This window comes from Haemaphysalis longicornis, unplaced genomic scaffold, assembly GCF_048455015.1.
Source record: "Haemaphysalis longicornis isolate Haplotype H1 unplaced genomic scaffold, Haemaphysalis longicornis Haplotype H1 scaffold_4, whole genome shotgun sequence".
Classification (NCBI taxonomy): domain Eukaryota; kingdom Metazoa; phylum Arthropoda; class Arachnida; order Ixodida; family Ixodidae; genus Haemaphysalis; species Haemaphysalis longicornis.
In genome coordinates, this window is record NW_027526361.1 from 142,145,787 (window position 1) to 142,217,875 (window position 72,089).

A 72,089-nucleotide genomic window follows, 5' to 3' on the forward strand; every position below is an offset into this window, starting at 1 on the left:
AAGATCATTGCCGAAATTATTTCGATGTACATTGACGCTGACCACAAGAACTGGAATCACATACTGCCTGTGCTTGACATTTCCATTCAATGCGGCAGTTCAAGAAACAACAATCCTCACTCCTTTTTTGCTCTCCAGTCTGCTTTGTAAAACTGGGATGGTGAATTTATATTCTAAAATAAAGGTGGGATATCAGAGCTTCGAACTTATGGTGTAGCTCCTAGTTTAATAGAAACTATGTTATTTCTTTTCATTTGGCACATTTTTCAAGTTTACCGTTGCTTGTGTTCCACACGTACATAAAATAAACTACCGTATTTCCGCGCATGGTTGTTTTCCTGTTCTCTTAATTGCTGTCATCTCACGTTTCCTCTCTTCTTCCCATGAAAAACAATCTGCACATGAGGCATATCACCTGAGCAAGCAAATGTGGAGTCGTGCCACTCTTTTCTTGGCAGGTGAAGTGGTTCGCGTGCTGCTCAAATTTGATATATTAATGAAGACCGCCACTGATACTGAATACCACGTTTACGCCAACTAAGACCCTTTACGTGCCCACATTCCATTTAAGAAACAAAATGAAAAAGTCTAATACAAATTTATCTGGAAAGAGCAACGAATATTACGGACTATGTGTGAGAGAAAGTGCGCAGAAGTTCCTTGAAAATTCAAAGTTCACAGGGCTGAGTCGTAAATATCAGGGTCTATCATAATAAAACAAAGTATTAAAGGTAACGATGGATGAAAAAATCCCACTGTTGTAGCCTATCGAGTTCCTGTGATGAATATTTCACAATAAGGCTAAGGAGGCTGCAGCGCCCAGCATGTCATGCAGACGTCAATCTACAACCACCCATGATCATGCATCCTGCAAACAGGCCTAAGGAGGAAAAGGAGAATAAATAACTTGCCTGGCCTGACCATTTACTGTCAGTCGCATTGTGGACCCCACGCCATATCTTGCATAAGACGCGGGCAAATCGAAGTCCTGGTGTTTAAAGTATATAACAAAACATTAGGCGCCCATCCCAGCACAGCTAAAGGTCATCTGCCTGCTGTGGGCATTCATAACACTGCATGGAAAAAATGAGGGCCCAGCTTAGCAGCGGTAAAAAGAAACCGAAGCTCTAGCCTCTAATGTCCAGCCAATTCTAAAACACTTCACAACCAATCTACCACAACTGGTACAACGGCTGAATATAAATAGCTAATAAAAATTTATATTAATCAATTTCATGGGAATAGCCAGAAACTTATTTAAATCATCACTCTGACTTCCCACGGTCAAGCACCTAAGCTAACCCAGAAGAGCTTTGGAAATCTCTCAAACGCGAGATGCGGAGAAATGGCACGAAATTAACGTGAAAAGGTTCAGTGACTATTTGTTCGCGTGATTATTTATGACTTTATGTACGCCAGAATTTATTTAGCGCGTGCTAACGGGGTCCACTTTGGAAAAGATATGAAAGGATGAGGACAAGACGCTCCGGTCTGCGGTCATGGACAACCTTCAGCGACCAGTTCGGAAATTTATGTGAGGTGCAAAATCCGCGTCTCCGGCGAAGAGAGAGGGGCCGCCAGCTCTGCTGTTTCTCCAGCCTTGCGACACTAGTGCAAGTTGCGCCATTTTTTTCCTGTCCGTATTCAAAGTGCTTGGGTGCCTTGTTTTCTCCCCCTTCTCAGGGTGGGGGTGCCGTTGTAAGGCCCAGTCGCGCTTCGCCATTTTTCACTTCACTTGGCCGTGTGAAGTGGCCGTGTGTAGTACCAACTATAGCTTTGCTACCAACACCTTCACCGTGTCGAATGGCTCAAAATTATTTAAGGAAGATAACACTTCGTGAGCTACTTAAACGCGAAAATTCTGATCTCTCTATCTGTCTTCGATACACTCGTCCGGTGAAAAGTTGAAACAATTACTCAAAAAGGAGCTGATATAGGCCTAATCGTTCCAAGCTACTATCTTCTGGAGGAACCTAAACATGTCCCCAGCATTTAGCGCAAAGCGAAGATCGTGAGCGGTTGAAGGAAAACGTTAGTTCTTACCACGTAGTCCCCGGCTTCTGCAAGTTAAAAAATATACATAGGTTGGTTATTTCCGGTAGCAAGGAAAAAGCAACGCCTTAAACACGGCGCAACAAGGTTCCAGCTGGTACAAGGTATAAGCAAGCACAAAAAAGAAACAAAAGACGGACGGATTCGCGCTGCCCCAGTAAATGGCGCGGGAGCAGTGCAAAGCCGCGAAGATTGATTTGCAGTGAACAAAACTCCCTTCGATTTATCCTGCGAGAAGCAAGACAGGCAGGGGAAGAACCTGAGGGGTGGTAATGAAGGAAGGAAGGCGGGTTACCTGACAGAAGCGACAGAGAACTATCGTCTTTCCACCGCTTTCGCAGTAAACAAAGCAGATACGCAGCCATTTTTTTTTTTTGCATTGCACGCGGCCTGACCTACTAAAAAAAGGCGGTTGCCTATTATGCCTAAATCACGAGTTCAAAATTACTTCCTCAACAAAAGTGTGAACGTCTATTTTAGGTGATAACTATCTGCTAAGTGAAAACAGTGAAGAGAGCATTTACACCTACACAAATATGGTGTTTTGAAGAACGCAAATCGCCAAAATGAATCCTTTGTAACTTAGCAAACCGAAATTCCGTAAGTTTAGAACACTGGCCCAATCTTGCTTTCCCGTACGAATCGAAGGCAACTGTAAGCATTCTCTTCAACCATCCCTCGGTAGAGCGGAAAAGCTGGTTGAAACTTGCTGCAAGTGCCCGCCTACAAAGCTGGGTTGGATGCTAAGCATCTCCTCTGGTTGTGCTTGGGGCGAGTAGTGCTCGAAACAGTAAGCTTAGCGGTGCTTGTTTCCGAATAAATAAACCGTGAGTTTACCGCTTGGTATACGGCAACAAGTACTGCGAGTCTGTACTGCAGTTCCTCGACAAAACTGCATTCCATGCTTCTGTAAACCATGTGTTCCCGCCTTACCCATCTTGTTAAATATTGTCACGAAGCCAAGGACGACGCAGTTGTCTTGCAAGAGAAACAAGTTTATTGGAGCGAACTTGAGCTCCCCTAACAACTCAAAAGAATACAGAGGCGGCGAAGCAGCGGTCAACAAAGTGACTTGCGTCAGCGAGCGTCGCAGAATCGAATGCCCCGGCGTCCGCACTGCAGGCTTTATCTTTTGGCGCGCGTGGTTCTCGAAACGTCGATTCGCATCGAGAACATAGTAGACCCAAGAAGATTATTCTGGGCTGTTCACGTTAGATCGGAATGCTCTCCCTATCACAACAGATAACACATGCGGCACAGAAAGAAAGAATTGAACACGCGCTTTCCTTGGCGCAGAGATAACACAGACCGGCACAGCCGGGCGGTAAAAGCAAAATACAAATAAACAAACCCAATGTATGGTTCGCGGCAATATTTTAGTTTGCTTTATTTCCCCATCCCCTCCCAGATTTCGAGACTTTTCTGCCTTCTTACTTTTCAGATTTCTTTTGCTTGTTTCTTCAGCTTCGAAGGCAGCAGGGCAAAATCACGACGCAAAAAACAGCCGTAAGGAACGCCAATTTTCCTTTACTTTTGAAGCGAATACCGCAAACAAGAACGCAGAGAACTGCAATAAGCGTGATGAAAGAGGTACTCATCCAGCCAAGAAAAATAGAAGTAGCAATCGCGGTGCGCAAAGTAGTTTTTGACGATCGTTAATGATTACCCGCCAAAACTTTCGCGTGGCTTATATAAAAGCTTTTTTTTGTTTCTGGATTAGGATAAAAGAGGGCCATATAACTCGATATGCGGACTTAGTACATGCACTATCATGTTTTTCTATCATATAATACGAGGGCATTTATTTCATTTTATTGTGCTTTTTACGGGGTTTGATCCTTGAGGCATTCTTCGCAAGCATCCAAGGCACCCTTGTTTGTCCCAAGAGGAGCGGAAGAGTGGCTTGTGTTTATAGAGGCAAGAAACGCCGGAAGCGTGCGAACCTTCAGTCGTAGATCATCATACGATCGATACTGTAAGCTTCCCAGAGGTTTAATGGCCGGCAACATGTCAATTTAATGCAGCAGCGCTAAAATAGATTCAGAATAGACCCACCTCCTCAGAAAAAATAAAAAATACACAATACAAACAAAAGTTGCAGTGAACAAAATCAACGTATTTCTTGTTTCAAGCTATATTTCGGACACATCACGCGCGTTTATACAGATAAAAGGTTGCAGTTCGCACAGTTATGACTTGCATGCAAGTTCAACCCTACTTGTTGTAAAATGCGGTTCGTGATGTTCTTAAAAAGCATTAAATTTTTTGTGTGGCAGTTTAAGAGTTTGGGTTCTGTGCGGACATTGGAAAAATTTACCATCTATTCCTAAAGAAAGTAGAGAAAAGCGTTAAACCTTTCTAGCATGAAAGATGTATTAAAACAGCGTAAAACCCTTCGCTGAAAGGGCGGCGAAACGTTCGTCCCACCTTGAGAAACCCAAATCGCAAAGGAAGGCCGAACCCATTCGAGGAGGTTTTCCCTCACTAAGTCAACACAACTACTAACGATCTCAAGGTATATCGATACATGGTATATGAGGTAGAGGTGTACTCTTGTACTCTTTCTTAGTGATCGATGCGTGTATTCTTTTATACAGAACCGCTCCTTTTTTGCTATTTTTAAGTAACCGTTTTCTTACAAGGAAGCCTGGCTTCACGGACGCGGCGTTTGTCCAGAGATGTTATCAGAGTTTTTAAGTCGATCAATCGGTGTATGGGGAGGTACACGACTTTTTTGGCTGGATGCTTTAAGCTACTGTGTACACAATTGTCGCTTATAAGGTATAGCGAAGGCGACTATTCGTAAGAAAACCATGCTCGAATTTGTTTGGTATTGCGTATTTTATAAAAGCGCTTTAAGTAGAACCGGTTATATTGCTTGGGACTGCGGCAATGGTTCATGATCACTGGAAAACCTTCAGCCGGGCCTTAACAAAACGAAGGACGGTCGAGACAAACACAAACACAATGTTGTTCGTGTTTCTATGGGTAGAAACACGGACAGCATTGTGTTCGTATTTCTCTCGACCGCCCTTCGTTTGCCTACGTTCCCGCTGAGGGTTTTCCAGTGTTCTAACGAGCGGGGTGTCAGTAGGTTTATAATAAATAAAAGGCAACCAGCGCATCGTATAAATATTATCTTAATAGCGCTTGGTTTGTTTTTAGAGGTGAACGGTGTTCATTGGATACCTCAAGGCCCTTTGCAAAGCTATAGGGAGACTCTGGGCAATGCATTCCAGTGTCAGTTAGGGCCACATTCTGGTAACCAACTCGGAAGGTGCCTGTTATTAGCAGTGAGGTCGTATAGTTGTGCCTCCTGACTCCTGACATCTGCTGCAAAACTAGCGCCGTTGTCACCTGTCACACACCTACGTAAAGTGCCTTTAGTTTCGGCAGTCGAACTTGCCTGTCTTTGCTCCTGAGCGCATTAAAAAATGGTGTTGCTCTTGTGCAATTATATTATGCGTTACTGACACCAGAAAACACCACCAAGCTGTAGGCTGCACCAAAGTGTCTAGCAGCACACTGGGATAACTCGTATCCGCTAACTTATTTTCAGAGGTGTAACATTTATATTGGCCTCATTGACATTTAAATAGGGCGGGCTTCCTTTAAGGCATTTTTAAGATGGTATAAGGTAACTCGAAGAAGTAAGGAAGGCTTTAAAAGAAATGAAAGGGGGCAAAGCGCCTGGTGAGGATCAGATAACAGCAGACCTTTTGAAGGATGGCGGAGAGATTGTACTTAAAAAAACTGGCAAACCTGTATACGCAATGCCTAATGACCGCAATGGTACCGGAATGTTGGAAGAAGGCGAACATCATCCTAATCCATAAGAAAGGCGACATGAAGCACTTGAAAAATTACAGGCCGATCAGCTTACTGTCAGTCGTCTACAAGGTACTTACCAAGGTAATAGCTAATAGAATTTTCTGCAACCTTAGATTTCAGTCAACCTAAAGAACAAGCAGGGTTCCGTAAAGGTTATTGAACAATGGACCATATTCACATGGTCAATCAGGTGATAGTGAAGTGCGCTGAGTATACAGAACCCCTTTATATAGGCTTCATAGATTATGAGAAAGCATTTGACTCGGTCGAAACCCTAGCAGTCATTCAGGCATTACGGAACCAGGGGGTAGATGGGCATTATGTAAGAATACTAGATGATATATACAATAGGTCCACAGCTACCGTCATCCTCCATAAGAACAGCAGTAAAATACCTATAAGGAATGGTGTCAGTCAAGGAGACACAATCTCTCCAATGTTATTCACAGCATGTTTACAAGAAGTATTCAGAACGTTGGATTGGGAGCAGGTGGGTGTAAGGGTTAATGGAGAACACCTCAATAACCTCAGATTTGCTGATGAGATTGTCTTGCTAAATAACTCGGGGGACGAATTGCAAAGCATGCTTTCCGCACTGTAGGAATAGAGTAGAACCGTGGGCCCGAAAATTAATACGCAGAAAACTAAATTAATGACCAATAACCTCGGCACAGCACAGGGGTTTGAGATAGGTGGCGAAGCAGTGGAAGTGGTAAGCGAATATATCTACTTAGGCCAAGCTGTGATCCCACATCCCAACCATGAGGAAGAGATAATTAGAAGGATCAGAATGGGGTGGGGTGCATATGGCAGGCATTCTCAGATAATGAATAGCAGCTTACCATTGTCGCTGAAGAAGAAAGTGTATGACAGCTGCATTTTACCGGTACTCACCTACGTGGCAGACACTTGGAGGCTCACTAAGAGGGTTCAACTTAAATTGAGAACGACTCAGCGGGCAATGGAGCGTAAAATGATAGGTGTCACATTAAGGGACAAGAAGAGAGCGGCGTGGGTCAGGGAACAAACACGTGTTAAGGACATTTTAGTAGAGATTAAGAAGAAGAAATGGACGTGGGCAGGGCATGTAATGCGAAGGCAAGATAACCGCTGGTCATTAAAGGTAACAGAGTATATCTCTAGAGAAGGCTAGCGCTGCAGGGGCCGGCGGAAAGTTAGATGGGCAGATGAGATTAAGAAGTTTGCGGGGATAAATTGGTCACAGTTGGCACATTACCGAGGTAAATGGAGAATAATGGGAGAGGCCTTTGCCCTGCAGTGGACGTAGATAGGCTGATGATGATGATGATGATGATGATAAGGTAACTCGCAACAGCTTCCTAGGAGATGGACTAAGCGGTGGCATAAGCAACTGCACTCGCAAGAGAATAAAAACAAGCAGTTGTAAAGCGAACCTTTCTCTGGATCTTTAAGCAGGATTTTGGATGGTGCTGCTGCTGCTGGCGCTGCTGCCGCTGCTGCTTTTTGTCAACGTGCGCTACCTGGTTTCATTTTACACCCGACAACGCTAGCTGCATTCCGCTTTTTTGCGCACACGGGGACAAGTAAACGACTCACCGTGGAGGAACGGGTGCCGGGCGTGGCAAAAGTACACGCGCCCCACCGCACCCCCCGCCTCACGCCCCCCCCCCCCCCCCCGCCCCAGGCCCCCTCTTCCGCCCCCCCCCCCAGAAATGTTTCATGCTAGGCTGTGGTGTGGTTCAATAAGCCTGAAGAACCACCTGATGTCGCCTGCAGGCGCGGAACCTGCAATTTTAATGACATTCTTGTTAATATAAAGCTGAAAACAAGGGCTACGTAAACGTCTGATCCTTGTGGCCGCTTGAGGTGCTGTACATGTCAACATATACAGCCCTGCTGCATTTCGCGCCGAAGACACCGAGCTGCGCCGGGAACCTACTGCGAGGCGATCGAGGCAGTCCCGCTGTTTCGCAGGCGGAAGAGCACGGTCAGGAAATCGCGGACCAGCAGGAAAAGCCTCATATATGCATACATGTGGTCTGGACTTTCGGGTGTCATTCCTTGTTGTTGTACGTCTACAAAGTGTACTAACATGACAGAGAATTTCACTGTATTTTGTTCAGTCAACTCTCAATCCTTGATATGTTTGTTTTCTACCGACATCGCATTTCATTGATTATTGCAGTTCCATTATTTCTGCTACATGGAAAGCATTGCTCTGCCATCTTCTATTTCTTCCACACCAGCAAAACTGTACATTTTTTTTATTGCGGACCTTTGTCTTTCTGGCATTATTCTATTGTTTCCTTGACCTCCATCTTTGTTCGCATCAGCATTCTGTATTTCCCCAACCGGAATTTTACCCAAGCCTCGTCTCCAGAATTTAACGGCTAGAAATAGAATGAAATTTAAGAAACGTGCAACAAGCTCAACATTAAACAGCAGTGCAATAAGGTCTTCCGCTAAGAGTAAGTTCACTGTTCGCGTTACTAGCTCATAAATGATAAAAAGCGATTTCTCAAGGACAGAGGCGCACGTTTCCTAACTTCATCGCCATGATATACGAATGTGCCGCATGTACAGTCACGTGCCATTCGAACTGAAACTTTGTCGCGAGAAAGCTACTCTTTCAAATGAAGCAGAGAGAATACCAGCTTTAGTAACTCTTCCATGCCAGTTTCGTTATCGTCGGCGTAGGTAAAATGCAACCAAGTCTGTGCCTGATAACAACAAATGTAAAGCTTGAAACTCAAAGCGTGGCAAGTCCGTCGTGCTGGGCCATTGTTGTTGCATGAAACAGTGAACAAGGCAGAGAAAAATGCGAAATCTTGATTTGCATGGTTCCGAAACGAAACAGTAGGTGACCTACGGTTTCGTTTTGGAACCACGAAAATCAAGATTTCGCACTCTTGCCACTCTTGCCCAAGCGTGCCACCGGCTTACGGGGCCGGTGACACTCTTGGCCGCTCGATGCTGGCGCGATAACCTTCAAATCGTGTTCTACTGTTCTTCATAGCTGATAAGAAAACGTATTAGTCCCTTTTCTAAAAGAAAATATAAAACAGGTAAATCTTGATAGTAAACACCAAGTGTTGGCCTTCACTTGTGGCTGATGAACTTCGGGCATCGCGCGGCACTCCCGAGCACACTCATGATCACGTTCACGAGCGCGTGGCCGCATAACCGCCTGCTCTACAGTCGGCCGAATCACCCGTGGCCTACCCACAGACCAGCGAACGGGAATTTAGGTCATCATCATCATCATATTCATCACCATCTAAGCTCCTTAAGGTGGGCTTTACTGTTAGCGTTTCGTATAAACAAATCGCATGTTAAAGTGAGTTATTTCAAACTTTGTTTGAAAAACAACGCGCAAGTTGCCCACATATTTCCCCTCCCATCTTTGGGTCGACCGCGCCCCCCCCCCCCTCTTTCCGCCCCCCCTTCCCCTGAAAAATATTCTTGGCATCGCCCCTGCAGGCGACGTAACATTCTTCCTTGAACCCTACCAAAGGGGCTATTTTAGGCTTTACACCGTAACTGGGGTAGCAAGTTGCAAGGGAGAAGGCCTGGGGAATAGTCAGTACTTGTCATTGAATCCCCTTCCTTGAACTTTTGCGCCAGCGAAATCGAAACTTTGGACTTCTTTTCTTACGTCTCGTACATCTCTACGCAGTCGCCACAGGTCACAAGCTTGAATAATTGGGAACTACGCCAAGCACAATACCCACAAGGAATGCCCAGCCCTCCCCTCAGGAAAACGGAATGCCGGCGAAGCTAGACTTCAGTGAAAAAGGAAACGACCAATATTAAAACGCAAAGGCCGCAAAAAGAAAACGAATACACTTCTGCCAAGCAATGACTGAAATTAAAACGCAAATCTATCGATCGAACAAAACGAAACAATTAAGTATCCCTGAGTTTTCCCGAGCGCAAATGTTTTGTAAACGTTATTGAAGATCGTTGTGCCGCTATTATCGCGAACGTTTTGAGTCATCAGTGGCTGCCCACTGTTCCGAAGAGCGAGCAATGCAAGGCCTACCCATATCGCGATAAAAGGGGAACAGCCCGAGCACAGCGTGGGACCGCAGCTCCAGTGTGGCCAGATGCGAGCGACCACGCGGGCTGGCTCCCACACGTGCCTGATAGAGCGCGGCAGTTGTGCGTGCGCGCACGCGGTAGCTGCGAACGGCGAGCGCGAACTGCTACCGAGAAGAGAAATTCCTGGGGCGATTTTAATCCATTACTCAATCTATAAGCTCAAACAGGGGCACAGGTAAAACTTTATCCAAACACTTAGAGTGAATCATCCTTATCAACATGTTCGTCACTAGAGCAGGTCGATGAAGTTGGATTTGCGCAAGTCGTTTTGCCCAGCGCCACCCCCGATGGTGCTAACCAGCAAATACAAGCTTCGCTTGGAGAAAACATTTGATTCGCAAAGCGTAATTTTTCCTCTCCGCAGTTAAAAATACCAAGAAAATGCCGAGCGGATACGCGTGATCTCGGGCATTGCGGCGACCACACGGCAAGTCCAGCACTTCAACAAGAATGCCGAGCGCTCGAGTGTGCGTGCATCGCGTAGACCACCCAGCGTCACTGACGCACATTTGTCAAGCCAATCAAACCTACGTACGGAGCTGGGCCAAGACTGGTAAAAAATACTCGAGCGTTCGCCTCAATCGTGGCGACACTTGCTCGAGAGGAGAAAGACAGGTCAAAGCGTACGCCCCTCCAAGGTGATGTCGCTTGATTACCACTTCAAAAAAAAAAAAAAATAAAGGAAGCTTACACTTATAGCAACAATGATGGAGTAATGGACGTTGCGGCTGCAAAGGAGAAGCAATGGCAGCACTCGTGGAATTCAATCGTCGGGATGATCGTTTAGGTCGCGTAGAGGTTCGCTACCATCAATTCCTACGCGTTAATGTGAGCTTCCTTCAGTTTTTTTATCTGCATAAATGTCGCCTTAGGTATGTTACCGGCCTTGAAGGCATGATTTCAATAGAAATGCTCTTGATAAAATAGTCGGACGAGCACAGTAAATAGGCCCGCCCGATATAAACGGAACAAGAATAAACAGCTCTTTTTGCCTTAAGAAGCTTCCACAGCTCTATTATTGCAAAAGAATTCAATGGCAACCGACCACCGCAGCAGAACTATCTGCTCAAGCCAATAAAGAATGCGCTTACAAAACATGAGTTTGTTTGGGCCAGCCAATTTCACGCAGGTTCGTTTTGTTGTATAGGTCCGCGCAGAAGTAATCCGAATGCGGGAGCGGTGGCCGAACTGCATCGCTGCGCCGCATATGGGCGCCGACGGGAACCAAGGAGCGCCGGTCTAAGAGTGGGTTCGCACTGCCCCCGCCACCCTATCTGATATGTTTAATCGCTGCTCTGCTGGCGTGTCATATTGGCCGTGATGGTATTCAAACGGCAGCGCTTGGCTATAGAGGGGCGCTGGTTGCATTGCCGCTCGCAGACATCAGCGGCGAGCGAATCCGCCGCTGTTGGGCTTGACGTAGCTACGTGCACTCGGAAACGGGCCATGTTGCGCGCTGGTTAAAAAAGGACGGCATAAAGCCCGCTGCGGTTTGCCATAACATGTCTTTGCGATAGAATTAATTGTACGCCGGCAACAAAATTGCCCTGGGCAATATAGAAAGCACATTAACCGAAATTTTTGTTGTTCGGAAAAAAAATCTTGCTTCAAACATTTTTTTTTATTTTTTGTTTATCCTAAGTTACTGCTGCCGCTCAGTTCAGGTCTGTTCTGAAGAAAGAAAAATACCAAATGCCAATGGGGTGGAAATTTTCTGTGTTAAAGAATTCCGTAAAGAAGAGATACCATCGTTGTAGTCTGTTGCAGCGGGCCTCATAGGGCGCATATTTAGTTGCATCATTAACCCTTTTGCTACCGTTGACTAGTATAGTCGTCCCCAGATTTTGCACCAAAATGACCGATAACAAGTATGGTCGTCATCAGTGAAGACGACTGTATTCGTCATCTGTCATTTTGGAGCCCTGACGGTGCTTTTTTTGCAACACACTGAGGCCGTGCGGTGAAGCCAAAGACGAGCAATCTTTTGTACACCATTAACGAAATAAAGGAACATTATTTCATCGAAAGATCGGTGCCGTGTAAAGCCATTGTAGTAAAATCTTTTTTACACAGTCAGAGAAATAAAATAATGTTATTTCATCGAACGAATGGTGCCGTTTTATTCAGAACAAAGATGTCTACAAATTGAGAGAAAAGCATTTTTTGGTAAATTTGTTACATTTCTCGTTTTTTTCTCTCGGTACTGGAATGGTTAAAACCAGCGTTGTAATATTTAACGAGCACCTTCTATTAGTTAAGGAAATTTTTACAGCTTTTAAACCCTTTGGCGACGTTACGTTGATGGTAATTAGAACATATTAATTAGTTGATTCTTCGACACGCCCCGTTAGAAGAATCCAGTGCTCTTGCCCCTTGTGAAGAAGGATGACCCGGGGAGCTGTGCTGCGTAATGTTAGAGTCTTCTTAGCGGCTTATTTTCAAGTAATTCATTTCCAGAAGCTCTAATAAAGCAACAGTCACCGCCGTTTTCTGTAACGAGACTCCCTCCGTAGATGGCCAATTATTGACAGCAGACAGTTTTCTGTGTCGTTCATAACTTCACTGTTAACTCAATAGCACCAAATTTGGAGTCGTTTTCTGTAATCATGCTCCCCCGCGGTGCCCTATCGTGGTGCTCGATGGCGGTCGAATGCTCTCGTTCCATGAAGTCACGGATCATCACCGTCTCGCCCGGCGCCGCTATAGGCGCGCCTATAACGAACCCCCCAGATCAACCCCAGCGTCAGTCGTTCCCTTTACCACAAAATGCATTCCTCTCAGTTCTCTTCCCCTAACTGTCCCTTCTGTGAGTCTCTTGGCGCACTCACTCTCACTATGTGACCTGTCCTCTCAACACATCACCCCAATCTGCACCATCGAGTCGAGCCGTGAGAAGACGCGCTGGGCAGCTCGTAACCGGAGGTGTAGCTACGTATGGTTGACCGGGCCGCCAACATCGCCGCCAGTCTTCGGCCGGCGGCCACCTTACATTGCTAAGGCACCTTGGTCGGAAATTAAAGTTATTTCTCTCTAACCATGCTTCACGGCGCAAATGCAATGCCAGAAAGCCAAACTACACAAAGCAAACATAGAGCGATCTTTTGGAAGCTGATTTACCTCTGAGCACAAATGCATTGTTAGAAGACATTTTCTGTTATGGGAAATATAAGCTGTCTTCTAATATATATAAATACTGTAAAACCGCTTTTTTTCTATTTAGGAATTTTATTCCAGACTGGATGCGTATTTGTAGCGCGGAAAAACCTGCTCCGGAAGGAGCGTGACGCGATACCACACCCGACTCTCGTAAAGGCCAGCCCTATAACAGCTGCGCTGTTAAAAACGCCTTGCCTTGCTCAGTAGCAGCGCGAAAGTTATTTCAGTTAGACCCATATTTCTGAAGGTGCTTGAAGAGAAATGGTCAACGTCCCAAGTCTTGAGTGTTCTGGATAACTGTAGTTTGGATACTTACTTAAGACCACACGATAAAGATTACCATTGCATTCTCATAACTAATTTTCGGGGCATTATTTTCCTTTTGTGACATTTGTAGTTTTGGGGGTTCTTCGTATATTTTTGCCTTTAACCTTTTTTATAATTATTTTTTCGCGCCGTCAGAGTTCGTCGAGATAACTGTTGTTTTACCGGAACTATCCGGAAATAAATAATGATAACAGTTACCCGCTAACAATTACGCACCAAAGATCCCCATCCTTCTTTGCAGAGTAGAAGGGCACTGAATTTTTTAAACCGCGCGTGTCGAAGCATCGGCTGTTTAATATTTTTCTTATCTTACCATCGACGCAACAGCGCCAAAGGGTTTAATTAAAAACTATTTTTTTAACTAATAGAAGGCGCTCGTTAAAAATTACAACATCGGTTTTAATGCGACAACAGAATATGCGGCTTATGAGGCCCGCTGTAGTAGGAGACAACGATGGCATCTCTTCTTTACGGAATACTTTACAACAGAAAATTTCCATCCCATGGGAATTTGGTATTTTCTTTTTTTCAGAACAGACCTGAACGGAGTGGCAGCAGTAACTTGGGATAAAACCGAAATTAAAAGAAAATGTTGGAAGCGAGATTTTTTTTTCGAACAACCAAAATTTCTGTGGATGTGCTGTCTATATTGCCCAGGGCAATTTTGTGGCCGGTGTTCAATAAATTATATCGCAAAGACATGTTATGGCAACCCGCAGCGGGCATTAAGCCGTGGTTTTTTTTTTAGCAGCGCGCAACAAGGCCCATTTCCGAGTGCGCGTAGCTTCGACAAGATCAACAGCAGCGTATTCGCTCGCCACTGATGCGTGCGAGCGGCAATGCAACCAGCCCCCCTCTAAAGCCCAGCGCTTCTTTTGAAAGCCAACACACTCATGATGACACGCCAGCAGAGCGGCGATTAAACATATCAGATAGGGTGGCGGGGGCAGCGCGAACGCACTCTTAGACCGGCGCTCCTTGGTTGCCGTCGGCGGCCATATGCGGCTCAGCGAAGCAGTTCGGCCACCGCCCGCGTGCTCCGCTTACTTCTGCGCGGACCTCTACCCAGTGGTGTCGAAAGCAGGCAGCGTTAAGTGAAGCCTGTTACGCAATTGCTGATAATGAAAAAAAGATATCGCGTTGGCTTCCATGAGACAACAAAAACATTGTTGCATTGGGAAATATTTATAGGCCAAATTTCGTCGAAATAAAAAAACTCGTAAAATGATTTGTGATACAACGTTGCCTTCCAGCGATGTGTACGCAAATAAGATGAACAAAAAATACACCCGTAAAATAAACAACATAACAGTCGGCTAAAGAACCATTTCATTCGCAGAATACGTGCTTTTGCGGGATGGTATTCATGGAAAAGAAACCATTGTTAGGAGACAGCTGAGGTTATTACGTAGAATTTCGATAGAAACTAAATGACAAATTTGCAGGCCTAGCTTTCCTTTAGGACATCGTGTAAATTCCCTCACAATAAATAAGGATGCGCTGCTACGCAATGCTGTACACTCACGCGCAGCATTTGTAATAGCTATTATGCCGCGATAACTGAAGGCGGGGGCTTGTCGCATCGTTTTGTAAAAAGGGAGTTGTAGCACATAGTAAGAATATAGTAAAAAGAGGCGGGGAAATAGCTGCCTTGAAGTGTGGAGAGGATGACGTGGCCAAAGAAACATCGCTCGGTACGCGTCTTCTTTTGTTGCTTCATATCATTCGCGATTCTCTAACCTTCAGTACTGCTCCCGGATTCGGCAGCGCCCGCTGAACACCATCGTTGGGGACGGTAAATGAATCGCGCCGTGACCTAGCGGAACCTGCGGCGATGCGCATCACGCCGCCGATGAGGAGCCCCACTATGCGTCCTCACTATTCCCACTGGAAATCGTGTGACACGATAAGAAATATTCTAGAACCAGCATCGGCCGGGTATAATGATGCCCAGGTGACTTCGAGGGCTTGTGTGCATGCGGTTAAGCTTCTCGGATGCGTTTGTGAGGGCAGGGATGAGATGTTCAATATTTCTAAAGATACACCGATAGCTATACCATAATTTTGTTTGTTAACTGGGCGTGATAAGTCAAACATGGATCAAGGAATTTCCAATGTTTTAAATGGAGTAAATATAGCATCTCAAGTCCTATCGCGCCCTCCCTTTACCGGCACGTATGATGAAACTATTTCCGAGCTCCTTGCCATAATTCGCATAGTACTTCGGCTCTTAATTTCTTTGTAGGTATACTACGAGTACGTGCGAGCCTTTCGATTGCGCTTCTTACTCTATACAAAACTGCTATGGCGCATTGCAACACATTGTCAAACAGTGCACTTCGTCCTGTGTGGTAGGTGCACTTCGTCCTGTGCTGTAGTCTTACTCGTCATTGTTTACTAGTCAAAGTTCATGCGCTTTCCATTCAAACCAGTGCAGTAAGCATGCAAGCGAGGCCCCTAAAAGCAGCGTTTTACTAGTCGTGGTAGATCAGTAGCTAAGACCTTGTGCTGCTCAGCCCAAGGACGCGGGTTTTATGGCTGGACTCCGCGTGCACTTCTGTGGCGAATACGAAAAGAGAAAACTATCGGGTGTTCGAGATTTCGCCTCAATTCAAACCCTGAGCAATCCCTTACGGCACGCCTCATCGCCTGCCTAGCGTCGGGCCATCGCATCCCGTATTTTAAAGGAGGCGATGGCCCGACGCTACGCAGGCGATGAGGCGTGCCGTAAGGGATGGTGGGGCGTTGAAACCTTGAAATCAATCAATCGAAAGCAGCGTTAGCAGCTAAAGATAGCTTCCCAATACGTTATTACTGTTTGATCCCTCTTAACAAGACACGTTTAAGCGCAACAAATAATCATCAATGGTAGCCACTGCTGGCGGCTGACACCGCAGAGCTACAGGGCTTGCTTAATCTCAGTATTGCCGCAGGTGGCTCAACCGACAGCAGCATCGGCGCTCCACGAGAACGCAAAAAATAGGTTTTTGTGTTTTTTTTTGTTTGCGCGACATGTGTGCCGTTTCAATGGCGCCGCTCCTTAACCTCCGTGTAGGTTCGAAGCATGGGTGCGCAGAACACCCTGTGAGAGAGCCTGCTTTTGGTATAGGGAAAGTCAGGTTCGCTATGTCAGTGCTGCTGCTGCTCCTTGGTCGAGCGTCTGGAAGCCTTCTTTTCATTTTGTACCATCATTCCGCCCGTTCAAAATTTCTGTGAACTTTTCTACCCTTCAAGGTAATTGTGAAATGATACACTAACGTAAAGCCTAATGCAATGTTAGTTTTTTAAAATAAAACAAAAAACACAGCTGAATTTCCAGGTAGGTGTAGTCTGCAGAAAATGCGCTCATGCGTGCTTTGACCTAAATTATTTTCGTATGAGTGAATCGTGCTGCCAGCGGGCTAGCAGACTTAGAAATAGCAATAATTAAGTACTTGAGGACGTGACATGGCGGCTGTTTTTCGTACCTTTTTGTCTAGAAAAATAACTCATTTAGCTTACAGAAGGCAAGAGCGCGAGAAAATTCCTTTTGTTCTCTGCCTCTCTCACGACAATTATATGACATTGGTCACCTACAGAGTGGATACCAAGTAGTAACAAAGTGGATGCCAAGAGTTGAGTCTAGTAAAAGGGGAAGGCCACCCGATCGAGGGATGAAATAAAAAAATTCAGGGGTATGCTGTGGACTCTAGAACTGGGGAACAGGAGCGGTTTGGCGCCACCTACACGAGTAGTATGGAGTACTAAACTAAACAGAGAATAGATAAGTGCAAAGCAACATATCGAACAGGAGTACCGCCAAAAATTAGCACTGCCATGCTCAGAACGTGCAGATTAAGATCGCCCAAATTAGCGAGGGTCTTCTAACTACCTATTCCACTAGCATATTGGCAAGTTCTGTGATTACGAATTTATAAGGCATGAAGTTAAGCTTTTGGCATAAGTGCGAAAGGTTGCTAGCCCAGCTGCATTTCAAAAGATCACTACAATGCCAGCTTCGGCTTTTTTGCGCTTTGCCAATAGAACTCTGCCTGTGTGGAATACACATCTACTGAAACTAGGGCACATGGAGTGCCCTCTGTTTTTGCCAGCTTTTAAACGCTGATAGCAAAGCCAAAAATTATAAGACAGGCAGTTGACTAGTAAAGTCTCTTAAGAAAGCCTTTTGGCAACAGGGCACAAACCTGATCGGAGTTGAAAGAGGTAAGCAGGAACGTACACCCGCAGTAATGCAGCCGTTTTATTCTTTGCCTTAATGCACGGTCACTCTTAAGAATCCTAAATCCTTGCTTGCGTTCTCACAGCAGTTTACCAATGCAGGGTTTTCAACCATCAAATCCATAGTTTACTTTTATGTTGTGCACACGTCTGCAGCACCACAAGGTTGCTGCCAAAGCAATATAATCCTAAAAGTTGCGTAACCAGTGCGTTTGCTTATAACCACACGAAAAAGCGATGGAACGGTTAGCATGGCTAGCAGGGGAAGATTTGTACAAGCCAGTTCAAGCCGAAGAGTTTTACATGGCTTCACTGCGCGTATTATTTGTGTTAGATCAAGGAAGTGTAGCGGGATGCGTAGTTTTATTTTCAAGAAGTTTCTAAACGACGGTTTGTCTTAAGCAACCTAACCGTAAGCACGTTGTCGCGTTTTCTGTCTATATGTCGCTGAATCGATCCCGTTGCCCAGCAAAAATTGATAGTACGCATGATCAATACGTTTTTATAGGCAAAAACCTTCGAGACTACAAAAACTGAATGCACGCGTTGGACATTTCAAAACGGTTTAGTTAAAAGGAAAGGGCACATTTAAAGAAGAACATTGCCAAGTAACCGAGAGTCGCGGCGGGTTTATTAAAATCGACAAGGGAATGGTTTTTGCAGCAGCAAATACAAAACGCGCGACCGTTAGTGCGAAGAAAGGCAAGATAAACGTAGACACAAAAGGTGTTCCGTGAGTTGTTTCCGAAACAGTGAAAACACAAGGTCCCAATAGATGCAGCACGATTATTTCAGCGAAGACAAATTGACTCTGACTGAGTAAACCTCCATTTTCATTTATCGCAGGATGCAGGGAAAGGAACAGAAAATGTGTGAGGTGTGGTACGGAAGGGACAAGAGGAATATAGGTGGCAGAGGTAGCAGAAGGCTAACGCCTTTCGAGGACATTTGCCGCGAATGAAGCTGATATGCGGCGATGTTTGTTTCCTATCATATAAGTTTCTATCACAAGCAGCAATTTTTTTCATATATGCTGAATCCGGTGCTACGTACCTTCTTGTGCTTGCCACAAATGTTTTCACATCATTTACGAGGTGTCGTGCACGAAATTAGTGGCTGTGTGTAGCTTCGAATTTTGCGATAGAACACATCGAACACTTTCGCTGAAATACGTGGGATAACTTCGTCTGTGCACTCAAAGCAGTTGGACCAACCTAATAAAACTATGTCCTTTTTGTAGTGTATACATTATGAGCCTATCGAAATGTTCTCAATGAGTGGGTAATGAAACCTGCGGAATTTCGAGTGATCGGGAAAAGAACTACAAGGGCATCAGCCGACATTATACGTAAGAACAAATATAATACGTATAATTGTTTTCGCATGTATTCCTCCTACCTAATGTAAACAATTATTCCAAACACAGTACATTTACAGAACTGCAAAGCAATTTAAAGCTTCATTTAAAAATTTGTTTCATAAAGAAATAATGACTACGGGCTTAATACCCGTGCCCCATGGCAGTATTAATGATTTCAAGGGCATTGATTCGCGATCGCCTGCAAATGAAAAGCATTCGAGTCTCTCTGAGGGCGCGGGTGGAGTTACAACACATTGTCTCTGGCTCTGAGTGTGGTAGTGTCCTATAAACATAGCCAGTCACGTTTATGGCCCCGTTACAAAGTCGGAAAGCCACCACACTCACGCAGGCAATATAGCCGAGGTGTCTAGTGTTCGGATCAGTCTACAGGTACGTTCTCACAATATATTGGAAAGTTTGTGTTTATTACACGTATGCCTAAAGAATGTTGAAGCCAAAGGGAGAGATCGAAGAAACCAATGTAATTTTTGCTTGAACAAAAGGACCCAGACGCAGTTCAGAAAGCCTTCTCTTTAGTTTTGGAAACCCATCTACGTCTCTACGTCGTAATAGGTAAAACCCCACTACTGGCCAGAAACTGAAGTTCAGTTTGCAAAGTTTACACTGCACTCGACACCTCGTCTATAGTCAGCATTAGGGCTAAACAGACTATACCCGGGATCAAATCAAGAAATGCAATGGCTCATGTAGTGCACCAGTTCGCTGTAGCCATGGAGTGGTGATGTTAACGCTCGCGCGCTTTGAAAGGAGTTTGGGCTTAATGCACGACATGGTTTGCTTTTTTTCCGCCTAGTGTATTTAGCGTCGCTGACGTAGTTTAGACAGATATTAAGCGCGTAATACAACGTTGAAGACTCGTGTCACGGTCACAACCTTCGCAGTAGGGCACTCTTTGCGCTTCGCGGAGGAACATCCGGCTGCGGTGGTGAGGCGCAGAGGCAGCTTTTGTTGTCATTGTTAAGCTGTACCAAACACGCGAGCTAGCGAGCTTTAATGCTCGTGAGCCAGTACGTTCAGGGATGAAAAAGGCACTATTACTCACATATACCCGAGAGTATATTTTGCGCGCATTCATTCTAGTCTACACAGAGGTGGTCCGAGTGTACCGTGAATGTTGCAAATATATTCTTATGAACGCGCAAGCCCCATGCTGGCTGAGACCAGTGCCGCTTAAATTAGGCCCCCTGAGCACCTAATGTACATTGGAACAGACAAGTCATTTACGATGCGCTGTGACAGACTGAACACCATTACCTCATCGACCGCGCACAAGACCGGACCAGTCGCAGTCGACATGCCGTCCATTTCATCGGAGTCCATCCAATCCCCCCTTAAGTGCTCCTGAGGACAAACTCCACTTTCGGACCCCACTTTTCAAGAACCTTTAGCGTGACGGCGCGCCTACGTTCGATATCCGCGACAACAACCCATCTGTGGCGATGGAACCGTTCTACCATGCCAGGTAGACAAAGCAAAAAGCGATTGGGAATTTTCGCAGGCCTTGCTACAATATGTGTTAGACAGGTATATTCGACATTGTATATCAATTTTTTTAAACTATCTGGCCATAGTTCTTTCTGGACTTAGTACGCCTTCTTGGCTCAAGTAACACGTTTGCCCTTCCGAATAACATTATTACATTGCGACGTATACGGTTGCTTCGCTGTACAGTGAAAGACAGTAGCGTTTTGTCACTCGGCCAGGCAACGCCTCATCCTTGTCTTTTCCTTCTACCGCTAACACTTTTCGCATGCCCTTTGCACCAACGATTTACTGGCTCCATCATATTTCTCTATTTCTGGCAATCTTAACCTTGACTCTATTCTGCTGTTCCCATCCAACTCTCTTCGTTTCTCCTCCGACACTATTCCTCCCTCCAGTCTTTCTTTCCTCTGTCCTTTTCCCTTTTATAAGGAAATATTTTGCGTTGCCTCAACCTCCTTTCCCCTTGCGTATTTTTGCCTGCTTTTCAGGTAACTCCACGCATTATTAGTTCTCCTTCAATCCTAGATTACCCAAATCTGTCTGTCGCCTTTGATATTCTATTTTCTCCCTCAATCATACATTACCCAAATCTGTCTGTCGCCTTTGATATTTATCTCCACTTGTTGTGCCGAACTCCTCCAATTTCCCATGGGACTTTTTCCCATTTTAAATTTGTACGCATATTCCCTTCTCGCTATAATACGAATAGCCTGCTTCCACGCTTATTACTCCTTCACTTCTCTTCCTCGAATGCTGCCTGACTCTCTCCTCCTGTTCGTCCCATCGCGCTCTTGTTTCTATGAATTATGTATCCTCCAGCTGTCTTCCTTTTACTTCGGTTCACAGTTTCCCTAACTCGAAACGCTTGTGAAAGACTTGCCGCTCTGCGTCCTGCGTCGGCCCTGCCTGCTCTAGCAAAACCATATTTTTGCATCATTACGAATACTTGTTTGCCTACTTTCCTTTCCTGCCTAAATCACGTTATGGTGAGTATGTCGCCGTGGCGGGCACGCCCACTTTCACGCCTGTTAAGTTTCCTCCATCTACTCAGGTTGTGGCAGTCGTCCACGCGAGTGTATCTAAAACGTCTACGTCAATAAATGTCTGCACGAATACCTTTTTCTGGGATGACCATAGTAGATGACGGCAAACGAGGTTACAACTTCGCACATAATTTTTAGTCACCTCAGATTCGCAGGTTCATCATCTTCACTGAATAGAACGACTCATAACTTTTACTTGTTTCAATCAAACATTCATACATAAAAGGTTGACTAGTTGGTTGCTGTGCGCGAAAAGATATCACAAACGTGGGCGCACACGGGCACAAAGATGGGAACCATACAGTGCCCGCATATGTTGTACTTACCATATCCCATTGTATTGTTGCTTGTTGTCGTGGCATTTTGGTCTTCGTTAGTTTGCTTTTGTGGACAAGGTCAGTCTTTTAACTAGTTCGTTTGTGACCATGGATTCCGCAATATTTGACGCACCATGTCGATGTAAAAATAAACCCCGCAAACAACACTGCAAAAATTACTAAATAAAAAGAAAAATAATCAATATAAAAATTTACTTTGAGTCACTTTCAGCACCTGAATTTGCTCTAACTGTATGATAGCTGCCTCTGGCTAGAATTTAAAAATTTAAAAGGAAACAGTACGCAATGCTACAGTAAAACTCCGTTATTTTAGCCAAGTTTGAAGATTCTTTTTTATAGTTTGTTCACATGAAAACTGCGCCAACTCAATTGATGAGGGTATAGAAACGACCAGTAAGAGAACTCACGCGAATGAAGTTCTACCAAAATTATGGCGTGTAGTGTATAATACTCTGCCTGGCGAACCACTACATGTGTGTTACACTACACTGCACCACTCTGGCTAAAAGCCTGATGTTCGTAAAAAATGCATCGCCAGATTTCCTCTCATGTATGCCTCCAAAACTACAAATGACGCAAATATTCAAATTCACTACTGTATGTATGGCGTCATGAACATGGCAGTGACTCTTACGGAATCGGCAATATGCCACAAAGTGGCAGTTTTTTATACTAGTGACGAGGTGTACCCTGGCGACCAAAATATTCTGCGAAGCACGGAGTTCTGCTTATGTGCGTTGACGTAAAAAGCCTGGCGATACTTACTAACAACGTTTTAGTGCTACATAGCTTTTGCGTCTCTATTTTCCCCCCGTTTCTTTGTTTATGGCAGAAATTACTTCGGTCGGCTTCTTTTCTACTACACGGAGTTGCACCTCTTTTATGGGCGAAGTCCTTCGGGGGTGCTCGGGCTGTAGGAGTCTCTTGTCGTCAGAGTCTTGTGTAGTCCGGTACTAAAGCACCGGGACACTCGTTTTGACACGCCTCGCTCTAGAACGTTTAATCTCTGCGGGAAAGCGCGTACTAAAAGAACACACGGGAACACTCGTTTACCAGGGCTTCGCGCTGAATGATTTGTGCTTCAAAGGGACGAGATTTTAAGCAAAGCCTTATACCTCTACATCCAAAAATACACTTATACGCTGTATGTTTCGCCCATTGACAGGTTCTACGTTAGTATACATGGCCCGGAATTTGTTTTATAAAAAGAGCACTGCTCAGGCCGAAACTGCTGAAGCAAGCTGGATGCCGCTTTAGCTCATTTTTTGTAGGTGGCTCAACCGTTTTCTGCTTACAGTGCACCATTTTTTTGAACGCCGTACCCTAAGTAAACTTTTCAGAGCGAACACCCACTGCATCAACGTTTGATCGACGAGAACCGCATAAAGTATTCGAAGGTTCGTTCGCGTTGTAAGATGCGATGAACTTGCATTTGACGTAATTACTTTTCTTTAAAACACAATTTAGGTAGCCCGAATCAGAACAAGAAGCGAAATTTCGGAAGTGTTTTAGGCAGTGGTGGAATACGAGGAGACGGCTTTTTTTTTTTTGCGCTACGCGAGGGAGTACAATTTTCCAACACGTTCGCAAGGACAGTGCGGAAAATAACGAGGGAACTGCTCCACATTTGCATAGGAAGTACGAAAAAGCCCGGAACAGACAACGTAAACAAAATAGAGAAGGAAACATTGCCCCTGTGAATTCTTCCACGCCTCCCGAACCGAAAATTTGCATAGTCAGCACCTGCCTATAACTGTGGGAGCAAACGTGGCAGCACTTATTCCAACTTTCGTGCTTATTCAAAAGCAGAGTACTAGTTGGGCTTAGTCATGACTGGTTCCCATAGTGGTTAAGTTAGTGGCACACTGAAGGGGAATAATTGGCTATGGTGTTCTAGCCGTTTTAAACCAACATTTTTTTTTCCGGGACGAGGAATTTTAAGCTGTGTTGCAATAGCATGGTCTGCTTTCCTATGCATATTTTATGTATATCTCATGGCTTTATCTTTATTTGGCTAACTGGAGAAACCAATGCCTTTGACGCACAGTCCATCGAATGCCTCCAAATTACCTGAAGAGCAGCAACTTTGCTGAACTATAGGAACACACTTTAAGTTCCTTCCTAGGAAAATACGCTTCGAAATATACGCGAATATAACTTACCCCACAATGCACTCTATACGAATGCGCAGTCTATGTGACCAAAAACCATTCTTTCCTAGCGTCTTGTAATAAAAATAAACCGTAAACGTATAAAGAAGAAAAACTGGCGAAGCTTGCGCTAATTAACGCAAGGCTTGAACCATAGCGAATCTGCTGAATTTCTTTCTACATAACCAGTGAAGGACACATCACCACGCATTTCTACGTTTGAAATCGTATATTTACTTTATCCGCCGTCACCATGCACTGTACTAGTAGTAGTCATCGTCATATGCATCGTTGTCGCCGTGTTCTTCGAGCAAGCATTACATGCGCGTTAACGCCTGGCAGCAGCAGGGGCGCAGCGGCGGCGTGTAGGAGCACAACGAATGCGCGGCGTTTGGGAAGCCGCGTCATGATTTCGTGGAGCAGCCGTTCCGCCAGCTGGCCGTTGTTTGTTGCTAGGCAGCCTGACACCCTCCTCGGGGCTCTGGCTGGTTATTTTTTTTTTACTAAAGCCACTGGGCGAGACGGGGACGCTCGGTGGTCCACGCGAGGTACGCGCTAAGGAGAGCTCGACCTTTTCTTGGTATTTGTAACGTGGTGCGCGCCACAAATTATAGCGGTCTAGAGGCGCTCCGCTGTTAGTTTACTAAAACGCCAAACTTCCTAGGCCCTCCACAAAAAACTTAAGTGGTTTTATGGGCTAGAAATAGCCCATAAAATTGTTTGTTCCATCTTGACAAATTTCCCTCAAAACATTTTGCGATATTGTTTCAGTAATTGGGGTCAGAATGTTGAAGAATGTTAGTTTGTTAGTTTCTAGAAACTATGAACAAGTTTGAACACCATCAATATTACTTTGGATATCAACTCCATCCGCAGGCAGGTGGTTACCTCAAGGAAAATAGCTCTCCGAAAGCCTTCAATCTGCTCCTGTCTAGCGAAGCCCTAATCTCTCTTTGCATCACACGTGTACTGTTCCCAGTGTCGATTCCTTCCTACCCTGCTTCTCAGACTATCCCTTGGTGTTTCGAGCGGGATGTGCCTGCCACCTGTCGTAAGTACCCCACATTATATTGCCATGAAGACAAGGACGACGCAGTTGTTTTGAAGGAGAAACAAGTTTATTCGAGCGAACTTGTGCTCCCCTAACAACTCAAAAGAATAGAGTCGGCGAAGCAGCGGTCAACAAAGTGACTTGCGTCGGCGAGCGTCGCAGAATCGAATGCCGCGGCGTCTGCTGTGCAGGCTTTTATCTTTCGGAGCGAGAGTTTCTGGAACCGTCGAGTCACATCCAGAACATTGTAGATCACAGAAGATTGTTCTGGGCTATCGGTGTTAGGGCGAAACACTCTGCTTATCTGAATGAGATAGCCCGTGCGGCATAAAAATAAAGAATGGAACACGCGCTTCGCATGGGACACAGATAACAGATCCGGGCGCGGCCGGGCATCAAAAACAAACATTGGATAAACAAACCCGTACATGGTTCGCGGCATTACCCCCGCTATAAGAGTGCATCGACGCGATGCTAAAATAAAACTACAGTCCGAACAAATAGCAACAAAACGACAACAAAAAAGTTCGTCATCTTGCGAAGTACGGTTTGAGGCGAACCACGTGGACGACTTCGGATCGCGTGCGTCGTCGTGATGTGCCGGAATCACCACTGGGAATCACTTCGTAGCTTAATTGGCCAACACGCCGTAGAATCTGGTAGGGTCTGAAATACCGTCGCAGAAGCTTTTCACTGAGTCCGCGTCGTCGAATTGGAGTCAAAACCCACACACGATCCCCTGGTTGGTACTCGGCGTCTCGGCGTCGGAGGTTGTAGCGGCCGGCATCCACCAGCTGCTGGTCCGGTATACGAACTCGAGCGAGCTGGCGGGCCTCCTCCGCTCGTTAAAGGTATCTTTGGACGTCGGCGTTGAGATCGTCGTCTTCTACATGCGGAAGCATGGGGTCGAGCATCGTAGTCGGCCGTCTTCCGTAGACAAGCTCGAACGGCTCCAGCTGCGTCGTCTCCTGGATAGCCGTGTTGTACGCGAACGTGACATACGGGAGCACTTCGTCCCAAGTCTTATGTTCAACATCAACGTACATTGACAGCATATCTGCGATTGTCTTGTTCAGGCGTTCTGTTAGTCCGTTCGTTTGGGGGTGGTACGCCGTTGTTCTTCTGTGATCCTTGTTGCTGCAGCGTAATATTCCTTGCATCAGCTCCGCAGTAAAGGCCGTTCCGCGGTCCATGATTAGGACTTCCGGGGCTCCATGTCGCAGCACAACTTGGCTTATAAAGAACTTTGCGACTTCCTGTGCAGTGCCCCTAGGAAGAGCGGTGGTCTCTGCGTAGCACATCATGTAGTCTGCCGCAACGACACTCCACTTGTTCGGTGATTGTGACGTAGGGAACGGGCCTAGAAGGTCCATTCCAATCTTTTGAAAGGGCCTCTACGGGACGGCGATCGGTTGCAGAAAGCCGACGGGCCTTGCCGGCGGTGTTTTTCGTCGCTGGCAGTCACGGCAACTCCGAACGTAGTGGGTGACGTCGGATGTAAGGCGGGGCCAGAAGTACTTCGCCTTGATTTTTGCAATAGTGCGAGCTGTGCCGAGATGTCCGGAAGACGGGTCGTCGTGGCGCGCTTCCAAAATTTCTTCACGGAGCTCTGCAGGGATGACAAGTAGGTAATGCGTTCTCGTTCCGGGGCTGAAATTCTTCTTCCCGAGGACGGAGTTTTTGAAGCTGAATGCTAGCAAGTTCCGCTTGAACGCCCTAGGCACGGCGACATTTCCTCCTTCGAGGTAGTCGATCATGACGCGCAAGTCGGGATCGGCACGCTGCTGGGCGGCTAGGTCGCTCTCCGTAACGACTCCGAAGAACGCGCTGTCTTCATCGGAGTCTAGTGGTGGCGGGTCCACGGGGGCTCGGGACAGGCCGTCGGCGTCGGAGTGTTTCCTGCCGGATTTGTAGACGATTGTAACGTCGAACTCTTGCAGGCGCAAGCTCCACCGTCCAAGACGGCCAGAGGGGTCCTTCAAATTGGCGAGCCAACACAGCGCATGGTGGTCTGTGACAACCTTGAATGGTCTACCATATACGTATGGGCGAAATTTTCAAATGGCCCTTATATTTGCGAGGCACTCTTTTTCATAGGCTGAGTAATTTTTCTCTTCCTTCGACAGACCACGGCTGGCAAAGGCGATTACTTTTTCGGTACCGCTTTGCTTTTGGACGAGAACGGCACCCAAACCTATATCGCTGGCGTCGGTGTGCATTTCTGTTTCGGCGTTTTCGTCGAAATGAGCGAGCACGGGAGGGCTTTGCAGGCGTTTTTGCAGCTCGCAGAATGCCTTTTCTTGGTCGTTTTCCCAGCAAAAAGGCGTGCTATCTTTCGTCAAACGTGTGAGTGGCTCTGCAATGCGGGCGAAGTGTGCGACGAAGGGCCGGTAGTACGCGCACAGTCCGAGAAATCTTCCCACGCCCTTCTTGTCTTTCGGCCTTGGGAAGTTCGCAATGGCCGAAGTTTTTGCCGGGTCAGGTAGGACTCCCGCGGCGTTGACGACGTGGCCCAAGAACTTCAGCTTCTCATACGCGAAACGACACTTTTCAGGATTCAGCGTTAAACCCGATGTACGAATGGCCTCGAGTACAGACTCCCACCTTGCAAGGTGTTCGTCGAAATTCCGGGCGAATACCACAACGTCGTCGATGTATACGAGGCAAGTGTGCCACTTCAGGCCAGCTAGCACAGTGTCCATGACTTTTTGAAACGTTGCTGGCGCCGTGCACAGCCCAAACGGCCTCACCTTGAACTCGTATGGGCCGTCCGGGGTTATAAACGCAGTCTTCTCTCGGTCTCTCTCGTTCACTTCAATTTGTCAGTAGCCGGTCTTCAAATCCATTGATGAGAAGTACTTGGCATGGCAGAGGTGGTGAATGGCGTCGTCGATTCGTGGCAGGGGATAAACGCCCTTTTTGGTGATTTTGTTTAGTCGCCGGTAGTCAACGCAGAACCTTAATGTGCAGTCTTATTTCTTTACGAGTACGACCGGCGCAGCCCAGGGGCTTTTCGATGGCTGTATAATGTCGTCGCTGAGCATGTCGTCGACATGAGTCCGGATGGCTTCCCGTTCGTAGGAAGAGACGCGGTATGGTGACTGTCGGGAAGGTCGGGCTCCATCTTCAGTTATAATACGGTGCTTCGCTAGGGGTGTCTGACGTAATTTTGAACTCGACGAAAAACACTCGCTGTAGCGACGCAGCAAAGCCAATAATTTGTTTCGTTGTTCTCGCGGTAGCGCCGGATTCACGTCGAAGGGCTGCGGAAGCTTGAAGTTGTCATCGGGTGTGCGTTCAAAGTCGGCGACCGCGATCACGTCACTTGCTTCTGGCGTTTCTTCGAGGAACGCAATTGCAGCTCCCTTGTTTAAATGCTGGCACTCTTCGGGGAAATTAGTGACCAAAACGTGAGATTGGCGTTGCTTGAAGCGCGCAATGCCTCTTGCGACGGAGACACCGCGGTCGAGAAGCAACCTTCGATCACTCTCTACGATAGCGTCGATGTCAGAAGCAGCATCCTCACAGTAGACGGTTATTATCAAGCTTGCGCGGGGTGGCAGGGTGATGTGATCGTCGGAGATCCTGACAGCAGCACGGTGATCGGGGTACGGCTACGGCGTCGTGGAGTGATCGGAAGAAAAAGTTATCGACTTGGTCTGCAGATCAATTATTGCGCCATTATTCGTCAAAAAGTCCATTCCGAGAATTACGTCGCGTGAGCAGTTAGGCAAAATAACGAACTCAGCAGGGTACGTGGTGCCGCCTATGGTGACGCGTGATGTGCACGTTGCACTTGGCGTTACGAGATGGCCTCCTGCTGTGCGTGTATGCGGACCGTCCCATGTTGTCGTAACTTTCTTCAGCTTCGACGCGAATGAGCCGCTCATTATTGAGTAGTCGGCTCCCGTGTCGATGAGGGCGACTACGTCAAAGCCGTCGATGGACAACTGGACGTCGGACGCCGCTTTCCTCGAGTTTCTGGTGCGTCGGGGTGTTGTATCCCGGCTTGTGCGCGTTGACGGTCGGGCACCATGCGTCGTCATTCTCGTCATCTTCTCAGCGGCAGGCTCTGTCCTTCCGGGTACGCGTCGCGTCGTGTCGTCGTCGGGTTCGGGAGTCACGTGCGGGTTAGATCGAGTCGTTGGGCTGCAGGTACGGTGTTCGGTGCGGCCATGCGTCGTTGGAGGGTCTTCGTTTTTTCGCCGTTCTGCAACTTCACCTCCACAAGTTGCTGCTTTAATTTCCCCCGCGTGGGCTGGGGGACCTTCCACGTGAGAAGTCAGCGGCGTTATGGCGGTTTGGCGACTGGTACCGGTAGGGCGACGGCGAACGGTTGAAGCGCGCAGGTTGTCGGTTCGTGTTGAACAGGTATTCATCGATCTCAGTAGAACGCTGGCCGGGTCGGGAGCGTGGTGCGTCGACGGAGAATCCTCGCAGACCGAGCCTCTTGTAAGGGCAGCGACGGCAGATGTGGTCGGCCTCACCGCAGTGGTAGCACAGCGGGCGATTATCGGGCGTTCTCCACACGTCGATCTTCCTTGGCGTCCGGTATTGGTCTACAGGGCGTCGGGCGGGCGGCATTGGACGGCGGTATGGCTGGGCCTCTTGACGACGGGTTGGAGCAGGGCGGGGTGGACGAAGGGCGGCGGAGTAGGTCATCGCTCGTGGCTGACGGGGTGCTTCTGAAGGCATAGAAGTTCCCAGCGCCTGTTGAACCTCTTCACGGATGACGTCAGTCAGAGAAGCCACTTGAGGTTGCGGTGTTGTTAGAAAAAGCTTCTGAAGCTCCTCCTTGACCACTGCTCGAATGGTCTCGCGCAATGTATCGGAGCTTCCAGTTGCGGCACCGATGGTCTCCGAGAAGAGCGCGTTGACAGGGCGGTCGTACTGCCTGGTTCGAATGTCTAGTGTCTTCTCCATCGCGGCCGCCTCAGACGTGAATTCAGCCATCGTCTTCGGCGGGTGACGGACTAGACAAGCAAAAAGCTCTTGCTTCACTCCTCGCATTAGAAACCTGAGCTTCTTTTCTTCGGTCATTTCGGGGTCCGCACGGTGAAAAAGTCGCTTCATCTCCTCAACCAAGATTACGACACCTTTGTTGGGGTGCTGGGTTCGAGTTTCAAGCAAAAGCGCAGCCCGCTCTTTTCTCACAACGGTAGTGAAGGTCTTAAGGAACTCCCTTTTGAATTGAGTCCAGTCAGACAAAGCACTCTCATGGTTCTCGAACCAAGTTCGAGCAGCATCTTCTAAGTAAAAGAAGACATGCCGGAAAGCTTCTTCGTCGTCCCACCTGTTGAAGATGCGGACGCGCTCCAGCTTCTCCAACCATTCTTCGGGAACTTCAGCGGGGGCTCCCCGGAGCGATGGCGGTTCCCGGGGCTGCTGCAGGACGATTGGCGACGTTGTTTCTTGCACCATGGTGTTGGTTGCAGCGTTCCTTCTTTTGGGCCCTTCTGTCAAGAGACCGAACTCGGGTAGCAATCATTGCAGTCGGCGGCTTTCTCTGGTTGGGCTGGCTTGGCGGCTTCCAGATGTCGTAAAGAGCATACACGGTGAGTACCCAGCAGCTCCACCAGATGTCACAAAGACAAGGACGACGCAGTTGTCTTGAAGGAGAAACAAGTTTATTGGAGCGAACTTGTGCTCCCCTAACAACTCAAAATAATACAGAGGCGGCGAAGCAACGGTCAACAAAGTGACTTGCGTCGGCGAGCGTCGCAGAATCGAATGCCGCGGCGTCTGCTGTGTAGGCTTTTATCTTTCGGCGCGAGAGTTTCTGGAACCGTCGATTCACATCCAGAACATTGTAGATCACAGAAGATTGTTCTGGGCTATCGGCGTTAGGGCGAAACACTCTGCTTATCTGAATGAGATAGCCCGTGCGGCATAAAAATAAAGAATGGAACACGCGCTTCGCATGGGACACAGATAACAGATCCGGGCGCGGCCGGGCATCAAAAACAAACAATGAATAAACAAACCCGTACATGGTTCTCGGCAATATTCCACCAAAGGCGGCCATACCCAGTATTCTGAGGTCTGATATTGTCAACGTAGTATTTGCTGCGGCTCGTTGGTGCCTGATATATGCGTTAACTCATACTCAATATAATTTCTTTGTAGTTTAGATGACTCACCGCTGCTCACGAGAGTTCGATTGGTGCATTTCATTATTTTGTAAATTTAACTTCCTCACGTCAACTCCCGCACTGCCTTACGTTTAAGGAGCTCAGGCTTTGAGAATTTTTATCGTACACGTATGTGATTATTTTTGAAACAACAGATGGGACTTGCCGGATATTATTTGCGCTTTGTGGCAGCCGACCCCTTAGCAAGAGATAGAGGAGGAACAAACGAGCATGTGTGGATAGGGTAGCGTCAAGTCGGAGCACCGAGCCAACCGTGATATTGACAGCTCTGGTGGCGCTCTCTTTGCAGCACTGCCTCTCACCTACGTGCTCCTCATCGGGGTTCATGAAGGGGCAGGTCACGACTTCTAAACGTTGTAAAATGGAGTGTGCCATGAATGTAGGGCTGAGTAGCAACGAAGAACAATGCATGGGCCTTAAACAGGGCTTTGAAAAGAATACTACGAAGTACGGCCAATCGCAAAACCATTCAATAACAGTGCCTATTCTTTTTGTCTACCCGTAGCTTTCTTTTCGCTGGAATGACTGAATATCTAACTTAATTTAACAATACTAGAATATTGACTGACGACTAATCCCAGCAAATAAAGGCGTGAAACGTAAAGGTACGCGCACACTAGCGGCGCCGTTCTGAGCCGCGCCCCGCTTGCCGACGTCGGTACCTCCTAGAAATTTTTTTTTCGACGAAAACGGCGCGCTTTCTTTGCCACAGAACAAATGAGTCCGAGACCCATCTCTGCCGTGCCGCAGAGCGCAAAGGCCAATGAGCGATGGAGACTGGACTGAGGCGCTTGTGACAATGTGTCCAAACCTGTCCCCGCTTCCCCACCGCCGCTTCCGCGAGCACGGGCCGTCACTTCCACATTACATTTCTCCTGAGAGCTACTCAGAAAATCGGGGGAGAGCTTTCGCTCGAGAGCGCTGCCGCAGAGGCAACCTGCAAGCTCACATCGCAGCCATACCAAACGCCCCATCTTCCTGGCGTTACAGGAAACGTACCATCCACCCAAGCTAAAACACTATGCATCTCACTCCCCACCCGACTTCCTCCAGATGGCCACCCTTGTACACCGAAATATTGCCCCCAAGCATTAAACTTTCGCCTCCCCAATCCCACGCATACTGACTACTCTTCACCTTCCCAAATCCTCTGTCACACGCCTGCACGTTCTCAACATCTACAGCCCCCCTAAATCCAAACATATCTCTTTCAAATACATCTTTCACCAAGCCCTTTCTCTCGATAAACGTGACCCTCTCATAATTGTAGGCGATTTTAACGCCCCCCCTGTGTGGATTGGGGTTACTCTCACACGACTCACAAAGGTAGTTTACTATATGAACTTGTCCTCTCCCTCCAACTCACACTCCACACTGGCCCTTCCTCCCACAAACGCATTGGCAACAGTGTCCAGCGCGACACCACTCCCGACCTCACCTTTAGCACTGGAAAACTCACCCATAATACCTCCAGGACACCAGACACACTGGGCAGCAATCACTATATTATAAGCACATCTGTTACTCTTAAGGGCATCACCACAACGTCCATACTCCCACCACGAACCTGCACAGATTGGGATCTCTTCCGTACTGAATGCCCCCTCCCGCCAACTACCATCTGCGACTCCGACCTAGAACAATGGAGGACCCACCTTCTCTCAGCTAAACAATTTGCAACAAAAACAATCGCCCTTCTCCTCCAGAGCAATATGTTGACAAGCACCTCCGTAACCTTTGGGAAGCTTACACCAGCATAGAGGAGCGCTGGCGGAGACATAAACACCGACGCAACCTTCGCCTCAAACTCTCCGTAGAAAAATCGAGGCAAACGCACTTACGTTAGCCAGGAACCAATGGAATAACCTTCGAGTCTAAATGCGTGGCCAGCTCTCCACTAAGAAAGTTTGGCACATCCTCTGTGTCTTACTCGACCTGAGCTCTACCACGGCCGCTCGATGGAAACTAGTTTCCATCGAGCGGCCGTGGCTCTACTAAGACTTAATCTCGGAATCAAACCTCTCGAATGATAGCTGACACTCAACTCTCACCGACTGACCTAAGCAACAGTCTCCGCTCCATTTACATCCCACCGCCCTCACCACACCCTGTTGGTTCCCCACAATACACTGGCAACCCCAATTCACAGCTCGATGCCCCTATCACCTTTGCAGAGCTACATGCGGTGATCCAAGCCCTGAAATGTAGCACCGCACCAGGACATGAAAACATCACAAACGCCCTCTTACGACACCTAGACGAGGAGGCCCTCGAACACCTTGTAAAACTCTTTAACCAACACTGGCTTAACCACACCCTCGCCTCACCTGTGAACACTCGAACATCACCCTCATTCCCAAACCTGGAAAACCCCCCTCCACACACAACCTTCGCCCTATCTTCCTCACCTCCAGCCTTGACAAACTTCTCGAACACGTCCTGCAGAATCGCATTATTGCACAACTTGAACACACTCAAGCCTACCCCCCCAACATGATCGTCTTTTGTCCCAACCTATCCACTCAAGACGCCCTTATGCAGTACACTAATGATTTCCACCAACAACCCCCGCAACAAGACCACACCTCTACTCTCTCACTGGACCTTCAAAAAGCCTCTTACAATGTCTCACATAACAGCATCCTTCAGGCAGTTTCACCCTAAACCTGGGCCTACACTTCTATCACTATATCTATCACTTTCTTACACAACGTACTGCTGCCATCCGCCTTGGCCATGTCCAGTCTGATATTTTCCACATGCCACACCACGGAACGCCACAAGGAGCGGTCCTCTCGCCCACGCTCCTTAACCTCGCCTAATACCACTTGGCCGCTCTCTCCTCACCATACACACACAACGCAGCACACTGTACGCAGATTACATTGTCCTTTGGGTTCACTCTGGCTCCGGCCAACACATTGAAAAACACTGCAACATGGCCTCAAGTCCAGGGTTGCGGAGTTGCCACTCCGGAATCGGAATCATTCCGGATTCAGCCCACCTTTTCATGGAGCCCGAATGGAATGGGAATCGAATGAGGACAACGTTTGGAGGAATGTAATAGGAATGCAAATGAGCGCATTTTGCTCGGGATGGAATGTGAATGGAATTGTGATTTTTAGTAGGGGTGTGCGAATATCAATTTTTTAATTTCGAAGCGAATGCGAATAATAAAAACAACGTTCGAATCGAATCGAATATATTTCGAATATTTTTCGAATACGAATACTTATTGTTTTTTGTAAAATAATGTTTTCACCATCTAGAGACACAAAAACTGCAACTTTATTGCACAACAAATCACACAAAGTAAAATTAGGAATTACACAATACCATTGCACTCAACAGGTTAAGGTCTGCACTCACTTAAATGTTAACATAAAGAAAGGGTAACTGCTTGACATGTTCGGGGAGCAGTGACAACCTCGCTCGTCACCACTTTACCAGATGCCCGAGCCCGTGCACATTGCCGCGCGCTGATACAGTAAAATCTCGATGACACTAATCTCGCGGGACTGCGAAAAATATTCGTATCATCCGAAATTCGTATGAACCAACACAGACCAAAAAATCTAGCGCTGAAAAAAGTTTTCGTTTATTTCTTTTCCTACTTTCGCGTGAAGAGATTCGTGATTTTTTCTGTTTTTTTTTAACCCCCGTGTCGCAAAGCAGTTCTTTCAGGAGCACGTAAAGCTTCGCGCTCGTCTCCTCACTCGCTGTGCCCAAGCTCGCTACACCGGCTACACGCCGCAACAGCCAAGCGTGAACCGCATGGTGCATTTTTGCACGCGATTCGCTCGCCTCGGCTCTGCGAGCGCTGTATTTTCACGCCCGTATCGACGATTTCGCGCCCGCGGTAGCGCCTACCTTGGTCAGAAAATGACGCACGACGCGCGCGGCAGAATGGAGGAGCCTGACTAGCGATGAGAAGCCGGCTTGGCTCCGCCGGAGATGGTTAGGCTTAGCACCCCGGCAAATATTTTATGGGCGCTTTCACTATTGATTGATTGTGGGGTTTAACGCGCCGACGCAACGCAGGCGATGAGGCGCGCCGTAGTGGAGTGCTCCGGAATAATTTTGACCACCTGGGGGTCTTTATCGTGCGCCGAAATCTCGTACACACGGGCGTTTTTGCTTTTCGCCTCCATCAGAAAAGCGGCCGCCGCGGCCGGGAATCGAACCCGCGACCGGGCGCTTTCACTAGCGGCGCGGATGATGTTTTATAGTACCGTTTTCGCATGCATTATCAGCTTCTTTACCGCACAAGCAACTTCGTGTCTCCCTTGAGCCGCATTTTAAAGAGCGGTTAGAAGCGGTCGCTCGAGCGCCCGCGCCATTTCGCGGCTGGAGCCGACTCCATGTTGACGCCGTCGGCCGCGCCGCGCGCAGCGTGGGGGTGGTTTCGCGGCGGTGTCAGCGCGTTGGGCGTGCGCAGAGCGTTTTCGCGAGTAGAAAACAACAGCCCGGCCGTTTCTGGAGAAAGAGTGACAAACAGGGGAGCGAAAGCCGTCACTTGCTCGTTCGGCAGTCGGGTGCCTCGCCGGCTCGTTCGTATCTTCCGCCGGGCCGCGCAGGTCTGTTCGTAACAGCCGAAATGTTTCCCATTGCAAACGTTGCAATTTCGCCGGAACTTTTCGGAAATTCGTATCATCCCGAAATTCGCACCCCCAGAATCGTATCATCGAGAGTCCACTGTAAATAAACACCGATGCAGACACGCTCTCAATTTTTTTTTTTAGTTTTGCGTGGTTCGAATATTTCGAACAATAAAAGTGTCGTTCGAATCGAATCGAATACCAAAAAATTCCAATCGAATATTCGAAGTTTCGAATATTCGCACACCGCTAATTTTTAGCCGACGGAGTCACCATCGCTGGCACCTTTCGGCACCTGAATTAGTCTGTGGCGACTACTGCGTCGGTATATCTCAAAGGGAGCACCGACGAAAAAAATGAGAATGCATACACGGAATCTCGAGTAGCCGAATTCGCGCAGCCTGATACAGCTCAAGTGGAAGAGAACTTCGAGCTGCGCAAGCGCGTCTGGCCGGTAACGCCGTTAGGTCAACTCTTCGTGCTTTCTCTGTACAACGTTTCTCTGCACAACTGTTCGTGGTGCCGATGGCACACTGGGGTCTCAGTGGCAGGCGCCGTCTGCCCAGGCCAGCATGCGGGGCATAGCATCGAAAAGCAGGGGTGGAGAATCGTGCATCCGAAGCGATGGTGTTTCTTACCACAAGCTGATGCTGCGACCTCTTGGAGCTAGCAATATAAACAGTTTGCGCCTGAAACATAAAACAACGGGTCTGCTTGGCGTTCTCCTCCGACCCTCCGTATCCGGGGCCGGTGGATGATGAATTTCGCTGTAGCTTGTAAGCCGAAAGCCGACCTCGTAGGTGTCTCTGGGGATACAGCGCCAGCCTATCGACCCTCTGCCCGTCTGCTGTAGCGGGGCCCTGGGGCTCCAACAAATCAACCCTAAGGCAGCAAAAAAGAACATTGTGGGTGCGCGTGCCCTGTGCGCGTGCCCGGCAACCGCCATAGGTGTAAGAGGCGAGATTCGGATGTGTTTCTGAGCTTTCTACCTCCACGCTCTGATACGGTAGTGGGCAGCTGGGATATACGATTACATTAGGTAGTAAATATGCCAATGCAGAATATACAGCTGCCAAAGGGCGTTTGTTTCTAACAGTTCCGGCTCCAGCAGCGCCCTTGTTTGTGAGCGTTTTGACAGGTCTCAGCAGTGCGACAGCGTGCTTTGCTTTGATCTGAAAGTGCGGCACTCTCCTCCAGTTGTGCCAAACTGGTTCGTGGTTTGGTTGCTGTGTTTCTGTGCACGTGGCCTTTCCGCCTGGGGACAAACGAACCTGATTACTGAAGCCTTAGTCATCGGTTTCGAAGTTCGAGCAATACCACTATTCAGGTAGGAAAGCCTCATTTCAAAATTTTGATCAGGTGCTCGGGCATATTGGTTGCACATTCATAGAAACAAACTGCCTAACCATACTTCTTATTTTGCCAGGCCTTCCGTTAGGATAAGGTTCTGCCACTTTAAATGAGGGGATCACAAAAATTCCCTGAATTGAATGGACTGGGCTTAGGTAGGGCCAGTGCTATAAAAAAGCGAAATTGAGGTCAACGTGGAAGTGGTGGTGACTTTCCCACGGTGAATGCAAAACTGTTAACGGTTTTGGTGACGCTGCCTTACCGTCTCTCTCGTTGGTAAAGTTGCATTAGTGGACAATCGATACATTCTATTGAAATCATTCAAGTAAGCATTTCGAATGCGTGTATATGTGAGGAATTTCCGCGCTACATGCGTGTGAGTGCTCCACAGCATTCTAAGTACGATGCTATGACGGTACGCGAAGCAGATATCAAGACAGAACGCGGCAGACTATGCAAGGAAACGAAAAAGGCAGACATCAACGTAATAGCTGCGTCATCTCGTGTCGCGGAAGAACAAACAGTTAAAACATACGGTCCATGCAAATAGCATATAAGTAGGGCGATCCCGCTACTTATTATGCAAAAAATGAACAGTGTGACACTGTCCCTTTTTTAAGCGAAAGCTTTCTTAGTGGAACCTAGGGCATTCTGTCAAAAAACTAATACATTTTTTCCTAGACCGATTGCTTGAACGAAAAGCTCTTACAACATGTCTGGACACACGGCGAGTGCGTGAAACTGGGGACGGCAAATAAATTTTTATCTCTAGCTATCCCTCTGCAACCGGGTTTCCATTGGGTCAAAACAGTTACTTGAAAATCGCGAAAAAGGAACGGCTCTGAACAAGACAACACACACGTAGAATTTGAAGATGGAGTGCAATTGTATATTTTGATGTCATAAACCACGCAACCGTGTACAATTAGATAGTTCGAAGATGCGTTTACTTAGTGCTTGAAAAAGTGTCGCATAGGTTCATTCTTCGCTTGCGATTTGGGTGTTTGACAGTTTAGTGATCGGTTGGACGCACTTTTAGATTTCGCGCGTGTCTATGCATTCGTTACGAAGCAATGGTTAATGTTTGCATTCCAAGGGTAGTTGTTCTGCACGAGATATGTAACCAACCTGTTGCCACCTCCATATTTGGCGACGAGTGACACGTTTTGCATACATTTGAAGTTTTCAACGTGTATGATAATGCCAGGTTTATGTTGCCTTCCTCGATAACTCGATAGAGCATTTCAGGCAGTTTTAACTGCGAATGCACTTCTTAAGCGAGCCTGAATCGTCCGCCGCCGTTGTCCGCATAGCAACAGCTGCGGGTGCGCGCGCTCCTCGTCTTCCTCCTCGTCTTCCCTAGCAACGGGGGGAGATGGGCGCGTGCTACTCTCCTCCTCCTATCTCCGCTCAGTGACTGCGGGTGTTGGGCGCCTCCTCTCCACTTCGGGCGGGAGAGCTCTCGCTCGCGTAGCGGGCGCTCCGCATTCCGACGCGTGAGGGCGCTCGGGTATCCCTCGCCGTAACGGCGGGCGCTACTCTCCTCCTCCTCTCTCCGCTCAGTGACTGCGGGTGTTGGGCGCCTCCTCTCCACTCCAAGATCACGATATCCACCGTAATCGCGCAATCAACAACCGTGCATTCGCACTTACACACTCTCTCCCTCGGGGAAGTGCGAGGGAATTTTTTTTTACGTTGAGGAATTAAAGGAAGGGAATTGAACTGCCGCTCATTCCACGAATGGGAATGGGCTAAATTCTGTCATTCCGAGAAATTGAAAGCAATGGAATCACGACAAGTTCTAATTCCTTGGAATTGAATTGGAATGGAATGGGGACGCCCATTCCGCAACACTGGCCTCAACATAGTCTTAGACCACATGGAACCTTTGGCTCTCGAGTGCTCTCCACAAAAATCCGCTCTCCTAACTTTCACGCCCCCTAGCAGCAAACCGCTCCATCACGCCCACCCAATTTTTTATACCCTCTGAACAAGTACCCCACACACACCAACTTAGAGTCTTACGCCTCACCCTTACACACAACAGATCAGCCGAAGTCACCGTCCAGCACGTAAATAAATACGTTACCCAAACCACGCATCTCATTAGACGGATCCCCAGCAAACAACACGCCATCACGAAACAGGACCGCCTCCGTCTTGTACACAGTGTTCTACTCAACCGTATCTTGTACCACCTACCACACCTTAACCTTTCATCTACCCAACTCGACTCCCTTTATGCCCTCTTCCTGAAGACGTACAGGCATGCACTCCTGCTTTCCCCATACGCACCAACGCATCGCTTACTCGACCTCGGCCTACACAAAACCATACGGAAGCACCAAAACGCCCACCCCTTCTTCCAACTCACGCACCTCGCATCCTCCCGTACAGGGCACTACACTCTCAACTCTATAATCGCACTACCACCCACCATCCCAATCCTCCCCCCCATTCCACCTCACATCCGTAACAGCCTCCGAATCCCCCAATTCCTCGCCACCTGCACCACATTTTCTATGCAGCCCAGCGCCTACCACGAGCCAACGCCAACGCCAAACTATACCCATCATCACCATGCACACTATACAGTGGTGCCACCCCCTACCCTCACAAACCTTCACAGTGTGTAGCCGTTGTTGGCCAATATACATCACCAAACGTCCTGGCGGCTACCATCCTAACAAGCAACACAACCACGGCGGAGGAGGCAGCCATTGCCCTCGCGCTTACCCAGTGCCCCCGCCCCGAATTCGTCCTGTCTCTGTCTGTCAGCAGGCCATCCGCAATTTTATTCACGGTGACATCTCTCCCATGGCATTGCGAATTCTCTCCAAAAATGATCCATCCGACTTCGTGACACTGCTGTGACACCAGCCCATGCAGGCGTAGGCGATAATGAAGTGGTACACGTAGGTGCTCGCGAACTATTTCACCAGTTCGCCATTTTCACTACGCCTACACACGAAGCCCCTGCAGGCAAGCTGACCCCCCTCTTGCCATACAGAGATATTGTCCTGCACTACCGCCTTCTCCGCCACCGATACCCACCCCCGCACCACACCTCTTCCCGGAGGCGGGCCACATGCTCGCATCCTACAAACACACACCTTCCCACACGGAACACAATTCATACACAGTCATCGACAACTCTTTACTTACCCTACCTGTCCAGCCTGCGGGGCACTCGACACTCACTACCATTCCCTCTGCGAATGCCCCGCAGACCCATACCCCCGTTCCCTCTCCTCACCTCTCGCAGCAGATGTTGCGTGACCCCGGGGAGTCAGCCCAAGTCCTGACCAACTCTCGGGTCCTGGCGGTCGCGGCGGCCCTGCGGTCCTTCTCCAGCTCCATACCTGATCCCGATGGACGAGAAAATGTATTCCTTCTTTTAAATGCAATGCACTTCTTAAGCGACCCTGAACCTGCGTCCACCGGCGATGTCCGCGCACGTGGAGATGGGCGCGCGCAGCCTGGCCGCTGACAAGGCACATACCCACGTGGGGGATTGGCCAGGAATCTCCTCGTCTTCCCCGGCAACGGGGGGAGATGGGCCCGCGCTGCCTGGCCGCTGACATGGCACATACCCACGTGGGTGATTGGCCAAGAATCGGGCGTGAGAAGGGCTAATGCACCTGCTTAAAGGAGTACTGTCACGAAATTTCAAAGCTGAGATCCGCTCTAGCAATCAAGTACAACGACAACACAAATAGGTGTCTGTGAATAAATGCATCTTTCTATCTTTGTAGTTGTGTGTGTGTGTGTGATGTCTCTTTCGCGAACATTACCGAACCGCGCAAATTCAACTCGTGCATTGGCACTTTCACATTCTTCCCCTCGGGGAAATGCGGAGGAGGAATCAACTTTTACTGAGCCCAAAAAATCGGTGGTGCGCGCTGGCACCAGACGGGGTGGTTCCCTAGTTACGGGACCCATATGTTCCCAGCAGCTCCTGGCCCCTGTCTGTCAGTGCGAGCTGAGTCGGCAGGGCGGGGCTGGTCAACAAGGTCTCCCATCGCTCAAGGGGTTGGGGATTGGGGGTGTTGTGGGGAAGGGAAGGAGGGGGGGTCTTGAGTTTTGTACACTCTGTCAAGATGTGTGGCAGGGTGCCCCTCTCTCTTTTGCAAAACGGACAGAGCGTATTGTGTTCCGCAGGGTACATGAGGTTCATCAGTACGGGATGCGCAAGCGATCCCGCCTGCGCTCGACGCAGGATTGTCTGTTGCTGCCTAGTCAGTTGGGGGTGCGGTTCCGGCAGTCTGCGCCTCTCCTCTCGGTACATCCGGGTAATGTCCCGAAAGCTGGTAACCGGGTGCGGTAGCTCTTCCGGCTCGTTCTCGGCCCGGATTGACATTTCTCGGGCATGGTAGTCGGCGATGGTGTTGCCTGCTACCCGCGAGTGAGCCGGGACCCACACGAGCTCTATGGCTCTTCCCGGTGGCTTGCACTTGGACAGAATGGCTCGGGCCGCGGAAGAGATTACCCCCCTGCGGAAGCTTCCGTACGCTGTCATTGAGTCGGTGACCACGGTGTGCACGCATGGCTGTGCGAGTGCCAGGGCCACGGCCACTTCCTCGGCAACTGCGGGGTCTGTTGTCTTCAGGGACGCGCTGACGATCAGCCGGTCTCTGGACGTAACTACCGCCGCTGCACGGTCGCTGTGTTTTCGGAGCGAGGCGTCCGCGTAGAGGACCCTGGGGTTCTCTTCCAGCTTCCGGGCCATTGTTTTTGCCCGCGCGGTTCGCCTCTCGTCGTCCTTGCCTGGCGTCATGTTCCGGGGAAGGGGTTTGGTCAGAATGCTCATCTTGCAGTCTTCCGGAAGGGCTGCCTTGATGGGTACTGGCTCGATCTGCCAACCTATCTTGCGTAGGACGGCTCGTCCGTGCTCCGTGTGACTGAGCCGGATTCTCTGATTCGAAAGGTGGGCTTCGATGAGCTCCTCCACCGTGTTGTGGACGCCCATGTCTAGCAGTCTTTGCGTGGACGAGTATATGGGAATGCCGAGTGCTTGCTTCGTTGCCTTGCGAAGCATCGTGTTCAGGGTGTCCCTATTCGCCTTCGTCAGCTGGAGATACGGGGCGGAGTAGGTAACCCGCGACACGACGAAAGCGCGTACCAGGCGCATGGCATCGTCCTCTTTCAGGCCTCGGTTTCGGTTAGATACCCTCCGAATCATACTGAGTATCTGTTCGGATGTAGTCTTGATCTTTTTGACGGCGGCGTGTGCCTTCCCGTCGCTCTGAAGTAGTAGGCCGAGAATCCGAATCTGCTGAGTTGGCTTGATGGCCGTTCCGTCGATGGTGATGGTCACGCTCGGCAGCGGCTCCTTCTGAGGTTTCCCCGGTTGGATCATGAGCAGCTCAGATTTCTGGGGAGCGCAGCTCAGTCCGCACGACTTGGTGTACTCGTGCACGGTCGTTGCCGCCCGCTGCAAGGCTTCCTCCACCCAGGCATCGGACCCGGCTCGGGCCGTCCACACCGTAATGTCGTCGGCGTAGAACGCGTGGTCCACGCCTTCGATTTGCTTGAGTAGATCGGGCAGGAGCAGGAGGGCCAGATTGAAGAGCAGGGGCGACAAGACCGACCCCTGAGGGGTGCCCCTATCGCCGAGCTCGACAGGGTCCGACTTCTCGTCCCCTATACTGATGGTCGCCGTTCGGTTTGACAGAAAATCTTTTATGTAGCCGAATGTCTTGCGGCCGCACCTGGTCTTGTTCAGATTCTGCAACACGCTTGCGTGGGAGACGTTGTCAAACGCTCCTTTCAGGTCGAGGGCGTGTATCCCGCGCGGCGCGTGCCTCGTTGCCTGCTTGACGACCAGCTCGTGGAGTTGGACCATCACGTCCTGGGTGCTGAGATGATGTCTGAAGCCGTACATCGTCTCCGGCATCTGATCTGTTTCTTCGAGGTGCTTCTGCAGCCGGCGAAGAACCATGCGCTCCATAACTTTCCCCGCACAGGACGTGAGGGAGATGGGCCGCATGTTGTCTATCGTGAGGGCTTTGCCGGGCTTTGGAATGAAGTGGACCTCGGCTTCCTTCCATTCCTCCGGCAACCGCGAGCTGTCCCAGGTTTCGTTGATGTGCTCTAGGAGGCCGCGGGCCGCTGCACCACTCATGTTACCGAGCAGTTTGTAAGTTATGGCGTCCCTGCCGGGGGCACTTCTCTTATTGCTTTCGTCTATCGCTGTCCAAAATTCCGTCATGGTAAACGGCCTGTCCAGCTCGTCGTTGTCGGGTCCTTCGTACGTCTCGGGCACCGGGTACTGGCCCTTCTCTTCGTTTAAGTACCTCGCCTTCAGGTCTTCCAGGAGCCTGCAGCCGTCTCCCTTGTACGTGTTCAATACTTTGGTAATGTTGCGATTGGTCGCAGTTTTGGTACTCAGCGGGTCGATTAAATGCCTCAAGAGACACCACGTCTTCCGCGACGAGAGCTTGCCCTGCAGGCCGTCGCAAGTCTTCAGCCAATTTTCCCTGCATAGCTTGGCCGCGTGCTCGGCGATCTCTTTGTTCAAGACCGCAATGCGTTTGGCCAGCTTTCTGTTATGTCTCTGACGCTTCCATCGCCGCGTTAACGAGTGCCGAGCCGCCCACATGTGGGTAAGTCTGGCGTCCACGTACGGTACCTGCGCCGTCGTTGCGATTTCCTGTGTGAATTTCTGGAGGACCTGCTTCTGGTCCCTCGCCCATTCGGTGTAGGTTTGTTTTCTTTCGGCTTGTGCCGGCTCTTCCTCGGCCGCCGCGTCTTGTTCTTGGGTATACTTCCTCATCTTGTCCCAATCCGTGATCCGCGCCGTCCCCAGCACAGCCCGATATGGGGAGCCTCGGATCGTGATGCGGATCACACAGTGGTCAGACCCCAGGTCCGCTTCTTCGCTCCTCCAGGTGGCGTCTAGCGTGCCCGATAACCACGACAGGTCTGGCGTGGTGTCCCTCGCGGCACTGTTGCCTCTTCTGGTGGGTACTTCCGGCTCGTTCAGGAGGGCCATCTCGTGATCCTCCATTGCCTTGGCCAACGATTTTCCTCTCTTGGACTGGAACTTATAGCCCCACGTTGTGTGAGGGGCGTTAAAGTCGCCGAGGATCAGGAGTGGCCTCGTCCCCGCCAACCCTTTCGCCTGGCTCACGATGCGGTCAAACTCGTACTGCCGTTGTGACGGACGGCAGTACGCGCTCATGACGAATAGATTGCCCGAGTTGCCAATTTCTCTTGCATGAATTTCGACCAGCGTGTGCTCGCACCCGCCCTGCGCCGTGACGTGTTGTGTTGCCGCCACGTTGCTGCGCACGAGCACCGCCGTTCCGTTCTCCGTGGGGTCTGTGTAAGTGACGTACCCCGGGAGTCGTGGTTTCCCGTTTGTTTCCTGTAGAGCTATTACATCTGGCTTGTTTTCTTGCCCGTCAATGTGTAAAAGTAGTTCCGCTTCTTTGTTGCGAATTCCGCGGCAGTTCCATTGGTAAATTACGGTGGTGTCTTCCCCGGTCTTCTTCCTGTGCTTCTTACTTGGCCTCTGCGTCATCCTCCTCGGATGTCTCGAGTCGACCGCGCCTTTTCGCGATCGCATCTTTGATTTTCTCGGCCCGTTCCTTTTTCAGGGACGCAAAACGGTTTGTGGCTACTTTTATTCCTTCGGCCCGCTCCTTTTTCAGGGACGCGAAACGGTTCCTCACCGACTTTGTGGCTACTTTTAGCGCTAGGCGCTCGTGCTTTACCGAGAGCGTGTGAAGCTGACTCTCGACAGCTCCGAGTCGGGCGTCCATTTTGCCTAGCCTTTCGTTAATTTGGGTTATTGCGGACAAAATGGCCGTAAGCTCTCCTCCTCGTGGGATCTGTGTCGTTGCCGTGGTCGCGGTCTCTGCGGCTGCCGCTTCCTCTGCGCTCGCGGGACCCTCTTCGGCGTCCATCGCCTCTTGATTGCTGGATGCACGTTGCGTGGACCCAGCCGCTCCCGCCGTCCGCCCTAGGGGGGGCGAGGGGGGATCCCTCCGCGCCACCTTGCGCAAGCCTCCGGCGTTGTTTGTCGCCGTGGTGTTGTTTTGGGTTCTTGCATTTACCGAGCTGCCGTTACTCGCCAGCGTTTCAATCTTGCTCATAAGCGCCTGTATTTGGGCATTCTGCTCCTGGAACTGAGCGTTTTGGCGCTCTATGATCCTCTTAAGTTCTGCCACTTCGCTACTGTCCTTTTGCAGACTCGATTGTGAGTTAAGGTGTTGGGAGGCGGCGAGGGGTGGGAATGCGGTGTCGCTGGTTCGAGCGACGAGAGACCTGTTGGTCCAGCCCACCTTTTTCTCGGCGATCCCTCGACGTCCGGTTGACTCGTTCCGGGACTTCGAACTAGCCCGGTAGCTCGAACTGGTCCGATGTCTCGAACTGGCCCGGGACCCCGAGGCGGCCCTGGATTTCGAGCGGGACGTGGTCGGGGATCTGGATCTCCCGCTCGAGCAGGGGTTCACCGTCTCCCAGCGGCGGTTGCCGCCGCCGTTGCCACCCCTGGATCGTGACTTCGATCGGGAGCGACTCTGGCGGTCGTTTTCGCCGCTACTGTGGTTGCTGCTGCGGACCGGCGTTTGCGACCGGCCCCGTTGTTTGGAGGCGCTACGGTGGGGTCCGCCTGCAGGACCTCTTTTCTCTCGGTTCCTTCTCCCAGCGTCTTCTTCTTCCTCCGCTCGGCGCCGTTCCCACGCCGCCGGCGGACGACATAGGGCGTCTTGAAGCGGGCTTTGCAGGCCTTGTCCGCGGTCAGGTGTTTGCCTCCGCACAGGCCACACTTCGGGACACATTCGTGGTCTTCGGCGGGGTTGGAGATTCCACACCCTCGGCAGATCTTGTTCGAGGGATCCGGGCACACGTCCATTCTGTGGCCTACTCTTCCGCACGCATAGCATACGTCAATTTGTTTTTTGTGCAACGTGCACTCCGTGAGCAGGTTGCCGTATCTAACGTAATTGGGTACTTTGTGCCCTTCGAAAGCAATGACGACCGATCGGGTCTTACCGATTCGGTTTGCCTGTAGGGCTGTTCGGTTATGCTTGTGCACAACATTGTCCTGAATCTCCTGGGCCGTATCCTCAAGCGGGATGCCCCTTATGACGCCCTTCACCGTGCCGTGAGGGGCCGCTTCGTAGGCACTTACTTCGTGCGCCGTGCCGCGTATGTCGATCCTTTCCACGGCAGCGTATCGGTCGGCGTGCTCTCTCTTGGAGGTGCTCACCACAACGATATTCTGCTGAAGGTTCAGGCACACGACGTCTTCATTTGCTTCATTTGCGGGGATCTGTGCCGCCGCCGCAAGTGTACGACTTAGTTCTACGCGGGTCACATCGCTCACACGGAGCCCGCCTCGTGGGCGCAACACGATCTTCAGGTCGCCGCGCGGCAATGCTGGCATGCGCGCGCCCTTCAACTATTTGCCCTTGTTTATACGTTTCACCCTTGAGTGACGTGTATCGGTGCCGGTAGCGCCACTGCCGAGGTTGTCACTCTGGCTGTTGACTTCAGCCGTTGCCTTGGCCCCATCTTGGCTAACTCGAAGTACGGGCGTTAGGGTTAGCTGGCCCACGCCGTTTTGCCTCACTCTCTCGCCGGCAGTTTTCCAGCCGTGCGACCTTGTGCACTGTTCCGGCGGAATTTCGACGCCGTTCACCTCTACACGCATAGCGGTAGCCATTTTAGGGCAATGCTCACATGCGTAATCACCGAAGGTTCGGTTTTCCGCTGACGGCTTCGCCGAGGCCTGGGCTAGGCCTACCACTCCCCCGGCCGAGGCCGAAGTCGACGTTAGGCCTAGCGGCGGGGGCTCCTCGTGGGCACAAAAAAGTCCTCTAAATTCGAAAGAAGTGGTTCCCTACCTCGGAATTTGGGTTTCCGGTGGTCCACACAACTTCATACATCCGGTCGATGCACTTTCAAACAGCTGCGGTTCAATTAACCGGCGCAATTTGTGAAAAAGAACGGAGCCGATGTGAACGCAGCGCGATGGCGATCTTCGTCTTCCTCTTCCTCCGGGAAATGCGGGGAATTTTTCTTCCTTCCCACAGAACGGGTGTACACCGTGACCACTATGGCGGCGAGATGATGTAGCCTTCACTGACGGCACGGGGCTACGCCGCTGTCGGCTGTCGGCAAGGCGGCACGACAACTTTGACGCTAGTGTGCACGTAGTTTAGACACCGAAACGTTTGTGTCCTCAGCTCCCCTTTAGAAATGAAGTTCAGTCGGCCATCAGCTATGAAGTTGATGTTCATATTGTTGATATAGGACGTGGCGCAGGATTTTCCGCTATATACAACAAGCTGTTAGATCCGCAAACCAACATCGTCACAAATTCTTCGAAGAACAGAAGAGAATACTTCGAGGAAGCCTAAACACTTGTCATAATTGTGAATGCAAAAGGAGTGATCCCCAGCTAAACCCCGCTCAGTGTCCAAATGCGTGCCCGGTTCATTCTCGATTAAACAGGAACTGTTGCAGTCTGAGCCGCCTGCGGGCGATAGGAGCAGAAGGGTGGTTTCAAAGCAACGCACTTTCGGTCATAGTAAAAGTTCGCTTTTTCTCCCTCATTTATTTTTCGGACAGGAACTGTTCTCCGTGAGATTTAACAGAGGCACAACTAGTGGTAGGATCAAGAACCACTGCGAGCGAAGATACTACTCTCACGTCGCCTGCTGAATCACATGCACGGCGCCATCGCACTCAAGCATGAATAAAACAGCGAAAAACACCGATTGCTTGATCCCCGCTGCAAGATGCTGGCAGCAAGCAATCGTCTGGTTCCGTATAGTTTACGGGTTTTCTGGATTGAAATAATATTCAGCAAAATTTGTGCTAACAACCGCCGTGGCAGCCACGAGCAATACGTAACGACAAAAATATGTATTCACAATGCGCAATTTTTTACCGACGAATGCAATCACACACAAGCTTTGGAATGGCCCATGGCGCTTGTTGAAGGTGATGTCGCTGCTGTCGCAAGGCAAGAGCAGCATAAGTTTAAAATCTGCAAACATTTAGAGAAATATATACTAATGAGTAGCGTTCCTATGCCGATTGTCCTGAGTGTGAGTTTTTCCAGCCAATGTTTTTGGTTTCTCTAAATCCTCTCCGACCAATTATCTCCACTTATGCTATAAGAGCGATTAGAAGTGGAACTTTCCCGAAATCTGCATTATTGTGTTTCCCTCATTTTTTGTATTGTTTTTATTTTTTTGTTTTTTTCTTTTTTCTTGAAACTTTTTGTTCCAGCAATTATCTCTATTTATGCTATTATAACGATTACAGGTACAACTTTCCCGAAATCTGCATTATTTTGGAAATAGGCGTTACACTGTTCTCTATTTTCTGCAAATATTTTTTATTTCTTATTTTTTATTTATAGAATTTTCTGTTCGGCCAAGTACCTCCATTTACGCTAATATAACCGCTACAGGTGAAACTTTTTTGAAATCTGTAAAATTGTGGAAATCTCGTGAGTTATACATTTGGCCATTTTCCGTAATATTTAAAATTTTCTCATTTTTTTCGTTTATAAATTTTTTTTCCGACCAATTCTCTCCATGTACTTTATTATAAGCATTACATTTATAACTTTCGCTAAACCTGCAATATTTTGAAAAAGCAGGGCGTTACACGGTTCGCCAGTTTCCGTGATTATTTATATTTTCCTTATGTTTTTTTTGAAAATTTAGTTTGACCAATTATCTTCACTTAGGCTATTATAGCGATCACAGGTGAGACTTTTGCGATGTCTACATTATTGTGGAAATGTCATGCGTTATCCGTTTTGCCATTTTCCGTAACGTTTTACCATTTTTCTCTAAGTTTTTCAAGATTTGACCCGACAAATTACCTCTACTTACGTTAATATAAGGATTTCATTTGGAACTTTCGCAATATCTGCGGTATTGCGGAGACGCAGGCCGTTACAATTTTCGCCATTTCCCGTAATTTTTTATATTTTGCTGATTTTTTAGTTTTCCAAAATTTCGTTTTGCAAAAAGTTATCTTCAATTAGGGCATCACAGCAAATACATGAGGAGCTTCCCCGATATCTACATTTTTGTGAAAATGCATGGCGTTACATGGTCCTGGCTGTGGGGGCGCTCGGCAAAGAATGCTACGCACTAAAAGAGCAAAAAAACGTAGGGGTAGTGCGCAATTGTAGTTCTCGATGCTATTGGGAAGCAGAAGCACAAGCCCATTTTCCAGCCCCGTGACCACAGCCAATGACCCACCTAGACTTCACGAGACGTAATCAGCCGTAACCTCACAAAAGGCGGTGCCGTTCCTCTGTCCCGTTTTCCGGCGTGTTTCCAGAGACTTCGGACAATCCTTCATTGTGTCGACGGGCACAGATCTCCGGGGCCAATGTTCACCAAGCTCACCATCATCAGGGGCGGCGGGAATGTCACTGTATATTCCCATTTCATCTCATCACCGTTGCACTTGTTCAAATACTGTGACCTCGACAGGGGCGTTCGCCTTCGATGAGGGGGAAATGTTACGGGAAGCAGAAGTGGACGCTGTAGCACAGCTAAAGCGCACGTACACCTACGGTGATGAAGAACTGGGTGGCACAGTCTCAGCTCGAGCTTTCATGGGCGCATTGTAAATAGATTCCGTCTCTTTGAAAAGGGATCGCTACTCCAATATTCATCGCTCGTCTTGCTATTGCTACCGACATGTAACAATAAATCGCGAATCTGAGATTTGGTGCTACTACCCGTGAATTCAGAAAACCATGTTTTGCACGCACTAAAGTCTCCCTGAAGAAACAGATATTCTCTTACTAATAGAGGGGCGATATTGGGACCGTCGCCCTTTTGAAACAGTGCGACATTTTAGAGGGAAGCTTTATATGGGCCTACAAAACGAGAGTCTGGCCATCCCGAGTACACGGAAAACTCCCGCGGCATAACCCCATTCCCAGGTGCCAAAAAACTAGGTTGGAGAGGAGTGAAAAACAGGGGGAGAAAGAGTGGCCGGGTTTACAGATGACGTAGCTAAAGTGTCGTTTTACCAGCACTCGGAAGTGGGAATGGCGCTTCGTAGTACGCGAAAAAAATTGGGCCCATCTCCCCGCGAGGGGGACTCGAGTAAATGTGTCGCATAGGGGGTGGCTGTATTGCGTTAACGTTTAGGGTTTGGGGAGTTGGTGGTAGTGAATGCGTTGTATCAGCAGCTTCTTGACGTAGTCAAGAAGCTGCTCTTCGTAGGCGCATGTGGGCGATAGGAGCAGAAGAGTGGTTTACCTCCATTTACCTCCATTTACGCGAATATAACGATAACAGGTGAAACTTTTGCGATGTCTACATTATTGTGGAAATGTCATGCGTTATCCGACTGCGCGTTCTTAGCCTCCCATTCTGTGTCGGCTTTGTGGCGCAGTGGGTAGAGCGCCATGTACCTTGAGTTCCACCCGCAGGGTCGAGGGATCGAAACCAGGCGCCGGATAGTATTTTGTTTTATATAGTGTAGGGGAAGGGGTGCGATATAAGGCGCGTTCGTAGCCTCCCATTCTGTGTCGGCTTTGTGGCGCAGTGGGTAGAGCACCATGTACATTGCGTTCCGCCCGCAGGGTCGAGGGATCGAAACCAGGGGCCGGATAGTATTTTTTTAATATCGTGTAGGGGGAGGGGTGCGGACTACGACTACAGACGTCAACGCGGGTGACATCGTGAGTTAGTGAAATGCTCTGCATTTAAAATAATCTCTCGTTGCGGAGCGCTCTCGTGATAAGGTACTGGGTGACCTGCAGCTCAAGCGAAAATAGGGCCATATGTGTTAGCTTCGCTTGGTCAACCTGCTGTAACAAGCGCATCAGTGCATTTGAAGCGATTATTTGTAATTATGTGTTTTAACGGGCATACGAGAATATTACACCCGCATCCCTCCCCAGAATTTCAGCCGCTTCTCGCCAGAAACCGCAATAGCAGTGCTGCCATAATAGAAATTTATTCTTTCTTCCGCTTGAAGTACCCGCTTGAAACCATTGAGTAAAGCGCTCTGAACAGGCTAGTAACTTTGCATAAATTTGACTGGACGGAACGTGTTTACTATACCCGTCAAGATTGTTGCACACACCCTCAAGACATGCTTTGAACAGACTTGGCTAGAAGTTATCTCCTTGTCGTACGCCCTCTGGATCGGAACCTGTGGCTTTGCTTGTGAAAGACTATCCTGCCTGTACACAGCTTATTATGCGTATCATTTAGAAATCCTTTTGTAGCTCCATTCTATTCCCTCCGCTATTCTTGTTTCCACCACCGCGGCGAGGTGTACTGAATCAAATGCTTTGTTCTAGTCTATAAATGGCATGTCAATAGGTCTAGTGTATTCTGCGGATTTCCCTGTTACTTTACTGACGACGTGGATGGTATCAATTGTTGAGTATCCTTTCCTACATCCAGCCTGCTCTCTGAGTGGTTTAAAATCTAGGCTTTGGCTAATGCGGTAACTATAACGTTCATAAACAGGTTGTATACAACTTACAGTAAGGCTGATGGGTCTGCAATAGTTAATCTCCGTGATATCTCTGTTTTACTGAATCAGATTATGCAGGCGCTTATCCAGGCTAAGGGCAATTTTAGAGCACTTCAGCATTCTTAAAATATTGCAACAACATTTCCACTACATATGTTCACCCTTCTTTCAAACTCCCACGGCTGTGTCGTCGCCGCGAGAAGCCTTTCCTGATTTAATGACCTTGGTAGCGTTCTGTGGGTCGTCTTCTGTGTTTCTTTCCCTCGTCTTGTGCTTCGCTTCGACTTTCCGCTATATACCAACTCACCCAAACCAATGCTCTGCTAGACGTTTTCTACTCCTCTTTAGTTGCTACAGGACATTGCAACATGAGCTTGTACACTCCGTCAGTTGCCCTCGCCTAACGTTGCTGGCGTAAAGCCTGGTGTAGAATGGTGCTTCTACTTTGCTTTGCACAAAGCGCAAAGAAGATACTACGAAGCCACAAATAATCTATGCTCAGGCAAGTTTTCATCAAAGTAGGTGTCCTTTAAATAGATAACTTTATTTAAAAGCAGTCCATTTTTTTGGCATTGCACAATCGCGTTAAGGTAAACACTAATGAGCTTGTATCCCCGTAATCTGTTTAGCAGGCACTAAAAACAGGCGTTCGATTTATGCAATGTTTTGTTGTGGCTTCATGAAGCAAGCATTATGTTGCGACCCTTCCAACCTCCAGATTACTGCCTCGGCAATGATGAAACCAAATTACGACTGAGCAAACAAACACGTGATGTTATGGCCACTAACGGTGTGGCTACGAAAGGGAGTGACCCAAATTGGGAGATTTATTTCCAGGGTTCCCCATGAAGGCGCACAGAGGCAAACGACACGACCACAGCTTCATCCAACCGACGGAGAGCCGCAGATTGGCGCAGAACCACAAACTGCATTGGTCGGAATACGATCTTGTCCGCATTTTCCCCCTCCTCTTACCTGTTCGCCAAATTACAACCGCGGCTAAACTTCGTCTCTGCAATTGCATGCAGAAGTGCGTACACTCGAGGATGTGACGTCTTCAGCCCCCTCCATTTACGTACAAGCACTGTAATACGTATGCGTGATACCCACACAGAAAAGTCCTTTTCATCGATTTTTGCACATACCAGCACAAGCAAAAGCTACTGCTTAGAAAGAACTGCATGACCGCAAAATGCGTCAAAAATTTGCTTTAAATGATTTCTCGCATGCACAATAGCAACCCCGTTTCAGAGCCCAAAAGACTGCACCGAACAGTAGCGCTACACCGCGATACGCTTTTCCGCAGCGGTGCTTAACCGAGTGCTCACGTCGCCCGGTTTCTCGTGAGGCAAACACGTTCAAAAACGTAATGGCAGATCGCCTTTCGCTGAATCACACCAAGCCTCTTTTTTTCTCTAGTTTGTGGCCCATAATTTGGAAAAGAGCAGCCGAGCGACGGAACGCGTGTGGAGGGCGTCCTTCAGCAGTCCATGTAGGGTAGGAGCCTTTTGGCTTTCTGTTTGTTATTTTTGTATAACACTTATCGCGTAGATTCTTTCTACTTCGCAGCTATATTCAATCACCTTCTAAGATAGCTTAAATTTAAACGGATGTGCGATACATTGTGACTAGCACGTATAAACAAGAGGTGTAGTTTGAATAAATATTCCACGACGATTATCTTTAAGAGCTACGAGGCACGGAAAATTGCGTGATATTAGCGCAGTGTGCGCAATATTTAACCGTTTGCTAGAAGCGTGCGCTCTAGACTCTCAGAATGTCACCTGGTTATTGCTGCCACTATGTTCCGTTACAGAGTTGTATGCGCTGTCGAGAAAAGTAACTATATGTTGCTGATGACCTTGAAAGTGGAGGAACCCGTTACTACCTCACGTTACCTCTGAGTGACAGCAACTCATAGGAGTTGCCTTTATAACCGAGTAGTAAAGCGTGTTGAGTTAATCTTACCATTTACTTCGCACATACCGAACGCAAGACGGGAGCATATACCGTATTTCTGCCACTTAAGCACCCCCAGATTCCAAGCGCCCTCCCCTACTCTTAGGAAAATATTTGGAGAAACAGTTTGCATTCGTATCTATACCCCCCTTTTCTATGCAACCGTCGTAAGGTGGATTTCAGACGCGTAGAATTCGCCGGAAGTTTTCAGCCCGAGTTTTTCGGCCCGAGACTTAAGAATTTTTTCAATGAGGGCAGAAGAGAACCTGCTGGGGATACTGAAAGTGGCGGCCCAAGCGGAACAACAGACTCGAATGGCAGTGAGTGTGAGTGAATATCATACGTGAGCGGTGGTTTCACCGTCTTTACCCATTTTGCTTTTAAATTTCCGCTAACTGAAACATTATTCTTTGCGCCCCTGTCGTCGAGGAACGGCCACAAAAAAAAAGTTGCTCAGGAGAGGGGGTAATTTACATTTTTCAAATTTATGCACCCTCCACAATTTGGGCATGATTGTTAAAACTCGTGCCCAACATTTTATCTTTTTTTAACATGATTATTAAAAAAAGATAATGTGCGCATAGATTTGGCCATGTGCACATGAATAGTTGCTGTTACAGGAACGTAAATTCTTATGTTAGCTCTTTTCTTGGCAGCTCTTATGACCCAGGCGTTCACCCAAGCCGCGTCTGGCAATCAGAGGAGAATAAAAAATTTATATAAGAATAAATTCATCAGCACCAAAATTTTTATTTATTTTATTGCGTCAACACATCTGTAGCCCTATTTGTGTTAGTGAGTTTGGTTTCTGTGTGACTAGGTGCGCAAGGGCAGGTGTATAGTTTCTGCGTTGTGCGTTCTGTGTAGGCGTTGTGTATGTGGGTGTGTTGTTGGCGTTGATATGTGCTGTGCGCGTGGCGAAGGAACGCATGTGTGCGTCTGGCAGTATATGTGATATTGTGTGCACGCGCTTTTTTGGGAATGCCTGCGTGTGTGGTGAAGGTTTGCGTGCATGTGTACGCGCAAATGGGCTTGGCAGTCTGTGCGGCCGTGAGACCGTTTGCGTGTGTGCCGGAATGTTGGTATGTTTTCTTGTGTCCGTGGGTAGTTTTATGGGACAGTCTGTTGTGCTCAATTGTACCAATAGGCCGCCGTTGTTGTTTTTTGTTGTTCTTTGCAGAAAAAGGCCGCCGGTGTATATAATAAATAAAGCACATTTGAGTTAGGTGCATATAAGAGCTCGCGCGATAATTGAGCCTGGTCTCCACTGTAGGAGGGAATTGCGTTACTAATGCGCTGCCTCTTCACGCAATCAAGGGTGGCACAAAAAAACAACCGTTGCGTATCGCGTGAAATGTGATGGTGACGCCACGTGAGTAGAATACGTGCTTTCTAGTCACAGAAAATATTAATTCCAGGAGGCAGTGGCATGTGCCACCAGAATACGTGCTTAAGTATTTCGCACGAAAAGACTAAAAACTAAAGCACAGAAAGAGCTGCAAGCGCGGAGTAGGAGAAAAGAAGCCTGTCGAATAAGTCTGCGCCAAACGGCAAAACAACAAAAGCAAAGCAAGAGAAGCTGAGACGAAGTAGCAGAAAAAAAGTTCTTGGTGTGTATTTCCAGGTTTTCGCCTTAAAAGCTAGTGAGTAAAAGTATGTGCAGCAAATTTTTCTGTGAGCACTTGTGTGTCCAAACACCAGCTTTCTTAACCAAGTCAGGTATTTGGCAGAAATAGAGAAAACGGGCGCTGTAAAGGGAGGAAAGAAACCTCCGCGTAGAGTTCGGAGCCTTTCAATGATGCATGTATGAGCGCGTTATATTTGCATAGAGGCACTGTGGAGGACGAGATACTATTATGTAGCCGCTAAGCAGTTTTAGGGAAAGTCCGACACGGAGAAATCGTATGGCTCTTTCAGCATCCTAATGTGGGCTCAACAAAACAGCACGTTGGGAGATGCTGCGAAAAAGTTACGAAATGTTGTAGCTGCCCGCTTTCTTAGTGCTGCACTCAACTCTCCAGAGAGAAATGCCATGCGAAGATTGCCAAGCACCAATAAAAAGCATTGAAAGGGCTTAGGCGTTGGGCTACGAAAACACCACAAGGAATAGTGGTGCGCTGGTTTCTCAGCACACACTACAATGTAACAAACACTTTATAACCCCATCTCCAGTCATGGTCCAGGCTCTTTCGTATGCTACTGCGTCAGCGCGTGGCATATGCCGATTTGTCAAATGGTCTCTTTGATCTGCATTTAAAAATGGTTCCTTTAAGACCGTCTGAAAGATATTGTCACGTTAACTGGCTGAAAAAGTGCATCATATTAGGTTAACGTTGACTTTCGGGTATGTGACCTGTTTGCAACATAGTCATGTCATTTTCCCGAAACCATACAGTAGCCCAGAGAGAGAGATTAGACGAAGACACCGCCAACAGCCTTTAAGCTACTGGGTGAGAAAGTAACCGTTATGAGTGAAAAGCGAAGAACAGCGGCGAAACCCTAAGTATATAAGAACTTTGCCGACGTCCTCTGTCATAAATTCTTGTCGTTAGTTTCATGACACGATCGGAGTCCTGTGTCGCAGTGTTTCCAACTTCGTGCTACTTTTGCTTAGCTAAACTAATTTTTCAAAACTGCCTTACCACTAAATGATTGTGTTACTGTTACCGCGGAAAGAACAGGCAGTAACCGCAGCAAAGCACCTTCTACTAACCTCAAACAGTGCTTGCATCCGTCGTGATTTTGTTGGGATGCCCAAAATAACACTAATCAGCTGTTGTTAACGTATTGCGGCGGAAAAAAAATTCTACACATTCTCATTCACGCCACAACACTTGCAGCATGAACCGATCAGGCTGATTCTGCTCAGAAACGCATACGTTTTTGGTGCCGTTTATCAACAGGATAATAACTAGGTGATCAAACGTGCACGTATCAAGGTACAACAAATGATAAAAAATTAGCGAGTTTTCTCGACATTATCCGGTTATCTCCTAAGGTTGTTTCCTTCTACAGGGGAAAAACATTCAAGCGATAATAATCCTCACGCTATTTGCTCATTCGATCGAATGGTACCCTGACCCCGCTAGGCACAAAATTTGCGGCGGTGCTGGCCACCCTCGCAATGCCGCGAGTCAGCAAATGCTGGTGTCCGGCTAATACGCTAGGTAAACAGACTCTGCGTCAGAATTCTGCAACGGCGTTGCAATGAACATCGCGCAACCAGGAGACCAGTGAGTGACCGACAAGATGCGATGCCGGAGGGCGAATGCTTCATTTTTCCTTTGGACACTACACGCGTCACGCGATGTCTGCTCATTCGCTGTGGAACAAACCTGTAGAATGGAAGCTGTGTCACGTTGTTAATGTACAGCATATAGATTTCCGCAATTTATCCCTGCTAAAAGATAATACGTGCGGGTAAACTTGAATTTTCGCGTTTTACCTTTTCTGAGAATTATGCGCTTCAATTACTTGAGTACAAGACGTCGCTTCACGACCCCCATTTTAACGATCTTGGTTAGGCTTCGACGACCGTCCCAATAATTTTGTAATACAAGAGCTGTTTACCCGACAGACATGTAAATCCGCACTTTTAATGGGGTAAGCCGCAAATAATCGCCATCCTTTGATTTTTGAGGGAAGAAGGAGAGCCACGCAACATCTGACATTTGAAGAACGAATTTTGCAATGTTAGCCGGAATTTTGTTTACTGTTTAATGAATTCTAAATCTCCGCGGTTTCTCACTAATGAATCAAACTCGCGTAGATGTACCGGGAAACTGCTCCTCATGGAGGCTATGGGTGCGAAATCGCAGTGAAAAATAGCGGCTTTGGATATAAAACAAGAGATTGCCCCAGACTGTTTTTTCCCAGAATGCCCCAGGCTGCTGGCGAGAGAGGAGACCAGTTGAAGAAATACGGCCTTAGGTAGCGGGAATGACATGAAAAAGATCATTTTATAGGAAGATAAATACATAGCATCAACAAAGTATAGTTCACAAGTGTCCGGAAGTTTAGTTGTGATTTAAAACATGTTTTGAATCACACAAAGAAACAATAAAAATTGTTGTTTCTCCCTTAGCATGGAAGATGTTTCAAAGGCCTGTATTCTGAGTTCCTCCTCCAAATCATTTTCTCCCTGAACTCTGCTAAGAGGGAGGATTCTGCAGTGCTTATGCATAGGGAAATCAATTTGCAGGAGCTCCTGTACTCAAGGCATCGAGTGTGGGAAGTACTCAGAATACCAGGGTAAGCGTCCAAGCTTGTTGAGGGAGACTTGTTAGGAGCGATAGTAGAAGGAGGATAATTTCTGGACGGATAAGTGTGGTTTTCAGTAAGGCTTGCCGGTGCTTTTTGATGGCGTACACTATTTTTCAGGATCATATTTATTACCTGAAGGCGTCCGACCCACTCAGGCTGCGGATGTCAATGATACATGTCTAACAAAACCGGTTGCCCAATTTACGGAGGTTCTGGCATGCCCGCTGCAACAACGGCAAGGGTAAGTTTATAGAGGGTTATGCACTTATTTGATGGGTACTCTTCATGCAGCCATAGAAAGTAGAGGTGTGTACAAACAATCAGGGTTGTAGTAGTCAGAGCTGTGGTATTGGCTTTTATTGTACCAACTCCTGCAGTTCAAGATCTTTTAAGGCGGAGGCGGAGTGACTTTGAACTTGACGCAACGCGGGGAAAATGAGAGCGTGGGCTTTACTGCATCATAGCGTGGGGTACCATTTGACAAGGAATCCGCCGCGGTGGCTCAGTGGCTAAGGCGTTGTGCTGCTGAGCACGGTGACGTGGGTTCAATTCCCGGCCGCGGGCGCCCCTTTTTTGATGGAGGTGAAAAGCAAAAACGCCCGTGTATACGAGATTTCGGAGCACGTTAAAGAACGCTAGGTGGCAAACTTAATCCTGAGCCATTTACAACGGCGCGCCTCAGTGCCTGCGTTGCGTTGGCGCGTTAAACTCTATACAATCAATCAATCAATCAATCAATCAATCAATCAATCAATCAATCAATCAATCAATCAATCAATCAATCAATCAATCAATCAATCAATCAATCAATCAATCAATCAATCAATCAATCAATCAATCAATCAATCAATAAATAAATAAATAAATAAATAAATAATCAATCAATCAATCAATCAAATAATCAATCAATCGATCATAAATAAATAATTTGACGAGGAGCATAACGGCAAAGTTATCACGGCTGGGCCGTGATATCACGGCATGGCCGTAAAACAAAAAAAAAAAGGATAGAGAAGTTGATATATGACAGAATTGACATTACACGGGGAAAGGTTTCGAAAAGCTGGCCACGTCATCATAAAGACAATTAGAGGCACGGAGTGGCAGCAGGCGCTGGCTCATCGAGTCTTCCTACCCCCGCGACTGCTTATACTCACCGTAAAGACAGTCAGGAGAGCATGGCGGGGAAAAAAAGGCATTGATGGTGACACTTGGGAAGGCAATTTTTGCAGGCAACAAACGGAACCACAAGAAGCGGATGCCGCTGCTCACGTGAGCAAACGAACCATCTTTCGGTTAGACATCGCACGCTTGGCATTGATTGCGACGGACGTCAGGGAAACGTAGCGTTGCGGACTTCACGAACCCTAGAAAGACGGCCACTCGGGAACAGCTGCGCGTGCTGCAGGGACATGGACAAGATGTTTCAGGTTTATATCAACTAAATAATATACAAAAATAAAGTTTTAGGATATCGTGTGGCTGTCTTAGCAACTCACACAAGCGTCTAAGCTTGTAGGGCCTTAAACCTTAGGGTCATTCATAGCTGTTGTGTGTTGAATTATCTGTGCTAACAGGATGCAATCGACTGTTTGCACTGTTGAAGAAGTGTACTGATAGAAGGCAGGGTGTAACAAAATAACTTCATGTTTTTTTTTTCTTGTGTTGATAACCCATAGCTCTTGGTCATCCGTTGCCTTTGCATCCCGTGCGACGTTTGCATGAAAGCGATCTTCACACCACGAGTTTAGATTGCGCTAAGCCGCGTTACCTGAACTGATATGTCAGAAATGGCACTGAGGTTCGATCAGCTTGCTTGTAATCGCCCATTTCCGGGGCACAGCTTCTTTGAATACGCCTGATTAAATGGGTTTCGTGGTACGTGCCACTCGCTTTAGAGCTAGTTTTCTACTTCCTCCGCTCTGTTTTGTGAAAACTAATGCTATTTTAGGAGTTCACGTAAACAGTAAGTTCGAACTATAAGGTATGAACGGCACGTACAAATCAGCTGGTTGGTTACGGTGTGTGATCCAACTTCTCATTCACACACGTGGTGCGCAATCATAAAGGCTGCTTCGTTGGTCTTTGTACTGCGGAAAACTAGTCGCGGTCATTCCCCATCCGCTCATTGCTGACACATTAGAGTTTTCCTAATGTGAAGGAAGGCTGCATTCAAGTGGCGAGAGCGTGTACAGTTGCCAGAGTGCAAAGCCATATGTGGGTTTCTCGCAGTAAGCCACCACCGCGGTAGGAATTTACAAGTGCAGCAGAGCTCGAATGTTTTGGGTAGACTACTTTCCACCCTAGTGCTTTCCGGCCACAACCCTGGATACGTTGGCTCTGTGCGTGTCAGAAGCGCGTTTTGTCGACGGCACGATCGATGGTTTTTCGCTTTTTCGCGTAAACGCTGCTTCCAAAATCTACCCGTCCTGTAAGCGTGGCACTGTTTCCAGGGGAGACACGGTGTTTTTTGCCGCTTACCTCACGAGAAGTCCGCAGGCGATGCTTTCCCACGGGGTTTATTTTACCCCGAACGGCGGTATTGCTCTGTAGTAGGAAGTGACTGTATCTGTTCTCTGCCACAAAAGGCTAATCTCTTCTCGGCCGCCGAAAGCTTTTCACGACGTTACGAGCGTAAACAACTCTTCCGCGCTTCTTGTTTGCTCGGCGTCAGATGCGAAAATACGCGCAGGGCATAAAACCTAGGCTTGTTTACAGCGGAGATGGCGATAATTATAGAGAGCTACTCCTCGTTACCTAATTCTGCTACTAGGGCTGCTGACTTAAGGTAGCGTATTCTCGGCATACAAAGAAACAGCGCTCAAAATTTGGTAGCCAATAAAGCCTACAGAGACGAGCCTTAAAACTAGAAAAAAGTTGATGGTTTGCTCAAAGTTGTCAGCTTCTTTTTTCTAGAAAACAGCAGCACTGCGGAACCACACACACGACAGCTCATTGAGTACCACTGATCACTGCGGCTCCAACGCCTCAAGCTTAACCGTAAAATGTCTCCTTGCAACTGCGTACCACGACATTTCTCTGACTGAAGTTACACGCCGATTGAACCCTACCTTCTAATTCTCCCCCCTCTCCGGATTCTAGGTGAAATGTCCTCAGAACAGCCACCCAGCACATCCTTCTCGGGACGCAGCACGCACGTAGCAGGGAAGAAGTACGACAATCTCTGTGCTTCCGCCTTCAAGTTTGCGCGGAGACCTAGTTGCCCGAGTAAGCTTCTCTATGTTGATTATCCCCCTCTTTAGCACACAGTGATCCACGACATACTTTTCGTGAGGAAGTGTTCGGCGACGAGACCACACTGGAACGTTTCTTTTCCTCCCGCAAGGCTGTTCCTCCTGCCGAGCTTGTAAATTTCCGCGGCAGAGTTGGTAAGCCACTGCCCCAACGGATGGTGCGTGAGCAGGAGCGGAAACCTATCAAAACACAGCAATGTTTTATGGTGTACACGGGAGACCATAAAAAACAATAACCTCTCACGCCTAGATAGAAAGTTCAAGCCTGTTTGAATTTTTTTACTTCAAAAGTATCACTGTAGTTCTCGTCTGCCGAAACCACTAGCTAATCGTGAAGCCTGGTGCAGCTTGCACCGCACTCCAACTGCTTACATGATGATCTACACCGTAGGTACAACGGTGGCTTGTCGTTCACCGCTCCCACGCCAGGCGAGTAATGATACACCCCTAGGCTCGCAACGTGGGTTCTGCTGGGACCCTTTTTGGTGTTACAGCCGAACGAGGCATGAAAAGAAGGTTCTAGAACGCTGCAATTGTGAGCCAGAGCCTATGCTCACACCAAGAAGTAATTGTTGGACGAGCCCTGAGGATGACCCCTCGACGTTTTTTCAAAAGTTTTTGTGGTTGCCTTGGGGACCAAAATTTTGAATTTCGCAATAAATCGGGAAGGAGACTATCCAAAGAGTGTTAAATAAAAATAGTACTTCGGATGGAAATGTAATCTTTCTTCTGCGTCAGAATGACGCACATTGGACACCGAATTTGGAGGATTGCGTTAGGGGTGAGTCTTGATGAAATACCTTCGCAACAAGACTCCTCAGTTGCCCTCGTTCGCGTTTCCTACCTACTCTCTAAAGGCAAGCGCCCACCGCCCTCTATCCTTCTGGTGGATCTGCTTCTTGGGGAGTGGTGGTCTTTTCCGTCTCCTTAGTGTATGCGTGGCTCCCCTAGAAAAAAAAGTCTAGTATGACTGATTAAATATGCATGTGCTGCCGCAATACAGGCTGCCACACGGGAGCCCTTTGCTTAGTCCTGTTAGGAACGCTTTCAGCATTGGCAGGGTTATTCCAGCATTAGATCTGTGACAGACTTGTCAAAGAAACCGGTGCCAGATCCATTAGAAATGGCTTCCTACTTCTTTTTCCTCAAAACCCCGTTTTCACACAAAACACGGCACCTTGTTGTTTTTTGTTTTCGTAATCTTTGGCCGCATATAACTACAATGCCCTCGTGCGTGGGAGTGCAATTTGAAAGGACTGTACTATATAGCACCGCCAGTATTCTTTCTGTAGCTCATTACCTGCACAGATCAGCCTTTAACGATTGCAAAATGCACACCATAAATAAAATGGCTCAGGTTTAACACTTGTAAGCCTAGTTTTCACAACCAAAAGCAAAGACTATGCACATAATGGGTCATAAAAGTTTGTTCTCGCTAGAGATTTCGCAGCGATCAAGCCGTATCTAATGTGCGAGAGTATGCATCTTTTTGCTTCTTCTGAGGGTACACACAGCGAGGCCCTCCGGCCCGCCATTGATAACGGGACTGGCGGAACAAGCGCGGGCGAAGCAGACGGTAAACCTTCGCCTAGTTACAAGCTACAGCATCTTCGCAGCTGCGAGCGGGCATACCGATAACAAAGACGCATCTTGTTATCGCTACCCCTGCCCTAGCGTTACAGCCCTACAGCGCTTGAACGTCATCTAAGAAAGCAGTGTCTTTGCTCGACTATGCCAGGATATACGTAGCGTAAGCTAAGGTTCACCTGGTTATCCGTATCTTTCCTTCTTGTCCAGGATTAGCTTGATTATCATGCTTACTGCTTCTTTAATGACACACATACGGTATGCGCTATATGTGACCCATGTATATTTATGAAGCGTCTCCCGTGCGGCGTCACCAATCGCCCCAGAGCTGAGCTGGTTAAACAGGCGCACGCCGGTGTTGCTGCGACGCACGAGCCATCGGTTCCACACCCGACCACCCCTCGCATGATCATCAAGTGGACCGGCCCGCCACGTGCGGATTGGAGGTCGGCGAAGACGCTGGACGAGTGGGGTTTGGTTCCACAGGTGCACGCCTGTGTTGCTGCGACGCACAAGCTATCGGTTCCGCACCCGACCACCCCTCGCATGATCATCAAGTGAACCGGGCCGCCACATGCCGCGCTTGCGCAGCACGGCTCTCCAGGAGTCAAGCGAAACTGCTCCAGCGCGGCCAGTGTAGCTCACGCTACAAAAATATGACCTTGACCTTTACCTAGAAATAAATTGAAAAATAAACTAGTGTACAGCGTCACTAATTTTACGCTTGTGCAGCGGGAAAACTTCTCCTCAACAATTCTCGAACGATGTCCGCTAATTTTGGTTGACCTTACGCTTACAAAGAAAGACACGGAATTAGACGTTCACAATACACAGAACACGACCGATGTCGTTCGCAGACATAAAAAAATGTTACAACAAATCTTTGTCTGAAGCAACATTAAAACACACCGGACACAAAGATTGCATGAACAGAAATTAATTAAACATATTTGAAGCGAAGCATCTCATAGTCTGGGCTATGTCCTTCCCTTGTTTTTGCGCCGTCCACACCCCCACTGCGCATGCTCGGCTTGCTGGACGCCCGGTAGTGTCTTATCCTTTAACGGCTCCTGGAGCGACAGCGTTGCCGGTGTATTCCTGTGCCGCCACGAGAGGAGCACGCTTGCCTCTCCTCCGCACAGCCGTATAAACCAGGTGTGACACGCTGCCCGCAACTCCACTGCGCATGCGCATCTCTCCTCAATTCTTCTGGTCTGCACACACGCTGCGCGCTACTCCACTGCGCATGCGCGTCTGTACTACATTCTCCTGGTGTGCGCATGCACGTCTCTCCTCCATTCTTCTCCTACCAGCCGTATAAACGAGGTGTGCACACGCGATGTGCGCCGTTCCATCTGCTTCCAACTCCCGTCTTCGCCTGTTCTGCTACGCTGCTGCTAGGATGAGTGCCCATTTCAACGACAGAGCCAACATCCCCGTCAACGTGAGTGCTGACGCAAGTACAACCAACAGCATCAGCCCCAACGTCTGGAACCGCTACTGCAACATCCACTGACGTAACACTTCATGGACTACAAAGCAGTCATACTCAAGGCGAAATGACAACCACAACTAAACGTTACCTACATTGCCTAATTAAAGACATTCATACCACCCTACCCACGCGTCTCCTCACTCTAACACCACACACCAACTCTACTCACACTGCTGACTTCAACCCTTCTTACACACAAACCAACCCCCCTGCTACTTCGCATCCTCCTCAGGGTTCCCCCCACGGGAACATAGCGTAATTGTTATATAAATGTTACATTATTTGGACTTATTAACTAATTTATTTGGTTTATATGTATAAACATTTTATTCTTTAGTACATATGTTTGTTGGCCCTATTAATACATTCCTCTCTTATTACTTATGATTTTGTTTTCACCACCACCGTATTGTAATTACGGGTGCCGTTTTCTTCTACGGTGTTGATGAAGACTTACACCTCTGATAGATAACGCCAAGTAAAAAGTTCGGAGAAACCTGCCTCATCTCGTGCTTAGGAGTAGGTGACACCAATTTCTTTCACGTTCCCTTCCTTGAAAAGGAAATGGTGAGTTAGAGTTGGTGGAGAAAAGAGAACGCAAAAATTCTACCTGAGTCTTCTACGGCACAATTGAGCTTTTCAAGCCAAACCATCTTTGCACATTTATTAGTGGTGATTGCATTGTGCGTTTAGGCCAATAGGGACTTGGTAACTTTCCTGGGAACCTTCTGTAATGTTGGAAAAACCATCAACGGTGGCTTGTGAAAATTTCCACAGTTAGGAGAACATCAATTAAACATTTCTTCGTTTAAAATTCTAGCACAGTTGCTTAATGATATCCGCATAGGCTGTTTCTAACGTAATTTACTATTTTCAGTATGCACAAACATAATTAAATCAGCGTTTCTGGTACAACGACTCGATCCCTGCTGTTGATATCTCTCCACGAAACACAAAAATTTCCGAAGCGTTGTAGTAGACACCGGTGTGAAGACACTACTTTATTTTACACTGCTATGCGTTGTCTTCCGGTATGCGAGCGTTGTGCTTAAAGGGATTGTTGGATTTATTGTTTTCTATGTATCAACAATACAAAAACAGGAAGGCTGTTCAGAAACCAACGTGTTTTCCGCAATTTTTGAGCCCACATTTATCGCCTTCCTCGAAGCTGTATTTTACACTTTCTCCTTAGTGTGATTCCAGTGAGTTGTAACGATGCACTGCATTTTTATTCTACTACGTGCGGATTATAATGGTGCCTGCTTTAAAAGCGAACTTAGCAAAATTGACGAAGCTTGCACCAGTCGTCCAAGTGAAGAACTGTGGCCCCGCTCCCTTCGTCGGAGACCCGGGTGTTGCATGACGATCATCACCATCAGCTCGTTACGTCGGGGTTTAATTGCGTGGGGGCTTTCAATCATAGTTTGCATTCTCTGAAAGGGAGCGTTTTTAGGTACTAAGCAAGAGCCACTAACATCCCTGGACAGCCTGCTTGTTATAGTATGCTCGATAAGTATTTTGTGCTTCCACTGCTGCTTGGAAGTCATAAAAACTGAAATGTTACGCTTCGTATTTTAGACAAAACACTGGGCATAACATCCCTGGAAAAATTTTATTCAAGACCTATTACTAGCATGATCACCATCATCAATGTATTTAGGTTCACCGCTGTGTATGTATTATAGGGTAACAGTTTCGTTCTTACCGATCTATACTACAGGTGGTATGTATCTGTAGAGGGCAATTTTGCAAATGTTTAGCTTTTCCCAATCTCAAAATTTGCTAAACAAATCACTTGGATAGGGCGTAATTTACCGAGTGTTTGGTGCTCACGCGTATTGACGTCTAGGTGCTACAGGAGTATACAAAAAAAGAAGGATAGGGCGTGAAATATTAGGAAAATATATTTGTTCAAGCAGAGTTTAGTTATTTCAGTTGGTTCAGTGATATTTTTCTCGTGTACACGTTTTGTCTCCGCACAAAAATAAATATTTGAAATGTAGTGTATTTGTGTAGGAAGTTTAGTTTCATTGAACAGTTTTAAAAATGTTCGTTAGTGTTAGATGTGTTGGTAAACTACGAATTCGGCCTATATTATAACGGCAGTTCTACAAGGTTGCATACTGCAAAGAATATCTATTGGGAGTGGTTATTCTACTTCCTTAATGCCGCTTACAATATCTGGTTACCTCAATGCCGAATAGTCGGCATCATCAGTGTGTTGGTAAAACTCCAACGTGGGTTGTTTTCAATTCGTGGTCTCCGAGCTGTGCAGACTACGCCACAGGCAATATCTACATAGACACAACTACGCTCGCAGTGAATATTTCTGGCAACCAATAATATATTTCGGCATACAGTGTGCCCTTTATGTGCACAGTATATCCGTATTTTTTTAACCAGTCAACTCGAGTCTAAGCCTCGCATAATCACGTCTATGTGGAAGATAGTGCTTCATATTTCAAATATAACCAGCCATCTAGCCTTCATGACCTTTCGCGTAAAAACATCTCCATGTAAAGCTGTAGCAAACAACCATGTATTCGTTCTCAGCAGCACTTTGGCCAGACGACCTGCCGGTTGAAGTCAGAGCAACTCTGAAAGGCCAACGAAAACTGTAAATTAGAAAACAACGATGAAATTTTTTTGGTCACGATAAAACTAAAGAGGTTGTCATTTACAAAATAAATGACGTGTTCGGCAATGGTGTAGGGTAAATGGCTGGCCTGGTCCTTCATTGTTTCTATTTGTGGTCGTGGTGTTTTTACGATTGGAATTTAAGTAAAGACATTATTCAAAATTATTTTTGTTTTGTTTTATTTAAGCTTCAAACCACTCATTATATTTCAGACAATCCGAGAGTGTTAGGGAAAGCAAAAGACAAAGTCGTGCCAAAAAGGAGACGTAGATTTGAACGTTCAATTTATGTGCTAATCTGGAACAAGCCACAAGAGCCCAGGACCACTACAGAGCGCTAACCTCCTTGTAAAACGTAGCCCAAAATGGGCAATGTTTGAAGCAAAAATTAGGCTACAACTAATGGACCATATTGATATCACCTCCCACCGCCCACTAAAAAGGCAGGCGGAGCTGGTTTTAGTTTGAAAGCTGGGTTCCAATCTGCATCGTGTCAACAGCAGAAAACCTCTTTAGCAAGCCCGTCGATAATTCTTTTGGGACGTCATTAGGTCTTAGCAATACAGACCTATTTTAGGCGGGAGTTTCACAGCGCTTGCTCATTACCGAGCAGGAAAACTGTGTTCTTTTAATTGACCTCGTGTCGTGCGTTGACATAGAACTATTGACAAAATGAAGTTCGATCTAGTTCTGTAAAATTTCTTTTTAAGTGGCGGGCTTGCGAATATCGGATCGCAACAGGCCTTTTGAGGATGGTAATCTATAATATCTTATATATTTTGTTTCGCGACGCTTGAGTTCTCTTTTCTATTTAAAGAGACCGCAGTATAATTTTATGCTTACACTCCTTTTTTCTAGACTTCCCAGTCTCTAAACCTGCAGGCATACGTGTTCTTCTCGCTCAAAATTTACCTTTTTATGTGATACCTTTCTGCGGCAAATAATCGCATTTCTGTGTACACGAGACTATTCAGTTCTAACCGGCCACATACAACGTAAAGAACTGAATTGATTTTACTTTAACCTCAACCCGTTCATTACGTTGTAGCCAATTGCGTGTATAACGGACTGTAGGCCGCTGGGCTCCGGGTTATTTGCCCCCAGATTTCAGTATTTATTTACTTTGGTAACAATGTATAACAAGCTGAAGACCATTAAAACAGCATCGGTGCTCACAAAAATTTTATTTGAAAGTGGCGAAATCCGCTTCGCTTCCAGAGTGAGTGCTTGAACATTCTAGAGTGAGAACATTGCTTTGGGAGCTGAACGAGAGGGTGATGGTTCGTAAACAGGACACAGCAAGTGTTTGATTGTGCGTGACTTCTTGTTAACAAATATTCACACAAAAAAAGCGACTAGTCAAAAAATCTTTAGTTGACCTTAGTTGACCTTAAGTTAACCTTATATTAGTTCTGAATTGAATGCGACCTTTTCTTACGCGCAGTTCCTGCGCTGTATCCTAAAGAAAGTGATTGTGATAGGTTCACATGCCGATAGTATTTTTGTAGCAGATGCGCTGGTGGCAGTAGCAGTAAGAGAACGGCAAAGGGTGTGAGGAGTTTTGCGGATGCATGAACTTGCATACCACCGAAATAGCTTTGATTGTGTGTTTTCCTGTGATCGGTTTCCAGCTTCTTTTTTCTTCCAAAACATTGGTTTGCTTACTTTTGCCTGATACCGAGAAGCACCACGTCGGTTTTGCAGTTCTGTAGATAAAATAACCCTCCTCGCAAAAGTATTCTATTCATTAAGGCAACGCTGCTGCATTCACGAAAAGATGTGGACTTTACTGATTATGATTTCCTGTACTTTGAAACTCTAGTTGGTAATAGTAAATGATTTATCCCCACTAACGTGAGTTCATCTGCGTAATAAGCTGTTGAGCTCATTTTACCGGTGCGTTCTTGAAATCTTTATATAGCCTCGGCGACATTGCTCCTTTTTCGCATCGTTTACTGTATAGGTATACACTTACACCATTCAGAGGTCATGTTCTAGCAATTGGGACTTCATCACAACGGGCAGTGTTTCAGTTTAATTGAAATGGCCATATTTAAAATCTTGGCACATACGCACGAAATTGCGGTGATGATGATTCGGTGAAGAGCAATGAGCTATCTATGAGAAAAATTCCTGGGATAATTGACCGCAGTCTCGGTGAACTCAGAAATGCATTTGAGGGATCTTATTTGCTAATTCCCGCAGTTGTGCTCCCCCTAATTTTGAGTAAATAAACATTATCTTCCTGCTAAACCCGCTTACATAGTAAGGTAAGCAGTTGGGAAGGTATAAACTATTTATATGTGCCCATGTGCAAAGCTACGGCGAAGCGTTCCGCCGCGCGTGATGATGTTATGGCTGGGAGAAGTTTTCCTGCGCCGGGTGGCCGGCCCAACCACCACCTGAAAATGCATCGCTGTTAATAGCGGGTAGCTGATCCGGATACCACATTACAATGGAGACGCACCACGAGCTGATAATAAATCTCATAATATGTGCCTAACCTTACACGAGTTGCGGTCTTGGTGTAGTTAGAGGCGGGGAGCTCGAAGCTGGTCCGCGCACGGCGCCCCCAAAACTTTCGTGCAGGAGCCCTTGCACTAGCCGACCATCAAATCACAAGGGCAGTGCCGCAGGAAACGTGCAGCTGCTTCCGACCGCCCTCTAAAAAAAAAGACGTCCGTTTACCAGCAAAGACCACCAGTGAAGAAAGGGATTTGTCGTCTCGACAAAATGCAACAGGTTCTGGGTAATCGTGCTCAAAATAAGCTGTTTTAAGCCTTCACTGACATCAGATATGCTTTTCTGAATCCTGAGCTCGAGCACCACAGGTGCAATTTTCCTTTCTGGGGAAGGGTTAAGGTGAAAATAAAGTGTCTTCTCCAACAATACCAGAAACAGAAAAAGATATGCTTGTCGCCCCTCCGATTATTCGTGGTGCAGTTGTGACTGAGCTGCCCCGCGATAGCGAACGTGAATGTTCCCGCTATCGCATGCAGTTAGCTACAGTGCAAAAGTAGTTCCATGCCGGTATAGATTCAGGTACAACAAACACGGAAGTTTTCACATCCATTTTTTTTCGCGGTTTTTGCATCCAGTGTTTTGATCTCCTGTAATGTTACATCAACAGGTCAAAATTTTTTGGTGTTTGTTTCGCTGGAAGGCGTGTTACAAAATCCTCCCTTGCTTTCTGTGCAAGTGTTACTATGCCACTTTATTGTTACTTTGGCACCTGCTACCTTTTTTTTTTGTTTTGTTTTCTGTTCCGTCGCAGCACTGTAATTCTTACTAGCGACCTAAGCAGCGAACGTGTACTTCTGCGCTGTGCCACCCCAAGATATTTTGTTTTCCCCCCATCTTTTTGCTTAGAGTTTTCATTTTTGCAGTGATTTTTGTCGTTGAAAATTTGTTTACAAAAAGAGGGTTGGTCTTTAGGCAGATATTTTTAACATCAGCTACCTTTACTTGCACGCATTCTTCTCATCACCGTCCTCATGTCCCCTCCAATTTTGCTTTTTGGGAGGCACATGTAATGCTGCTGACCTCGTTGTCCTTCAAGCACGGGAGAGTCTCTTGCTGAAAGACTCGCACCCTCAGGAGTCACGCGTATGCGGTCAAATACCTCCCCCACGTCTTGCGGTGACTGGCGTAATAGCATTTCGGGGAACACGGTTACTATATAGGACGTATTGGGGAGAATTACCCTCAGGGGAATAGAACAACGTCAATGCTCCCGATTCGTCTTCTGGTGTACTTGGGACGCCAGTTCGCGCCTGAATAAATGCAGGCGCAAGGGGCAACGAAGCTTCTGACACAAAGATCCCTGAGCCCTCCCCAAGGCTCTGAGAAAGATGCGCTGGAGGCGTGTTTTTTTTCTATTTGGATGAGGGGAAAAACGTGGGAAAAGTGGTGGAGCAGTGTCTAGCCTCGCCCTTTGTTTCTTTCAAAAATCCAAACTGACGAATCAACAGTGCAACGCTGCATACAATGAGAACGAACTGTTAAATTTCCGTAGAATAACGTTAGCTACAGAAATGGCTGTAGTTAGTCCCAAGAACGATCCTCCGTGCAATGTGCGAGTAAAATGTTCTGTGTCTATGACGTGCCTTCACAACAACCGATCGCCAGAAAATGATGTCTGGGGCGTAGATTTCTACAAGCAATCGCTGAGACATCAATGTTCTGCCACATAGTTTAGTGAATAATCGTTTGTATATTCTTGTGAATACATTTCTTTCTATCGTATTCTGTCGTCGTCTTCTCGTCTCCTGCTCTGTTCCCATGACGGCCGGGATTCAAGAGCGAAGGATTCCTTCCGAGAAAAACAAATCCCCAACCATCTACGGGTTTTAGTTGAGGTTACAGACTAGTCATCATTCTGGTTACCGTACGTGGATGGGCATACGTTTTGTGTGGGGAAGGGAGAGTCTCTTCGCTAAATGAGCTTTAACATCTCTAAACATGAAAGGCTGTACTGGAGGCTGTAAAATGTTTCGCTCCCAAAACTGCTGACTGCATATTTCGGAAGCTTCTTCAGTAAAAGTTAATAATGATAAAAAATAAATTCTCACATTGACCGTGGCAGAGTATAAAAACAAAGACGGTTCGGTTCCCGAACGGGAGCCTTGCTGAAATAATTGTGGGAGCCGAAACGCTTTTCGTTTTGTGAACTTTCATGGTCGATTCCAGTTTTTATTTGTCAAGTGTTGCCCCGACCAGATGGCCATCCGTCCAACTCTTGATTTCAAAAGTTATTAGTCGCTAAGAAAATCAAGGCGCCTCTATGACGGCGGAAGTACTGTAAATATTTTTTAGTAGTTCAGTTATGTCTGTTAGTTCGTCTAATAGAGCACGTCTCCTCACTAGTTATCATATCACCATTTTCAAGCGAAATTTCGCTGATAAAAGCAATGACACCGGAGTTCACACTCCTAAGCTTGTTAGTCAGAGCGCAACCTCTACTACGCCGCATCTTTCAAATTCATTCATCGGGCTGGAAGAGACCTTCAGCCGCCGGCGCGCATGGTGTGCCTGCCCAGCAAACCACGTTACGTCGTGCAGATATCCCGGAGACGTCAGCAATAGACATTGCAGATGTCCAGGAGACGTACTGTTGGGGTCAGAGTTACATATAATCAACGTCCCCACAACTGCAAAAAACCCATCCAAATAACACGAAGCATCACGTACTGTAG